The sequence below is a fragment of the Ammospiza nelsoni genome, chromosome 15 (assembly GCF_027579445.1).
Source record: "Ammospiza nelsoni isolate bAmmNel1 chromosome 15, bAmmNel1.pri, whole genome shotgun sequence".
In the NCBI taxonomy this organism is placed as follows: Eukaryota; Metazoa; Chordata; class Aves; order Passeriformes; family Passerellidae; genus Ammospiza; species Ammospiza nelsoni.
In genome coordinates this window covers 4484826-4556914 of record NC_080647.1, presented here as the reverse complement: position 1 = coordinate 4556914, position 72089 = coordinate 4484826, and the positions used below count along the sequence as shown (strand labels likewise).

The window sequence follows — 72089 nt, the reverse complement described above, 5'->3', positions numbered from 1 at the left end:
GTATTTTGTTTCGATAGTGAAGAGGAATGAGGTGTCGGGGGGAGGGAGGGAGGGAGGAGGACAGAAAACGCCCGCATTTGGTTCACGCTGAGCTTCTTTCCGCGTCGCAGGGAGATGCTGGATTTGTGGAAAAGCTTTTCTAGGGGGGAGGGCAGGGAGGGGGGGGGAGAAGAAAAAAAAAAATCGTAATAATCACCGACAAAACAAAACAGGGAGGGGAAAAAAAAAAACAAAAACAAAACAAAAACAAACCCTCTACCACCAAAACAAATCCCCTAAAATGCAAACGCCGTTTTTCGGGCGCAGGGAAGTGCTGAGCTGCACCCGCCCCCTCTCCCTCTGTCCCTCCCAGCCCGGGGCTGCGCTGTCCCCAAGGGCGGGGGGCGCGGTGGCCGCGCACCCACCCGCGAGGGGTCCGTGTGAGTGTGTGTGAGTGTCTGTCTGTCTGTCCGTGTGTGTGTGAGTGTCTGTCTGTCTGTGTGTGCTCCCCCCCGAGCCCCGCACCCCCGGGGCCGCCGGGCAGGGCCGGGCTCCCCCCCCGCTCCCGGGGCTGCACCCGCGGCCCCCTGAGGGCCGGGCCGGTCCCTGCTCCGCGGCTCCCGCACAGCATCCCCCCCTCCTCTCCTCTCCTCTCCCCCTCACCCTTCCCCGCCTCCAGATTTTTTCCTTTCGACATTTATATTTTTCAAGTATTTTTCAGTAAGCGCTAAAAAAAAAAAAAAAAGAAAATAGGAAAAAAAAAAAGAAATTAAGAGAAAAAGAAAAAAAAATAACTCGACACTGAGGACCTGCCTATTTCTGCCAACTTTATAACTGTACAGTTTTGTATATTAAACGTTTTTTGGAAGTTATTAATTTAAAGAAAGATCATTTAGTTTATTCATTTAGTAACTGATGTATAATAAACGCTATTTTCATTAAAGGTTGCTTTTTTCAACTATTTTATCCAAAATTGCCTATTGCAGTTGCCAACAATTATTTATTTTCAATAAATTCCGCATTATGTTTAAAAAAAAAAAGAAAGAAAAAAAAACGTTTCAGAAAGAAACAACAAAAAAAAAAGAAGCCTAAATGGGTGTCGGATAAAAATAATAACGAAACACACGAGTGGCTGTAACGTTTGGTTGTCGACCAGTTTTAGTCAAGGGGTTTATATTGACGCAATATTTTACTGTTGTAAAAGGAAAAAAAAAAATTAAAAAAAACCCAAAAGGTTTAAATAAACATTTTTACGAAAGAAAAACAAAATAGCTGGAAACCTGCGGGTGCGTGGTTTGTGCGCTGGCCGGGCCGGGCTGCGGGGGCTCCTCCGGCCCCTCAGCCCCGGGCACGGCCGGGGGGATCCAGGGGCCGGTCCGGGCAGTGCCGCTGGCACCTGCCGCGGCTGTGGGGTGGGAAAAAAGCGCTTTTGGGGCGGTGAAAGGATCCGTGCGGCTTTGGCGGGGCAGGGCAGCGTGTGTCCACCGGCGGAGCCGCTGCGGTGCGTGTGTACCGATATCGGTGCCGTCCCCGCGCTGCCCCCGCGGCGGGTCCCGGCCCCGGGCAGCGGCGGCGAGCGCGGCACCGGGTACCGGGCAAGTTTCTTTTGTTCCGCCCGTCCCCCCGCCCACCGTGGCCGGGCCGCGGCCGCCGGCAGCGGAGGGGCCGCGGCGCCGAGCCCCGTCCCCGCCCCGGGCCGCTCCCCCGGCGGGGAGGGCAGCGAGCGGAGGAACAATAACCCTTAATCACATCCACCGGGGAACGGCGAAACCCCGGCAGCCGGGGGTGCAGGGGGAGGCAGGGAAACAGCAAAAACTTCAAGGGATCGCCAGCGAAATGGGCTTTCATTTTATTTTTTTCATTTCTTCTCCCCCTTTCTGAAGCCGAACCTCGGAGAAAACAATACCCAACCCTTCTGCCAGCAGTGTAGGGGGGGAAAAAATTACCTTTAGGAATCCTGAGGAGCGGCCCGAGCAGGGAGCGAGCTCTGGTCTTCAATAAGCAACAGCAGCAGCACGCAAGTGGACAGGCGCCTTCCCACTGCACTGCCAGCACACCACCCCTCCTGCACCTGGGAGCGAGAGGGATTTGGGATGTGAACAGTGGGCCATGCATTGTTCCTGAACCGTAAAACTGATTTATTTCATTGCTAAATCTCTGTGAGCTGCAGCACCGCGGCCTTGGGGGCAACGGGCCTGCGGCCGCCCCTGCACTGGGCAGCGGGGCCCGGGTGGCTCCACTGAGGGACCGCGACCTCCGGCTCCCTCTCCTGAAGGATTACAGCAGCAGCAGAAGGAAATATAACCCCCAAAAGGCCGATTTTTCAGTCAGCTCCAGGAACAGGATGAATGTGGCATGGGCACCAAAGCAGGAGTAAAGAGCCGCGGTTTGTAAACAGCCCCAGCTGAGGAGATGGAGAAGGTCCGGGTTAAAGCCAGCCCAGGTTAAAGCCAGCCCTGGTTAAATCCAGCCCTGCGAGCTCACGGTGCCTCTGGGCCCAGGGAGGCAAAGCTCCTCAAGGCAGCCTTGGTTTGGAGGAGGGACAGAAGGCGTTTCACTGAAATTAGCCCGTTTTAGAGCCCTTTGGCTGCTCTGTAAATACAACCACAGCGAGGGCTGGGTTATGTCTTATTTTTAAACAAATTAGGTTGAGACAAAAGGGATGCAATGAAAGACGAAATCAAGTAAGTTTATAAACAGAAGCACTTCAAAGGCTGCTGGAAAGCTGAAGAAAATAGGAGAATTTCGTCTAAAGAAAAGAAAATCTCTGCTGGTTATTGCCCATCGATTTCAGTGTTCCTGTGAGCAAAAGGAAACTCTTTTGTGCCACCTAATGTTAAGTACAGATCACTGTTGTCTTCTTCGCTGCCCATCATCCATGGTGAGCGTGGGGAGCCCTCGGGATGCTGAGCCCATCAAGGTGGAGCTCAGCATCCCAAAGTCCCACCAAACCAAGGGCAGGGAGAGAGAAACTTCAGCTTCACAGTTACCTTCTGAATTTAGGGAGTTTTTTTTAAAAAAAGAACTCAGGAGGGGGTGGAGAGAAGCACGGGGTAGAATCATAAGAATTGAGAGACTCCAAATTTGGGCTTTGTTATAAAAAAGTAGCTGCAGAACGAGCACATCCAGGGTTTATGTAAGCTGCCCACCCCCAGGCTCCATCTCAGCAGCCTCGGGGCTTGGGGGAGCTTCTCCCTCTGCTCTCCTCAAGAACCCAAGTGGCCTGGCCTTTGCACACCTGTGTCTCCCAGCTGGAAGAATTTTGGTGTGTACTTAGCAGCCATTCACATTAATTTAGTATGTAAATATCTCACACTATCCTTTAAAGAATGGGCTGAAAGCAAGTGTTTCTCTGATGACAATAAATTGCACCGTTTTTGTGATTTTAATGGTGTTAAACGTCTTCAGCAATTTTTGAGGCTGAATCTTCCATGTTTTCCATATTATACTGGAAAAAAAACCAACCAGAGGCTTCCTTTGAGTTAAGTTTTCAATGTTTGTAAGCTGTGCTCTTTAAAGATGGCGAGGACATAGGAGAGGGTTCTCTTGAAAGCAAAAGATTACAAGAAGTAAGCAGAGATGCTATTTCACTTTAGGTTGGTCACTACAGATCATTCAAAATATGGACCAGTCAATCCATACCTAGGCTGCCTTTGACCAAGATGTTTTTAAAATCTCTCAAAATGAAATATTTCAAGGGTTTTTTTTTCTGTACTTTTAGGGGTTGATTCCATAGGTTCAGGCAGAACAGATGAAAGCAACCTTGGGCTGAGTCCATGTACCAAAGCCACCACTGATTTTAGGGCAGATCCACATGTGGATGGAGGCACATTTGAAACCTAAGTCCTTCCCCCAGGACCATGTGGGGCTGGGGGTGGATGCCCTGATCCCAAAACCCAGACAAAATTAATTGTTTACTCACCAGAGCAATCAGTGAGCTCACCATGCAAATGGAGTTATTAATTAATCTTTGCTCAACTGAATTCCAGGGTTCCATCCTAGGAAAAAAATGGGTAGACAATATTTCAGGCAGGTGACCAATCTGCTCAATATCCCCCCAAAATACCCACAGACATCAGGGCCTACATTTGTACTCAGTTTCCCCTTTTTCCAGCATCCTGTAACCAATAGACTGGAAAGGCTCCACAGCAATTACATATTTAGGATATGTGATAGCTGCAGTTAAGATCTTTATGACTGATTGCAGGATGAAATTTACTTCAAATGTGCAAGAGCCCATTTTTAAACCTCAGTCTTTCAGCTGCTTTGCATTAGAGATATTCCAAAGAATCAAAAGCAATTAGAGCATACGAAGTCTAAATGGTAAATAATTTCCAAATCAAAACCTTTATTAAAGCAATAAGCATCTATTTTTGTTAACACTGCAAGAGATGGAAAGGACCAAAGTAAAGAACTTTTGGTTTTATGTCATGGAAAGAAAGCCAGACTTCTATGCTGAAGAGCAGTATAGGAAATCTCACCCCAAGTGGGTTTTGGGTTAAGTTTGAAAGACTTGGGAAAGCAGAACAAGCAAAAGGATTTAAAACTCCCATTTTGGTGGTGGGATGGGAGTGGGGATGGTTTGCACATGCCTGAGATGGGATCTATGGGTGGATCCGTGGCTCCCGATTCCCAGCGAGCGCCTCAGCGGCTTGCAAATATTTGTAGAATCACGTCCTTAATTAGAGTGGTAAAACAGTATTAAATCTTGGGATGGGAGAGAAAGAGGAGAGCGAGGAAGAGCTGTCAGTGGCGAGAGCCTGTCAACAAGAAGTTAAAAAGGCAGTGGTAAATCTCATTTCTGGGAGCTCTGGGTTTGCAGAGCCATCGACCGGCGGCTCCGGGCTCGGCGGCTCCTGATCGATGCTCTGCTGGCACAGAGCACCACGCCGAGGGCTGGGGGCTGCTGAGGGACCTTTGGGAATGGGGATGTTTCAAACAGGGACTGGGGAAAGCTGGGCAGCAGCTCTCCCCACCCCTGGTGTTAGTTAGACACCCAAAATGCTGCTCTATTATTCCATCACTGGATTTTTATTTTTTTTTTTAAATTATGCCGGTCCTTGACTTCTGTGCCTCAAGTACAAATAATATTTACCCAGCATAGAAGCGCCATTTCTGAACCCAAGTTGTTTTCCTATTTGGCCAAAGCAAGAAGGTTTGTTTTGCATATTCATCTTCGACTTTGGGAAGGAAAAATCAAATCATATCAAATCAAATAAATGAAATCAAATCAAATCAGCCCACAGATCTTACTCACCAAAAAGTGGCTGGGGGAGATGAGAGTGTCTGAGCTCCCCTGCCATCACTGAAGGACAACTGGAGGTAACACGAGCTGCTCCCCATCCAGGGCTTGTACTTCTGTCCAGATTATGGGATTAGTCTCTGTTACATCTATCTACAGTTGGGAACTTGTGATCCAGTTAAAGCAGCTTGAAAGGCGCCCAGCAGGTGCTGGGGTCCGACTCCGTGGCACAAATTCTGTGAGTTACAGGGGCAAAGCAGGGCTGGCCTTGTGCCGGGCTTCCCAAGGCTCCACACAGCTCAGGGAGACAGAGAAAGAATCAAAATCCTGCCAGAAAACTCTCCCAGACAGGGAAAATCAGCCACAGCCTCCTTTTTTTCACTCTAAATCTTGAAATGGAGTTGCTAAAGCTTAAATACAAACACTGTCAGACGTGAGTTTATGATTCTCTGCTGCTCCACACACATCACACGGACACAGGGGATCTCCTACACCTCAGAAATGCTAATTCAGCTCTGGAATCCTGAGTTTGCAGAAACTGTCCTGTAAATGTCACGGGGGATTACCAAATCTACAAAGATTATAGCTCTGCATACGTTCAGACTATTGATTTAAAACTTTATTATCTTTGATATAAATTCTTCACAAAGGAAACAGTTCAGCAGTGGGAATTCTGTCCACGTCAAGCTTTTCCAGGGTTGAATCCTTCTTTACAATCCTGCTTTTCACTAGAGTGGGCAGATCTGTAGCTCATTCTACACAAACCCAGCACAGCACCTTATAAACACAAAATCCTGCCCTGCTCAGCCCAAACTTCTCCCAGCTGCAGCAGGGAGAGGATGCAACACACTCCCAGTTATTCAGCCACGAGGAGTTCCTAATGGAAAATGTAATGGTGTGGGGTTTACTCTCGTATGTTCCTCATAGTGTAGTAAAGCTGTAGTAGAGCCTCAGAAAATCTGCCTTTGTAACAAGATCTCTGCAGAAATGAATGCATGGTGATGTGGCTGGCAGTGGTTTGCTCAGAAAAAACATGCAGTTGCATAGTAAGATATTTATAACAGGATTAGATTTCAAGTACAAAGCCCAGTTCAAAGATTTTTCAGGATGGTGCAGGAGAAAATGACAAACCCTGAGTTTTTCTGAGTTCCCAGTTCCCTGTGGTGGAGAACCTTTGTGGTAAAGCATCGCTTGGAGCTGTCTCAGCTGGACCTGGGAAAATCACAGCTCCTTCCCAGCCATCCCAGGATGGGATGCAGATGAGCACAACTGGGAAAGGTCCTGGGCTCCCCTCCCTGGGATCTGCTCTCCTGCCCCTGACTCCATGGGGCTGGGTGTTCAGGGCACAGCAACCTGCCCATCCCACACCCACGTTGGCTCTCAGCCCTCTGGGCAGGAGTTTCCTTCCCTATGGAATTTCTCTGGGTGCCACTCTTGGACAGAAACAGTGCTGGAGAAATTCCAGCCCAGCCTGGTGAGAGAGAGCACCCCTTACAGGCCTCCATCCTGAATCCAGGTTAGAAACTGAACTCTGCCTTGTTACAGGAGCTCCATCCTGAATCCAGGTTAGAAACTGAACTCTGCCTTGTTACAGGACCTTCATCCTAAATCCAGGTTAAATTCTGCCTTGTTACAGGACCTCCATCCTAATTCCAGGTTACAAACTGAACTCTGCCCAGCTTTGTGCCCATTTCCTGTGCTGCACACCAGTTTAGATGAACTCCAAGTGTCAAACTCACTGTGAACATTTCCTGCTCTGTAACATTCTTCATCCTTGACTATAAAATACTTTTTTGCTGGTTTGTCCAAAATGAAGCACATCAAACAAAGAACACCAAACAATTCTTTTAGCAGAAAAGACTTGAGGGTTTTTTCCTTATTTCCTACAGAAAACACTTCCACCTCTCATCCTGAGTTGTTGATAATTCTTGTGGGCACAGGAGTGGTGAAAGGGATGAGTTCAGTGGTGCCTGATTCAATCCCCATCACACAACTCTCTTTCCAAGGGATTTATTCTGTGCCATTCCTCCCTCTTGCCCCAACCTAAGCCTGGAAAGCGCTGTGGGAATTGTAACACCTCATCTATTCCAAGGGAGAGGATAACAAACCAGGCTGCTCTGACCTTTTTGGGATTGGTGCTGTCTGATCCCTGTGTCCACAGTGGTGACCTGGGGGATGCCAGGCAGTGGGGCCAGTCCAGCTATGGCACAGTAAAAGGGTTAAAGTCAGGGTTTATGGGTCTGTTAAATGTTTATGGACTTTCACAGGCCATACCTGGAATTAAAATTATGATACCTTGTTCACATAACAAACACCACAAATTGCTGCATTCACACTGAATTTTCCTGGCAGGAAAAGAAAGTTTCTGTCAACTCTAAAGGATGAAGAAATTCAGTCTGGGGACAAAACCTGCCAAGCCAGCAGCAGCCCTGGGCTACTGAGAGCTGCTCAAAGTTACCTCAAGCTCCAGGTAACTCCTGTTTAAGAAGAGCTGTGAAAGTAAAATATGCAAAATCATTAAGTGTATTATTTCCTACTATTACCCCAAACAAATTACTCTGGAAAATTACGCTGTTTTGTCAAAATCTGATCTGATAGTTGGTAATGAAAATAAGTCATTAAAATGGCAGTTATTACAAGTGTATGAAAAGTAAAGCCAAAACATTAAATATAATGATGTCATTGATATTTATTTTATTTTCTGCTATATCACTAGCACCCTTTTTTATTTGTCTTGTAATAGAGTATTAAAAAATAAATATATGTACATAAAATGTTATCAGTTGCAAAGAATTAAGAATGTAGGGTAGGCACCAAGCCAGAATTAGTATCACATAAATGGAAATACATGATTTAATGTTAACTAATAGGTGGCACCCAGCAGGGACTGAGATCCTGGACACAGGAGAAGGGGACAGGAAGAACTGGGCTGATAGGTGAGAAAAGGTGCATGGTTAAATCAGTTATCCCAAACTTTACATCCCAAGTGCTTTATGGAAACCAAAAGCTTAAAGAAAGAAAGGAAAGAAAAAAGAAAGTTCCGCCAGGTTTCACAGCCTTTTAAACCTGGTCACAGGAATTCAGTGCTGTTTCTTGGGCTTTGTCCATCATTTACCTCCTGTGTTGAAATAAACTGAAACTCCCAAATAGGGCCAGGTGTCCTTGGGGCAGCTCCTTGGTGACATCCCAGCCCTGCAGTGATGGGTTCCCATTGTCCTGGGCAAGGGAAGTTCCTCCTGTTCTGCAAAACGAGGGAGGAGGGAAGGGAATGAGAGGGGTGGGAACAGGGGAGCCAAAAAGGGTCAGGCAGGAAATGGGGGCTTCAGCCTCACCTGTGCCCAGCTGGTGCCCAGCCTAGAGGAGGTAAAAATGAGAAACAACACTAAAAAAGAGGAATAAACATTAACTGGGGTGTGGGCTGAAGCATGGGGAGTGCTTTGGTGTGTAAGGGCAGTGCTGGGTTCAGCAAATGTTTGGGGCTGTTACTGAGTGCTGCAGTTCCTGAACATCCATGGATCCATGGTGCTAACACAGCCTTTGCACTCCAGAACCACCTGTGCAGCAAAATCATCACTGAAGATCCTTTTAGGAGTAACTATTCTTGCACTACAGAAAAGAGCCTTTACAAATTCAATAAAAAAAATAAACTAAATTCCTCAAGCAGGATTTTTTTTGCTCTGTTCCACGTGCTAAATATTTGGTCTGTGTTCTAGAACAAAAATTAATTTTTTTTTTTGGTAAATTTTTTGGGGGGAAGTCTCTGAGCTCATACACAGAAAAACTCAGGCTGCCCATGCAATTTTTGCTGTGTTTGAACATGAAAATATTAATGCAATGTGTCCCCACAGCAAACAGCGCTGTGGATGATGGTGATGAAGGGTGCACAGCAATGCTGTTGAGCTGAGCAGAAAAGCTCCTGATTAGACAAAAATTGTGGTTTTTTCACAGTGCTGAACACCATGGGATGTGCCCAAGCAATACATTGTGGAGGTCTGTGGTGTTGCAGCAGCAGCAGGAGGATCCCATGGCTGGGTAATCAGGCACGGGCTCCGTGCTCTCCCAGAGAAGCTGCGGCTGCCGAGCCCGGATTCCAGAGCTCTGTGATTCCCCCTGTGTCTGCCTGGAGTGCAGGAGATGGAGCAACTGGGAAATCAGCAGAGCAGCAAGCTGAGCACTACAAATTGGTAAAAATTATTTAATACTGGGAAGCCGATCTCGTCACCCCCTGGTAATTCTGTCAATTAAGCAGATGGAATTAATATTAATTATCAACGACGAATTGTTTGCAAGTGTCATAGTGAATGGGGGAAGTAGGAAGAAACACAGCACATTTGTGATGCAGAAGTGTTAGCTGTCTCTGAATATTTCCTCTGGAATCCCTTTTGGTTCCATTAAAAAGTACTTTTAGAAATAAATTTTTTTTACTGTTTGAGTTGCAAATCAGCCTGGACAGATTAGGAAGTGCCACAAAGCAAATGTGTACACTGAAATTCTCTCTGCTCCAAGAAGTTACATTCACTTAAAAAAAAAATAAATCAGAAAACAACCCACAGAGATGCTCAGCAAGAGTAGTCATCCTTGAAAAAGAGGGAAGAGCAGCACTTGGAAATATTTTAACTGGAGAAGCAATCATTGGAATATCCCTCCCACTCTGTGCTGATGCCATCAACAGATTGCAATAACTTTCTTTTCATATTAGGAAAAAAAAAAAAGAAGTCAGAAGGAAATGGTAAACCTATTCAATAAGCAAAAAACCCTGAATCCCTGAGACATCATTTATAATTGGTTTTCACTAATAATTTTGATTAATCTCTGCCACTTTGCTCTGCCTCTTCAAGGTGCCCCCTTGGCAGCTGTTGGGGAACCTTCTCCTTTGCCATTAGAGCAGGAGAGGCCTTGGGCATCAGCTTCTGGAGTGTTTGACAGCCAGATTTGCACAAAATTAATCCCCAGAGGAATATTTCCCTCCAGAACAACCTCCCTCCACCCCCAAAAGTTTTCCAAAAACTCCCACTGGCAGATGGTGCAAACACAGGCAGGTCCACAGGCACGGGAATTGTTCATCACCACTCGTGCTGGGGGTTTGAAACTTGCCACCAAGACTAGAAATGAAATTTCCCTTACTTGAGATCATTTCCCAGCTCTTTCTTACCTGAATTGGAAGGTGACAGCAGTTTCTAGGTTAGGAAAGGGAATTCTAGGTAACTGGTATGAGCTCTGGGAGATCCAGGACAAGGGAATAGGGGGCACAGGGGTAGGAGCAGCAATGGAAAAAGGGATACAAGCAGTGCTAATCCTTTTTTCAGAGCTGTGTATAAAATGATGGATCCATTCTGCTGCTTGAGGGACATAAATATCAGTTATTAAGACAATCAGGATTTGTTCCTTGCAATTACTTTTTAATAGAAACATGAATCTCAGTTAAAGCCAGATTTACGCTCACCCTTGCCTAACCCAGTGCCAGGATCTTTGATCCCAAATTATTTATGAAGTGGGGAAATTTCTCCTGCATGGAGTGTTTCTGTTTGAAATGGGCAATAGGTTCTTCCCAAAGGCCTTTGCACCTTTTTTGCATAAAATAATCTGCTGCTGAAATGCATTTATAGGTGCAGCATACAGTTATTACAAAAGCAGTCAACAATAAAACTTAAAGGTTTTGGGCAGAAATTGAATAAAAATGTCATTTCCAGTTTGAACAGTGAAGCTGAGACAGTGGGATCCCAGCACCTCCAGCTCCCCCTTTCCCCATGGATCTACAGGGCTCCTACAAGAGGCTGGTGGGATTTACTGAGGGGTTTTTCCCTTGTTTTTACTTTTAATTTTTCAATAATTTCTGCCCCTCCTCCCCATTGTGTCTTGAAGCATCACAAAAGATCCCTCTTGATTCTGTTCTAACTAGAAATGATCTCTAAGTTATTTCAGCCATGAATTTGAGGGGTGGGAAAGCCAGAGCTCACTGGGATTGGGGTTTGGGTTGGTCCAGAGTAAGGACCCCATGAGGGAAGTGACCCCAGTCCCCCCACCCTCCCCAGCCTCTTGTGCACTTCAACAGCTTCTGTTTTAGCCAAAAACCTGATTCACTCTTTAAATGAGTCTTTCAGAGTGTCAAAAGGCAAGTGAAGCAAACTGGAGTTCTTAGGGAAAGGTTTAATTTGGGCAAGGAATACAGGGATAATAAAGTAATGTTTCCCTCCAAATGGAGCATGTGCGGGTTTGGCTCCAGGAAACAGAAATCATTTTGCATACTAAAAGCAGCTGCAATCTTTTGAAATTCATATTCAGCAAATAATTCTGAATCATTCAGGTCCTTTGACATTAACTTAAAATTAATTTTTAAATAAATTGAGTGTAATTTTAGTTACAGGGCCAAGCCGGCTGCAGCTCCCAGCCCTGCTCAAGTGGGAGGAAAACCAACTTTCCACTGGTGTCAACTGGAATTTAAAGGAATTGGGACTCTGAATGCTCAGTGTGCTCCAGAGTGCTGCTCAGGATCGCATGAATCCCTTCTCTTTGAGGAGAAAAGCTGTCTGAATGTCACTCACACTGCCCTTTATTTTTATCCATTAGACAAACAAAATGAATGATCACATTTATGTGGAAAAAAAAGCAGACCCCACGGGCTATACGGCGTGAAAAGAACTCTTTCTGCCCAGCAAGATAATGCTTGAAAAGGTGAATGAAAAGATTTGAGCAAAGAGGAAAATGTCCCTGTAGGACCCTTCCTAATTCTGAGCTCTTCAGCAACGTCAGCCTCGCTAATCCATACCTAGCTGTGAGTTCAAATGAAAAATTCATTAACTTTGTGTCCTTTAATTTATTAGGTGTAGCAACACTCCTCATCAGGGGAAGGGCTGAAAGGAGGGGACAATCAGGGAGCTTTTATTCTCCTGGCAAACCCACGGGCTCACAAAGGGAGAGGACCCGTTTGGGAGGAATTACCCTCCCTAATTAGCGTTGGCTCTCGCCGGGGCCGAGCAAAGGGAGAATGGAAAATCTGCCATCAAAGCCCTGCAATGGCCAAGCCACAACCACGGCAGGGCCAGGCTGTGCTGGAGGCTCCTCCACAACCAGTGCATCCCACAGCAGTGCAGAAAGAGGGAACAGGAACAGGAAAGGCTTTTTTACAGAGAATTAAAACCAAAAGGTAGATCTGCTAGATTTTCTGCACCATGGCAGGGCTGGATGCTGCTTCACATCCCCTGCACTCAGTGCTGATCCATCCTGTCCCTGGGCTATGGACAACTGGAGAGGCTTGTTCCAGCAAACTGCCTGAGATTGGAGGCAGGAATTGAGAACAGGAAATACAGAGGGTATTGAGTGATCACATCTACAATGGAACCTGGGATGATAACCACTCCTGCCTTCCTCTCAGGCTGATAGGATTTGGTTTTATTCCCAGTAACACAATATTCTGTCCTTACATGACCCTCCCCGGTGTCCCTTCCCTCCCTCTTTGGAAAGGAATAAATAATTATCCTTATTTTCTGCCAGGAAGCACAGATAGTGAGCAGGGTGAGATGGACAGCAGCCAGGGCAGAGCCAGGGGCCCAGGCCCCATTAACATTAATGCTTAATTAGTGTTTACATCTTCCAAGCAAAATGTAAACATGTATCTGCACCAGCCAGTGCCAGCTGTGATGGAGGCAGTGATGTTATCCAACAGCAATTTCCTCTCCTTTCAGAGGGGCATCTCCAGTAGGTAGGACCACAAAGCAGCATCTCAGTGGTGTCACCTTGAATTGTGCCCTACAAAGGACACAGTGGTGTCACATCACCAGTTCTGAGGTAAAACCAGCAAATATTTGGGCTGATGAGAAAGGGGAAGTAGTAGGAAAACAAAAAAACATTCCAAAAACCCCAGCCCCACTGAGGATGCTGCAGCAGTCATCTATGATTTCAATTATGGAATTACAAACTGCCTTGATGGCCATATGGATATAGGCTTTGAAGCCAGGAATTATTGTTCCCCAAATTAATTGTTCTTTGCAACAGCAGAAAACACTGAACAGCTGTAAAAAATGTTCACAATGAAATCTGAGCGTAGTGGAGGTTAATCCAGGTTGAGATTTCTTTACAGATATTAAAACTAAGCTCAGCTGAGCCAGAAGTTTATAAAATCAGCATCTTTTATTCCTAAAGATGACAGAGATGGTCTGGCTCCTGGCCCTCCACCCCTCCAAGGTGATGCCCAGCTTACCCAGACATGGAGCACGTCCCTCTGGCAGCTCTTGCACCTTCCTGAGGCTGCTTCCAAACCTCTCCTTCCTCATGGCCCAAGGTCTCCCACTCCAGGGATCCCACAGACAAACAGCTGGAGGAGAAAATCACACAGCTGAGGATTTTCTGCTGCAATGACTGGAAAACAAATCCACACATACTCTCTGTCAGTGATATCCCTAAAATCTCTGGCACAGGGGTGTTGGGACAGCAGATGTTTGTGGTTCCGTGGGGGGATGGATATGACAGGGACAGGATATTTCATGTCTAGCTGTCATCAAGGGCTTTTTCCAATAGTTAGGGCAGTGCAACATCACCTCCCCTACACCCTGAGAGCCACATTTGGTCTCCCTCCTCCTTTGGAATAGTCCTGGAAGGAAGCCTTAGGGCTGGGGAAGGTGAGGAGGTTCTTGGGCAGTGGAGATGAATGAAATGAGATGGTTTTCCTGGAGGGAGGTGCACAGGCACCCATTTCCCTCTCAGTCACTCTCAGCAGCCACTTGCCGTGCTGAAAATCAAATGTAAATGTTGATTTTGTGCCAGAAACTGAGTCCCTCTGGAAAGGTGAAAACCATCAAGGAGAACAACCACAATCAATGCAAAAACCAATATAATTGTAAACTAGGCATAAATGGCCATCAATGTACATCAATTCTGTAAGGATAGGGGGGATATACGGAGTGTTAAGGCAGTTATTTAAAGAAGGAAGACTTTAAAAATGTGTGAAATTATCCCTGTGGTTGAAGACAACTCTCCCACAGTGTTTCCTAAAAGGTGCATAACCTAAAACTGTAAGAACTGCTCTGGTTACCCAGCAAGAACAAGAGCTCAGGTGAGCAGCACAGAGCTGGCAGGACATCACAATTTGTTCTAAGAGCAGTAAATAACACAGCTTTACAACAGCTTTATTCTCTCTTATTTTGTGGCAGAGTTCAAGTTTTGGTGCTGTGACAAGGAAAGGAGCACCTGAACATGAACAGCATTGCCCTGGCTTAGTCACTTTTAGTGACTTTTCTTCAAATGCAGTCACAGATACAATGATGTAGGGAATTCCTCTTGCCATTATGGACATATTGAAGACCCCATGGCCCCCAGACCAGCCCCTACTCCCTGAGTCAGGACACGAGAGGGGCTGAAGGTTCAGGACTGTCCCTGCAGTGAGATCAGCGTCACCAGACTCACCTGCAGGTCGGTGCCACAGTTCCCAGTGAAGCACAAATCACAGGAATTGCTGTACAAATACACCATTCTGATCTTTTAGGATCTACTTGCATTTTTTTTTTTCAAAGCTTAAGTAGGAATTAAGCTCTGTGATTTCCCTCCATGCAGGGATGACTTTAGCACAGGTGTCATTTGTCCCCGAGGCACCAGAACAACCAGACTGACCTCAAAGCGCACATGGAAAATTACAAAACACACACAAAAAAGGGAAATTTAACTTGGAAAAACAAAACTATGGGCAAACATTGCTGCCCAAATATAACTCATTTTGCACTCTTTCATAGCCCTGCAGGTGATCAGTGCATCCCCAAAGGAGGGCTCACCTGGGGAAGTTCAGGTGGCACCCACAGGCACAGCTCAGTAACCTGGATGCTCCCAGTAATTCCCAGCTTGGGAAGGAGCAGCCTGGAGTGACAGCAGGGAGGGACCACAAGGAGCTGCTCTTTGTGTGCCACACCAAGCTGGGCTGGAGCCTGTGAGGCACAAAGGGTGGAAGTTATTTCTTATGAACTAAACTTTGCAAAGGCTTAGCAAGACACCTTTGATGTTTCCAAAGAGCCCATCTGAGCTCAGTTTTGGAATAAAGTAGCCAGCTCAATGATATCTTAATTTCTTGAAGACAGTTGTTCAGTCTCTTTTCTATACTGTATGTTCCACATTAAGTCATTATCTATGCTGTTCACTCCATTAATTCTGCTAGTTTTATTAGCAAAGTTCTGGTGCCTGGTCCTGTAGCAGTGACAAGCATTTCTAAAAGCTAATCTGACAGATAATGACTCCATTAAGTGTTGAATACTAATTGGTTTACATCAGGGGCCTGAAATTAATTGATGTAAATAAATTAGCACCTGAGCATGCATCACCCCAGCTTTGGATTTTCCTAAATACCAATGATTTTTAAAGCTTGTATCTTCAGCAAAACGCAGCGGAATATAAACAGACAGGATGAGTAATTAAAATGTGGCAACAAAATAAGACTATTAAGATGAGCTTAACAAAGATTGTTTACCTATTGATGGAAAGGGTAGTGCCTGCCTGTACAGTCTGTTTACACTGCTCTGACTCCTGGAAAAGATACTTTTCTGACAGCTTCCCAAAGATATAATTATAATTTCTATAATAACAGTGACACTGACCCCCACACCATTACTAAGATTTAGTAAAGTTCTGTGATATGCAGGGAATGTGTTCCTATTAATCACAACAAACACCTGCCCCCCCCCTTAAAAGTCAAGGCTCCAATTATTAAATCAAGGAATTAATACAAGTTATTTTGTTTTAAAAGGATAAAACCTCATTCTAGTGGTGATTTGTCATTGGAGTGACACAAATAATGACTGAGTCCTAAAGCCTGGAGAGTGAGAGGGAGCCTGGGCATGTCCAGAGCAGTCCATAGGTTAGAAGATTTTAGCAAATGTGGCTTATTTTTATATACAGATTTACTGTGCTCACTTGCACATTTATAAGCAAAATAAAATCTAATATAAAGCAATAAAAATCTGAGAAGAATACACATGCCTTGGGAGAGTGGATGTCATTTGGAGCACTGAAGGAAGCTCAGCCCAGGACAATATGGAATCACAGAATTGTTTAGGTTGGAAAAGCCCTCTGAGATCATCCAGTCAAATCATTAATCCAGCACTGCCAGGGTCACCACTGAGCCATGTCCCCAAGTGCCACATCCACAGGGCTTGTGAGTCCCTCAGGGACGGGGACTGAACCCCTGCCCTGGGAATTCTGCCAGGGCTGGCCAGCCCTTCCCATGAGGAATATTTGGACAATTTGAGGAGCCTGTGGGCACCAGCTCCATCTCCACCAGGGAACTCACCTGGATCTCTGCAGGGCTGCTGGGAAGCTTTGGGGCAACCCCTGGGCTTGGTCAGAACACCCCCATTAACTCCAGTGTGCTTTGGATCAATTCCTCATTAATCCATTGACTCCAGGTCCAAGGCACTGATGATTTTTCATGCACTGAAGAACCAACCCTTGGTTCGACAGAACTGTGAAAACACTGAATGACTTAAAGATACCCTGCAAAGGACAAGACTAAAATTCCTTCCCAAATACCCCACCCATCCCTGCCCTCTGGCAGTGGGAGCCATTCCTCTGTCCTGCCCCTCATCCCTTGTCCCAAGTCCCTGCCCAGCTCTCCTGGAGCTGCTTTGGGCACTGGGAGGGCTCTGAGGTGCATTTTCAGGTAGAATTCCATGACTGAACACAGAAGGAGCTGTAGCAGTCTGGAGGGAGATGTGATGCTCTGGAGCAGTCTGGGGGAGCCGGGATGCTCTGGAGCAGTCTGGGGGATCCAGGATGCTCTGGAGCAGTCTGGGGGAGCCGGGATGCTCTGGAGCAGTCTGGGGGAGCAGGGATGCTCTGGAGCAGTCTGGGGGAGCAGGGATGCTCTGGAGCAGTCTGGGGGAGCAGGGATGCTCTGGAGCTGTCTGGGGGAGCAGGGATGCTCTGGAGCAGTCTGGGGGAGCAGGGATGCTCTGGAGCAGTCTGGGGGAGCAGGGATGCTCTGGAGCTGTCTAAGGGAGCCGGGATGCTCCATCCCCGGAGGGCCCCAGTGCCGGAGCCGGGTCCGTCCCCTGCGCAGCCGGGACTGTCACTCCCTCTGTGCTCGGGGATTGTTATTCCCGCTGTGCTCCGGGGTTGTCATCCCCTCCGTGCTCCCTTCGGGATCCTCTTTGATCCAGCGCCAAGCACCAGCCCGTGGTAAACGGGCAGCCCGGGCTCTGTGACAACATCTCGAGTGTTCCTCTCCTCTGGCTGCTCCAGGGGCAGGGAGCACCAGGAATGGCTCATCCCACCTTCCAGGGGACAGGGAGCTCCTGGATGAGCCATTTGTCACCACTCTGGCTCAGATTTCAAGTTTATCAGCTGCCTTTCATCCCTGAGCCACTGCAGAATTCCCACCTGGACAAAACTTCCCCAGCCCTGGGTCCGGGTCCTGTCCCACACCAGAGAACCAATGCTGGCATTTACAGCATGAGCTGGGGATTTTGGGGGGCTGGCACCCCCCAGAGCACCTGACAGACAAACATTCCCCCTGAACATTCCTCCCACACCCCCAAAGCTGAGCTGCAGGGAGCAGGGAGGTCCCCTGGAAAGCAGCTGGGATAAAAGCAGCCATTGCTCAGCTCCAGCACCCCAGAGATTCCTCCCAGAGCTGTCAGCCAGCTTTAGTAATAAAGGTGAAAGACAACAAGTGTTAACAACTGGGAAGAGAAACAGGAATGAACAAACCCTTTGCCACCTATGGAGGAAAACACAGCTCCAAGCAATTAAACATTTTAAAGTTTTTAAACATTGCCTTAAGCTACATAAGAAGTCAGAAGGATTTAGTAATTCCACATTCCCTGGTACAGCCTTCCTTTGAAAGCTTTCACCCAAGAGTGTGGAAAACTGTGCAAAGCATCAGCTCTGGGACAACTTCAGCCAAAATTCACCATCATTCAGGTACTGGGCCCAAAACAGCAAACAGCATTTAAAATCCCAGGTTGGTTTGGCTGGGAAGGACCTTAAAGTTCAACCAGCTCCAACCCCTGCCATGGCAGGGACACCCCCCACTGTCCCTGGGTGCTCCAAGCCCTGTCCAGCCTGGCCTTGGGCACCTCCAGGGATTCAGATGGATAAAAAGCTTTTGTCCCCGCTATAAAAAAGCAGCAGAGCCCCTCAAACCTGAAGCAGCATCCTTAAGGTGGGGAGAATGGGGCCCTGTGTCCATCCTCTTCTCCATCTTCAAATCACTTTTAGAGCAGCTTCTCTCTGACCTCACCTGTGCCAGGATTTTGTTTCAGTCACCACCACCAGCAGAAGCTCTGGAAAATCATCAGGAGTTAACCAGGGAAAATTAATTACAGGAATAAAACTTCCTCGAGTCTCCTCATCAGTATTTAAGTATAATGACTATTTATTAGTCAGGGTAATGGACAACAGAGCTGAAAGGGTGCAGGTTTCCAGTAGTCACCATGCATATGCTTAATGAGAATTCAAAAGACATAATGAATTAGGATTCCCCTGTTGGGCACTGAGTATTTCTTCATTAAATTCTAATGAACTGGGAAGAGTATCAGGTTTGCTCATGCAGTGTAATTTCCCCCCTTTTTATGGTTATGTTTACATGCATTTAGTTAATCCTCATCATCCTTATGACAAAGAAGTGCTGAAAAAACAAGTTTGTTGGGAATGGAAGGAAGATAAATATGCAGAGGGAGAAGAGTCAGCAGCACAAATTGTGTGAAATAATAGAATTTGTGCTGTACCCCACAGAGCACAGAGCCCCCAACCAGACATTGCTTTTTTTCTTCAGGAATTGCAGGAAGAGATGAAGTCTCATGTAGTAATAAGATGATGGCAAATGATGTGGTTTCATTGATTACCACCTTTAGGAAAAGAAAGGACTCATTCCTAAAAACACACCCAGCACATGAGAGGGGTCAGTGCAGATAAATCCAAATTTCAGAAAAATTCAAATTTCAGATAAATCCAAATTGCTCATCACAGAACTGTTGGCAAAAACAGCCCAGGAAAGAAAAAATCCATGTCATTGAATGACTGTTTCAAAGTGACCATGTGCCCTGGACAGGGGTGGCTGAGCTCTGCACACCTGCACCAGGCAGCCAGAGGAGCAAACCCCAGGAGCCTGAGGTGTTGTGGATTCTTCTCCACCAAGAGGAGCTCCTGTGCCTTTGCAAGCTGATATCTGCACATCCCCAGTTCCATCTGCACATCCCCAGTTCCTCTGAGTGAGTTCCTACAAGTAATTTCCTATAAGTACGTGGTTGTTACAGAGCAAGAAGCATAAAACCAATAATCTGTGCTGGCGTTGAGTCAAAAAAATATTTTCACAAGGGTAAGAGGGTTTGAAAGAGAGGATGAGAGCAGCTGCAGTAATCCCATGGTGTCTTCATGCTCTTCCAGAATCGTGGCAAGCTGGAAATCCATTTGCAAGCCCCTTGTGGTCCCTGTATCCCTGCTGGGGTCAGAGCCACCGCCCCAGCCCGGCTCCTCCTGGTGGCAGCTCCTGCTCAGGTGACAGTGGCACCTGGGCAGGGCCCCGTGTGGTGGCACGGCCCCTGCAGAGCCCAGTGTGTCCCCTCCATCAGCACCTCCCACGTGGAAATGCAGGGGATTAGAACTCGTCACCTCCTCCCTGCCTGGTGGCAAGAGCAGCAAAGCAATTAGGCTGCTATGGCAATTTTATGGTGCTTAGAAAATTAATTAGCCACTTATTAATTAAAATTTGTCATTAATATTATTATTATTATCATCTTTTCTTTTAATTCCTTCTCTTCTCAAGCTTAGGGGTTTTTTTCTGTTTTTTTTTTCTGTTTTGTTTTTTTTTTTTTACTCCTCTTCCTTTGTGTTTCTTGTTTTCTTCCCAGGATGGACACGTCCCACCCCAGCTCTCCAGCCACAGGGAGGCCCTGGATGGGGAGTTTGGATATTCAGGATGAATATCCTGGAGCTGACAGAGCCCCATGATGTCCAGAGAGGGGACACAGCCTGGCAGGGCACAGACAGGACTTACCAGTAAAAGCCTTGGCATAAATCAGTGTTTAGGTAAAGGACAAATTCTCTTTTTTTCCACAGACCTGGGATTTTTTTTTTTTTTAAAGCAGAGGATGCAGATAAAACTTGGTGATGTGGAATCTTCCCAAAGAGGCAGTTACTGGAGGATAATGTCGTTCAGAGGTTGGAAACCACAGCACTTGTTCTTTGTGGACACCAGCCAGGGAGTTTTTTGTTGTTGTTGCTTTTTGTTTGCTTGTTTGTTTTTTAACTCCGCATTGGGAATAATCTCCGAGAGACAGTTTCATAAAATTTTACATTAATTTAAGACCAAAGTGTATTTTATTTGTACCCTTGCCAGGATTTTGAAGTCTCCCTCCCAGGCTCCTGTCCTCTGTTAAAGCATCTCCAGAGACTCCTTTGATGCTCCTAGCATGAGAGATCCCACCACCCCACAACGCCAGAGATCGTCGGAGTTGGAAACTTTCCCAGAACAAGTTTGTTGGTTAAAGGGCTCTGTTTGTGATGAAATATGGCTCAGTCCACAGGGTCTTACCTTCAGTACTCTCACACTGTTGTCTCAGACACGTTAAGCAGCATTGCACTTGACACACTCCTCTCTCCTGTAAGAGACACCACAGAACTTTATTATTGCCCATAAAACTCCTCCTGGGGCTCAGTGTGGCTCTGCCTGTTCTGTCCTCGGCTCTCCTGGGGTTTTACAGCCCATGTTTGAGGCCAGGCAGTGCCCTGGGGATGTGGATGTGACCTGGTGATGCCCCATGGTAGCACCAGGGTGGCACTGGCAGTGACAATCCTGGGCACGGAGTGCCAGCCACGGCCTGGGCTCACCCCAGCAGGTCAGGGAGGGGGTTCTGCCCTGCTCAGGTGGGATCCTGACCAGGCATCCCCACAGAAAGGACCTGGAGCTGCTGGAGTGAGTTCAACAGAGCCCACGGAGCTGCTCCGAGGGTGGAGCCCAAATGGAGCCAGGCTGGGAGAGCTGGGGGTGCTCACCTGGAGAGGCGAAGATCCAGGGTGACCCCAGAGCCCCTTGCAGAGCCCAAAGGGGCTCCAGGAGAGCTGGAGAGGGACTGGGGACAAGGGATGGAGGGACAGGACACAGGGAATGGCTCTCACTGGGTAAGATTAGATCGGCCACAGCCACTCCTGTGCGCCTGGGTGAGCCAGGAGGGGCAGAGCTGTGAGGGCAGGGGGTGAGGGGCTGGGTGAGTTGGGGTGCAGGGGGTACAGAGGGTGAGGGGCTCTTCTGGGGCTGGGAGAGTTGGGGTGCAGGGGGTTCAGGGGGGAGAAGCTGTTCAGGACCAGTGCTAAGTGCGGGATCAGAGCTGAGCTGCTCAGCAGTGCTGGGTGCAGGATGGGCGCTGTGTTCAGGGCAGTTTTGGGGCACAGGGCAGTTTTGGGGTTCAGGGGCAGTTTTGGGGCTCACACCGATGCTGTTTCAGGGCAGTGTTGGGGTGCACAGTTTCGGGGCTCACTCCGGTGCCGTGTCGGGGCAGTTTTGGGGCACAGAGCCGTTTCGGGCCCGCTCCGGTGCCGGGCCCGCAGCGCCGCCCGCTCTCGGTGCAGCAGCGCCATCTGCAGCCGCTCCCATTGAGGAGGAGGCCTTTTAATAAATCCCTATTTTATTCTTTAGCTCCATCTAGTCTCTGTTCTAGGTCAGCCCGCACAAGGCATCGCTGTATCCTTTCTCTTGTGCTGCATCTTCCTTCCCTGTGCTGCTCAGGAGCCCTCTGGGATGTTCCCAGGCTGGGGGAGCCTCCAGACTGACTTTCCTGCCAGCTCTGACCACAAATAACCCGATCACAAACCCACTCTGGAAGTGTTTTCCCAGGATCTGGAGCTCTCTGTGTCACACAACTGAGGCTAATGAACACAGAGCACCCTCACACTGTGGCAGGGAAATGGCACAAATTCAAGCATTTCAATATTCTGCTTGGCAAAACCATGTTATACCTGGCTGCTGTGATAGCCCAATCCAATATTGCTGTGGGTGACATTTGGTGAACTCCTGTTAGATGTCATTCTAAGGGTGAGCTAAGGGCTGTTAAAGCATTGAAGAATTCAACTTGCTGCTTACCAAAGTCACCCTCCTGGCTGAAGTCACTCTAAAATATCTGTCACCTCAAAAATCATTTGTATCCGCAAGCAATGACCTTTCTTTTCTATTAAAATCTCTTTTAAAGTTTCTACCCCACTTTTCTGCATGTCCAAAGCCTTGTTGTTCTTAAATAACAGCCAAAACCTGCCCAAAAGTTCCTGCCTTCACCTTTGGCTCTGGGTGGTGACTGACCAGTTTTACCCATTGCTCACTTGTGTCAGGACTTTTAGTAAATGAAATGTTTGGGTCCAAGCTGAGCTCTGGGGGTTACAGCAGCTGTCCCTGGCCTGGTGACCACTGGAAATGTCCTGGGCACAGCTCCAGTGCCAGCTCACCCTGAAGGAATGTCCCAGCTGTGCCACCTTCCTCCTCTGTGCTGCAAATCTGAATTGCACCAAAGGTAGTAATAAAATAAGCCTTCCCTCCTGCAGCAGAAAAATTAAATTTGCCATTATTACACCTTGACACAAGCCCTGGTGGAAGAGTGGGTTCCACTTGTGTGAAGCAATATTTCATTTTGCACTGGTTAATACCAATGTCTTTGGAGGTCATCAAACTCAACAGTTAAAAAAAATTAATCTGAGAATTTACAGCAGTTAAATACAGCTAAATAATTAATGATGAGGAAATTGAACTTCCCATTGAGATTGGATTAGGAGCCAATGTGGGACACCAGTGCTGTAGAGCAACTTTCCCTGGGGAACCTCCCAGCAAAAATCAGCTCCTTTATTGCTTTCCATATCACTAATAAAATATGAAAGGAGAGAATACAATAATATTTTCATATCATATTAATGACCTTCAGAATGCAATCAGACTTGCAGCTCTGGCAGAGCAATTTGCTAACATAATATAAAAACTGTTAATATGATATGAAGGTCACTGGGATGGTACAAAAATTAGTGTAAAGACAGCAGCTAACCTGGGCCCTTCAGCAACAGGAACAATTAACTTCCAACTTCATTTCTGCAGCCTGCATCTCACGTGGCAGGGGCTGCTGGATCCCAGGCTGCTTCTTCACTGGCTTGGAGTTCACTTTTCTCCTTCTGCAGGGCTGGAAAAATAATTTTAAGAGGCCCTGCCATGCTGACCAAGTGCCTTGAGCTCCCTGTAAGGACATCACTGCAGCCCTGTAAAGCAGATTTCTGAATAAGGTGGAATAGAAAGTCTTTGAAAGACTCAGTGGAAAAAGCTCAGGTTCCAGGGGATTTATGAGCAATAAAAGAACAATGATATTTTTAATGGAACAGAGCATTTAAAATTAAAATATTTCAATATTTTATTATTTTGTTCCTGTCAAAAGCTCATCTGTTTAGTTTTGGTAGTTTAAACATGAGAATGCACAATAAAAAACTACTAAACAACTTGAAAATCAAGGATTTTTGAATTATTTTAAATAAAGCCCTATTCTGAAGCAGGAAAACTTTGCTTTTCACCATTCAATGTTCCTGAAGCACTCCAGAGCATGGAGGACAGGGATCATGTTTAAATCATTCTTTCAGGGTCTCCTAAAGAACTAGGCCTAGATAGAGAGAGACTAAACTCTGCTCTTGATGCAGTGTAAACTTTTAGGCCTCTTATTCCAAGTCTGTCCATGGCTTAAAAGCCACCAGTGCAGGAGCACAAACTCCAGATTTCTCTCTGAACATTCCCAAAACGTTCCCTCATGGGAACACAGAACAGGGGAAAAGAGTATTAAAATTACCTGAGGTTTCTCCTGTGTTGGACTCCTCTTCCAGATCCTCCAAAGCTTCTCCCTGCAGATCCCCTCAATTTCAGCATACACAACATCCTACAACAAGGCATTTACAGCTTAACATGTTCCATGAAATGTCATCTTTTTTTATTAACTTTGGATACTCTGGATTCCTTTGATGCTCCTATAAAGGACCTTCTCAAAAAGTTTTGGGGAGAACAAAAATATTCTTTCATCAATGAGAGTTTTTTTCTAATTACACCAACATCACCATAACAAAGTGGTGATGGAAAAGTCCCTGTGAAATCTCCTCTGAACAGCAGGAGTGGGTCACACCATGGCTTTGTTTCCATCAAAATAGCTTTTCTGTAGGGCTTCAGTATCCTGGATGGCAAATACAGCAAGGAAAAGAGGGTGGGGAGCCACTCTGCAGCTGCACAGTGAGCAGGAGGGGAATCTCCTCCTGGAGATGCTTTTACTGCCTGAGCCAAAGCCCCTTTAGATGTATTTTATACAGGGATTGATTGGTATTTAATTAACCTCCACTTTATGCCATAGTCAATCTTTAATTAAATGCATCCTTAAGCGTGGAATTTAGAGCATCACCAGAATGAGTTTAAGTGCAGAAAGGGATTTTATGTTTTCCTCATAAACAAGAGGGAAGGGAGAAAGAAAAGGGAAGGAAGGAAGGAAGGAAGGAAGGAAGGAAGGAAGGAAGGAAGGAAGGAAGGAAGGAAGGAAGGAAGGAAGGAAGGAAGGAAGGAAGGAAGGAAGGAAGGAAGGAAGGAAGGAAGGAAGGAAGGAAGGAAGGAAGGAAGGAAGGAAGGAAGGAAGGAAGGAAGGAAGGAAGGAAGGAAGGAAGGAAGGAAGGAAGGAAGGAAGGAAGGAAGGAAGGAAGGAAGGAAGGAAGGAAGGAAGGAAGGAAGGAAGGAAGGAAGGAAGGAAGGAAGGAAGGAAGGAAGGAAGGAAGGAAGGAAGGAAGGAAGGAAGGAAGGAAGGAAGGAAGGAAGGAAGGAAGGAAGGAAGGAAGGAAGGAAGGAAGGAAGGAAGGAAGGAAGGAAGGAAGGAAGGAAGGAAGGAAGGAAGGAAGGAAGGAAGGAAGGAAGGAAGGAAGGAAGGAAGGAAGGAAGGAAGGAAGGAAGGAAGGAAGGAAGGAAGGAAGGAAGGAAGGAAGGAAGGAAGGAAGGAAGGAAGGAAGGAAGGAAGGAAGGAAGGAAGGAAATTGCTGCTTGGAAGAAGGAGCCTTTCCCCACAAGGACACATCCCAATTTCCCGCTGGGTGGGGATTTATGGAAGGGGAACCCAAAGCAGCAGCAAGGCTTGGAAGGAAGGAGACCCCCCCAACTCCCCTGAGCTCTTTGGAGCCTCAATCCTTTGTGCAGCCTTTGAAAAACAAACTCCAGGAAAGAAACAAGTGGGGGAAAAAACCAAAGGTGTTATGGATGATTTTCTAATGTAAATGATTTTCTAAAATCTTAAGTAGGTAAATATTTTCTACTGATTTTCTAATATCTTAAGTAGGTAAGTATTGTTTAAATAGGACCCAGCAGTGAAAAGAACATCATTATTTTGTAGTTTGCAACAAAAGCCTGCGTCTGCTTTCTCCGCAAAATTCTGAGCCTTCTTACACAAAAATGCTGAACATGACAAAGTTTATGGATACATAAGCCAATAAATGAGTTTAACAACTTATTTTCCATTGTAACACTCATCCTGCTCTGACTGCCCTGAGTGGAGCCCCCCACTCTGGTCGCACCACAGCCTGATTTCAAACAAATGTGATGGCTCCAAATTTTGCCTTACACAGAGGTCAAGATTCAGCACTCAGGTTTTGAGTCATTATTAGCCAATTTATTGATATCAAAGTGATGATTTAGGAGGAATTCCCATCATGGATCATTCACATGAGTAAGAGATGTTCTTACCAAACAAAGCAATTTCCAACCATTTCCAAAGAGAAAAAAATCCCTTTATCCCCCACAGAAAAGGGCAGTGTATGCCCTCCATTTTCATAGATTTCTTAAAAAAGACCTTTCTCAGGCATCCCATGTGCAACTGTTGAGGGTTTTCCCTGGATGCAGCCTGGCATGGAAATCCAACGAGCCCCAGGGCCCTGCTGGGTTTCCCTGACAGCAGTGGGGGCTCAGAATGAGCCCAAGCAAAGCCCTCTGCTTCAATCCCACAATAAACAGCAAATTAATGGGCAGAAACACAAAGACTGGCATGAAATGATCTGTTCTCTCACCTTGTTTGTTATCTGTGTTCCTGCGATATGGAGAAATGAACTCTGCAGGTTAATCCTGTTGTTTTAACACCATTGGGAAGGGTTGGAAGGGACATAAAACATCTTCAGGTTCCAACTCCCTGCTCTGGGCAGGGTCACCACGGTGTGTGGGCTGGAGATGCTGTCCTGCTTTAGAAAAAGTTTTTAAAACCCAAAACAAAACAACTTTTCTGGTGTTATTGTTGACAAACCAGGAATTTTTGAGTGTTGCAAGTGAGAAGCAGGAATTTGGTTTACTGGAAATAGGAACTCCCCACAATGTCAGTCCACAGCTCAGTCTAGGGCAGCATCATTTATTTTCATGTGTCAAGAACAGGGAAGGAAAGAGAGAGAAGCAGAAAAAGATAATTCCCAGCTCAAGGAAGGAGAATTTGGTTTTGACCAGAGTGGGATCACAGACTACGGGAATTAAACTTAAGAGAAACTTACATTTGCATTAACCCCAGAGTTTCATCTCACCCAGAGCAAGTGATGGTGCAGATCAGCCCCGATTCCATCTCCATTAGTGCAGAAGTGCCTTTGGGGCTGGTGGCCACGTGTTTGGGTTGAGCTGGGACCTGGGCATTTCTCTTTGTACACAAGTATTGCTCCCCAGAGGAGAGGCCTCCATGCCAAATTCTCATATGGAGCATTTGTCACCCTGTTTTTCTCCCAGAATTAAAAGCATATTTGTTTTGCTTCCAAAAAGCCAATTACACACAAAGCTCACCTCGCCTGAATTAAAAATAAGATTGAATGTTTTCCTTGTCATATCCCAAAAGCTCAGACACCCCAGCTGAGTTCCATATTTTATTTGAAAGGAGAAAGGAACCCATGTGTCCTGGCAGATCTGTGCTAAAATCACGCCTCATTGTGGCTCCAGATTGAGGGATTTTTCCAAGGAAAGGATCTCAAGTGCAACCATTTCTTTTCAAAGCTGACAAACATTTCTATGGCTCCAGACTTGCAGTGGTGGAAGGTCACAGGCTCCCTTCAGCCCCTTTGGGTCTCTTTGCCATCGATGAAAGTCTCACTGAGCAACTCAGCTTGGAGACAATGATCCATGAAGAGACCCAAGGCTTTCCAAGAAAATAAAGTCTGTCTAAATCATTTAGGCAGGATAACGCCTTCTTCCTTCGTGGAAAAAAGTGTCTTTCACTGCCTGTCTTATCTTTGTTATGAAAAAAAAACCTCCTTTCATTCAACTTGCAGCACAATGATCTCGTCCTACCAGCGCTAGACATTCCCTCTGCCCGGGCCCATGTCTCCTAGCATTGGGTCTGCAGCATGAATAATTGCTGTGCACAGGCTGGCAGGGAGCAGGGACAGGTTTTCCTGACATCCCCAGCACAAGCAGCCTCCCTCCATCCCCTGGCTCTGCTCCCTTCATCCCTGGCCCTGCTCCCTCCATCCCCTGGTCCCATTCCCTCCATCCCTTAACCCTGCTCCCTCCATCCCCTGTCCCGCTCCCTCCATCCCTGGCCCTGCTCCCTCCATCCCCTGCCCCGCTCCCTCCATCCCTGTCCCACTCCCTCCATCCCTTAACCCTGCTCCCTCCATCCCCTGTCCCACTCCCTCCATCCCTGGCCCTGCTCCCTCCATCCCCTTGGCCCAAATCCAGGCACAGCCCTGCCCTTCCAACCCGTGCCTGCTTCCATAACTGATCAAACAGCATGAACTCCTTCCTCCCCTCTCTGCATCCTCCTCCTCCTCCACCCTGAAATGAACTCATGGATTCAGCTTCCCGTCCCTCCTCCATGATTAGCCAGAAAGAGAAGCCATTTTTGGCAGAGTTAATTAAAGGGGGGGGATGAAAACGCTGGTTGAAGGCAACAAATAATGAAAGCAACTCTTAGGTCAGCTGTGATGTGCTCACACAGTTCCTGACGTCCCTACAAATCAGCCCAGATGGAATGTGAACCTTTCTAAAGGATAAGGGATTGTGCTAACAAAGAGTGAGCTGGATCCTTGATATTCTGACATTTGAAATATTCAAAGTGAGGAGAATTTCTCTATTTAAGTGTCAGCCTTAGTCCAGCCAGAAACTCAGCACCTGCCACAGCAAACACAGCTCCACCTCACCTTTAAGATCAATCACCCCTTACAGCACATGATACGCCAGTCCCACACCATCCAAGCACTAAAAAAAGTTTTTTCCCAATAAACCAGCAACCTGACTGCCATCCTGGCCACCTTCAGCCCAACAAAAACTTTCTGCCTGCCTAAAACAGACATCCCAGGTGAGCACCTGCCTCTGCTCCACTCTCCATTTCTATGTTCTATTCAGTAATTTGCTTTGTTTTCCTGGTATTTAGGATTAAGTTATTACATTTCCAGATATTTCCCCATAGACATTTTCTTAAATAGCTTATGTTGCAATTGTAATAATCCTTTGGATGGTCCAGCTGATTGTTCACCTGATTTCACTGGGGTAGGGCTGGAAATTAGATCTCTCTTCTCCAAAGTTTTCTTGGATGAAAGGTTTCATTAATAAGAAAAGAAACAGAAATAGATTCCAGCATTCAAAAGGCTCAGAAAAAAAAAAAAAATCAAAGTAAAGAGAATTTAGGAAATTTCAAAGCTCAGAGGACAAAAAAAAAATAGGACTTAATAATTTTTCTATAAATCCTATCTTGAAAATAAGGGAGAAATACAGCAGGGTGAAGAAACTTGCCAAGAAATTTCACAGGTAGATATTTCCTAGTGTTGTTTTTTAGAATAACTTTATCCTCTAAGCCCTTAAGGATTTTTTTGTTGTTGTTGTTTTGTTGTAAATCTCCCTTTCTAGTCTCCTCTAGTTATGGAAATCCATGTGGCCTTTTATCCCTGCATCCCAAATAAAGTTTCTCTCCCACCTTTGTCAAGCAGCAGGACACCCAGGTCACATCTCACCTTGTTGGTTCTCCAAGGTTTTGTGTTTTCTGCTGAGGAGGAACAGGGGCTGTGAGGTGCAAACCCAGCCCTGCTCAGAGGTTACTCCTTGTTGAAGAGATCCTGGGATGTTCATGCATTTGTGCACTCCCAAAAAAAGGGAAATTTGGGAGGAATTCCTGTTTTGTTGATCCCACTGCTGAGCAGGAGTTTCCTACGACAGGAGCTGCTGGAAAACACTCCAAAGTGCCACTGGCAGCAAATCATCCCCTTCTTAGCCCTGGATAATTTGTGGGGACGTTTGGAGGCCTGTGCAGGGACGTAAATCACTGGCAGCACACCCTTGATTCATGGGGAATCTCAGTGAGTTCACTCTCAACTCCAAACAATTACCACTGGGCTGATTTCAGAAAATGTCTCTTCCCTTGGGAAGCATCTAAAGCATCTAAATCAAGCTCAGTTTCAAGCCACAAAAAATTAATGGCAGGTGTTGCCATCCCACTGTGCAGGGAGCTGTGCACATAAATCCCACCTCGTGGAATTTTACACATCACACAAGCCCCAGGTTCAAAATTTATATTAAAAGCTCACCTAAAGTATGAAAACCTCGTTCTATTTCATTTTCACTTAAAGAAACCCCAATACATTAAAATAATAATACATTAAAATAATCAGAAAGTCATGGGCTTATCAAAGCATGTATCTTTGATGTTGTATTATCCCAGGAAAAGCTTGGATCTATCACTTTTTAACAGGGCAGAGTGCTGCTCATCCAGGGAGCTGGGGTTCAGAGCAAGGTTTCTTCAGAGCATGTTTTTGCCACCACCTTGTCTAAAGGACACAAAAAATGGATTGGACACTCCTGGAAGGACTGGAGACTCATGGAAGAACACATGGCCACAGTAAAACTATTTGTGATTCAGTAAATTATTCCAGAATTCAATTGATCCACTTTGTATTATCTTTCTCTTTACTTTTCAACAATTTAGGGCACTTTTAAAAAATTAAATACAAAGGCCTTTGCACATTTCAAAAAATTAATCACTTTTGGCATTTATTAGCTATTCATTTCTGTTTAAAACATGTTTTATAATTCATTAAAGTACCTCAAAAATTAAATTCTTAACAGCCGTAGGCCCAAATTATATTTAAGTAAGAAAATTAAGCACAATAATAAATAGTGAAGAATTCTGAAATATTAATTTGGCCTGTAGCATTTCAAATGTTTATTTGCAATAATTAATTTGAAACCAAGTTTACATTGCCTTTGCCAGGAGTTTGCTGGGAACTTTGAGTTACGTTATTAATTTCCTCAAATCTGCCCTTATTCCCTCCCTGACAAGCACTGCCAGCTCATTTAAATTAATTCTTTCAGCTATTTTGGAGTTTGATCGTTTTCCATGGGGCACAGGCAATGAGCAAGCTCACTCTTCCTGGGCTGGTGCAGGGGGAATTAGCAGCTGGAGCTGTTAATTAACTTGAGGTTCATTTTCTGCTCCCCCCTCTGCAGCAGGAGCCTGAGCAGCACAAGGAAATTCCTTCTTTTGGGTTGGAAGGGACCTTTAAATCCCATTTAGTCCAATTCCCGTATCACAAACAGGAACACCTTCAGCTTGATCATAATGTGATTTTCTAACCTGGCAAAGCAAGATCTTAACTAATTTTTATTCCTAAATTGTTGTCTTACTTTCAGAATTTAATGAGTTTTTCTACCATACATTTTACTCCAGATGCTGAACCCTGGAGTACCAGGGATTTTAAATTGCAAGAAATTTCCTAATGAAAACAGTAAACATGCACAAAGTTCTGTTTAAAAGTACACAGGTGTTGAAATAAAAAAAAAAAAATCACTAAAAACATACACCTGATCTCTACTTGGACCTAAATTATTTCTATTTACCTCAAAAATCTGCATGTTGAGGTTTTTGTTCTAGATGAGAAACTTCCAGATTTGCCTGGTGCTGCTGTTTCCAAATCAGAAGTTTTTGTGCTCAGCTGCACCAATTCTGGCTGCTCAGGAGGAGCAGAGGAAGAGCTGCAGAGGGAGGTTCCACACCCCAGGATCCCTGTCCTCCTTCCTGGATGGAGCAGAGGAAGGGCTGCAGAGGGAGGTTCCACACCCCAGGATCCTCCAGCCAAAGAAGGGCTGCAGAGGGAAGTTCCACACCCCAGGATCCCTGTCCTCCTTCCTGGATGGAGCAGAGGAAGAGCTGCAGAGGGAGGTTCCACACCCCAGGATGCCTGTCCTCCCTCCTGCATGGAGCAGAGGAAGGGCTGCAGAGGGAAGTTCCACACCCCAGGATCCCTGTCCTCCCTCCTGCATGGAGCAACTCCCCGGGAATGCTCCCAGCCCAAACCCTGCCAGAGCCCCGGCAGAGGCTGGGAAACGCTCCCAGGCCCAGGGTGGGATTTGTGGGGTCTGTGCAGGGACAGGAGCTGCACTCAGAGATCCACGGGGATCCCTCCCAGTTCAGGACCATCTCGGATTTCATTATTCCTGCTCCTCCTCCTTTCCCAGTACCGGGAAATCCTCGCCAAGGTGGGACCTCTGGGTTCAGGGAGATGCTCCAAGGTTGGTCCTGCCGGTGCTGCTTCTCTGCCCCTCAGCCAGGAGCAGCAGATGTGGAGCTGTTCTATTTAATACTTCGGGATATGGGCATGAAGGGATCACTCATCCCACAGGCAGGAAAACAAGAGAACCAGGAGAGCAAGACATTCTCAAGGAGAAATAAATAAAATAACAAAACACAAATTAATCCCAACAGCACAACTGAACTGCAGTTCCCGGCCGTGCATCCTTCAGGCCCGGAGGGTTCCGGGGGGATCGGTCCCGGTGGGAAGGCTCGGGAATGCCCGGGAAGGCTCCGGGGCCGCTTGCGGGGCGCTGCCTCCATCTCCTGGGGGCTGCGGGGAGCGCAGCGGCGGCGCCGGGGCCACCGGGACCGGGTACAGCAAACACCGGGAATTACCCACCGGCACGGCCAACACCGGGACCGGGTACAGCAAACACCGGGAATTACCCACCGGCACGGCCAACACCGGGACCATGTACAGCAAACACCGGGAATACCGGCACGGCCAACACCGGGACCGGGTACAGCAAACACCGGGAATTACCCACCGGCACGGCCAACACCGGGACCATGTACAGCAAACACCGGGAATTACCCACCGGCACGGCCAACACCGGGACCGGGTACAGCAAACACCGGGAATTACCCACCGGCACGGCCAACACCGGGACCGGGTACAGCAAACACCGGGAATTACCCACCGGCACGGCCAACACCGGGACCGGCTACAGCAAACACCGGGAATTACCCACCGGCACGGCCAACACCGGGACCGGGTACAGCAAACACCGGGAATTACCCACCGGCACGGCCAACACCGGGACCATGTACAGCAAACACCGGGAATTACCCACCGGCACGGCCAACACCGGGACCATGTACAGCAAGCACCGGGAATACCGGCACGGCCAACACCGGGACCGGGTACAGCAAGCACCGGGAATTACCCACCGGCACGGCCAACACCGGGACCGGGTACAGCAAGCACCGGGAATACCGGCACGGCCAACACCGGGACCGGGTACAGCAAACACCGGGAATTACCCACCGGCACGGCCAACACCGGGACCGGCTACAGCAAACACCGGGAATACCGGCACGGGACCCGCAGATCCCCCGGGACAGCGAATCCCGGGAGCAGCACAGCAGCGCCGGCATCCCGAGCGGGTTCGGGGTCGCTGTGACGCCGTGAGCAGCCGGTGCCCGTTCCCCCGGAGGAGGCAATACAGAACTGTGATGGAGAACTGAACTGCAATAAAGAGCTGCATCCCCTTTCCCCACGCTGCTCCTCATCCCTGCAGCCGCTGCTTTCCCACCTCAGAATGGCTGAATTCAGTCCCAGTCAAGCAGATTTTGACACAATAGATGACAATACCTGTTTGTAACGCCTTGCTACCAGACCAACTTTCAGTTTAGCTGCCAAGACCTCCAGACAGGGCTTTTAGGGGCACACAGGGCCTGTGTCAGCACTCCACAACCGCAGTTACCATAGAAAAAAATTTGTGATTCAATTCAATGGGAAGGGACCTTAAAGCCCCTTTCTCTCCACCCCCTGCCATGGGCAGGGACAATTCCCTTATCCCAGGTTGCTCCCAGCCCCATCCAACATGGCCTTGGACACCACCATGGAAAGGACAGGCAGCAGCCTGTCAGAATTACACTGTGATTCCCCCACAAAAGCCTTAACAAGCAATAAACCCCCTTTAATTAAGAGATATCCCTCCCTCTGTAATTCCAGCCATCCCTGAAGAGATCAGGACACAAACCTGGATGCTGAGGGCCACAAGAGCCTGAAATAAGGAATTTGCACCATCAACCAGCACTAGGGCATTACACTTCTTGTTTACACCCAGCTTGGTACAGGATTGCTCTGGGGTAGAACTCTCTGCATGCCAAACCAGCTATGGAGAGTTAAAGCTTTGCTCCAAGGCTGGAAATGCAAACAACCCCAAGAGGAGGGAGCTGCAAGGGAGCCCCTGCCCAAGCAGTGCCTTAAGGGGCTGCAGATCTGACCTCACCTCTGCCCAAAGCTTTCTGTGGCTTTGAAGAGGCCCACAAGAAGCCCTAACCTCTGAGACAAGTCCCCCAGAGGTTCTGGAGGGAAATTGTTTAATAAAAGTTAAAATAAATACAGTTAAATCAGTATTTTGGCAAAACTGCCAGCAGACACTTGCTACCTCTTCCTCCTACAGCTGGGGCAAGCAAAGGTGGGACATCTTTACCTTAAAATATTTTGCACCCCATTAAAAAACCCAAAAGAGATGTGGGAAGGTGCCTCTTACAGTCATAAAGCTTCAGAGATGAATCATGGGGAAAACAGCTCCTGAGAACCAAAATTTGCAGGAAAACAAAGAGCAGGATGTAATTAAAGCACATTCTGGAGTCTTAATTTTAACACCTGGCTCATCCCCGTTCTTGGTTTCTCCAAATGCAGTCAGGTTGGCTTTTAATCCATGCCTTGTCTCCTCCCACCCAGCAACACCTTCACCAAGCCTGCAGATCTCAATACCTGAGACTCAGGGCTTCTAAAAATTATTTTAATGGCTTTGTCCAATTTGATTAATTTTTCCTGCCTGACTTGAATGATATCAAACAAATTATCACAATCTGGGAAACTTGTACCTGCTTGTACCTCCTCTGTGGCTCCAGTCCCCCCTTTCTTCTGCCACCAGTGTCTTGTGTGAGCGAACAGCACCTGAGGCAAAGGTAGGAAAACCTTCCTGTGCATTCAAAAAAATGAAGTATCTATAAACCACTGTGAATACCAACAGCACCAGCACTTATCAAATACCTCAGGAGGATTTTAAACCCAGTTTTTAATGTCGTTCCTGCCAATTGTAATGCAAGCCTCTATTTTCAAAGGATCAGATTTTTGCAGGAAAATTATTTCCTCTTAATATATGGAGTCAAATTCAATAGACTTTATTAGACAAGTTTTATAGATTTTATATGTAAAAAGCACAGAGGTAGATGATCCCACCCTGAGGTAATACATCAATCCTACCACTGAATGTCTGTTTTGCTGCAAGTATGGCATGAAACACTTGACTGAATATCAATTTATAAATAGCTCTTGATGTATGTGAGATTTTTGGCAAGGTTTATGAAATAATTCATATACATTTAATTTAGGAATGTTTGCTCATTGTTTTTTATATCCATTTGAAAAACAGAAGCAAGCAAACTTCCAAAGCAGAAGTGATGGATTTCTGTCAATTACCAAATGTTATGAATTTGCAACTCTTTTATTCTAGTACTCAAGGAACTGCCAGCTAATTAAAACTGTACCTTTATGATTATTCAGGGAGTTTGACAAAAATAAATACAATTTTAAGGTTGTCTTTGGTGTTCTGTAATTGAAGGCAGCAGTGCCAAGAGAAAAACACCACTGCACTGCCAGACCCAGCCTTGCAAGAAGAGGAGAACGTAGTACAATGCAAACTTTAATGTCAATATATACAGAGCTTTAAAGAAAACATTTCTTTTAAAATTAAATGAAATAAATACAGTATGATACAAAATCCACAATATGCTTAAGAGAAGGAAATGACAGTTACAATATCTGAGAACGGGGACCTTGTGTAGAGTCTCATCTTTGAAGTACCTCAGAGCATGGAATTCATTGCACACTGTTCTCAATTAATGCCCTTTATGGAGATTCAGCCACGTGCCAGCAGTTTCAGCTCTAACCAGAGCATCAGTGCAAGATGCCAAAGTGCTTGGGACATTAAGACAATGCAATTAATTAATGAATTAATTAGCAAACACTGCTCAAAAGCCTAATGAAAACACCCAAACCTGAACACTTGGTCCTGCAAAGCAGATCCACCTCCAGCATCCTCGTGTGAAAAACCCCACAAGAGAATTCAGGGTTATTCAAACTCACTACTGGTAATAAGCTATTGCCCAAAAATTAATAATTAAGAGATACTTAATTGATTATATCTTTTAAAGCTTTCAGAGAAAGTTTGCTTTCATTACACAGGAAAAATCTCAAGAAAATCAGCTGCTGATGATTTTGTGGGAGACTTTCTAATTAGGCAAATTATTGTAATACTCAATCAGCTTCAGCCATACATTAAGGGTGAGGGTTTTCAAATTTGTATCCATTCTTCTATTCCCAAGGAACAGTAGAATCTGGAGGAGCAAATATTTAAAAATAACTGGAGCAGGGACAGATGTTGATGCAGAAGGTTGGTGTGGTGTGAATGAAATGCAGGGGTGTTACCAACAGCTACCAGTGCACACCTCAAAGAGCTTTGGAACAAATTTTTAAGGAGAATTTTATGCTTTTAACCCTACAACCCTACAATAGGATTACATAAGGACTCTATTACTCCACAGTTTCAGAAGCTTTCTGGAAACTTTATGAAAAAACTGCTCCTCCCTCCTCTCCCACAAATATTTGCTAACTTTTAGTTCTGGTTAGGAATGAAAAGTTTAAGTGCTACAGAAATACATAAAACCCTGTGTTTGCATTGATGTTTTAGCCTAATTTCACTGATACAAACCAGGAGAATTATTATAACCTTGTGTAATTAACTTAACACAGCTCTACAGACCAGTCTCTAAGTACACTGTCAGGAACTCCCACCTGCTGAAGTTTGCCAGAGGTTATTTTAATTATTGGACAGCTGAAGATCAGCTTTGGAAAAGGAATTAAAACATGGAAGACAGAATTCAAGCTCAACATGACTGACTTGGGTGAGGTTTTGGATGTCCTCTCTGGCTGCAAGAACATTCCAACAACAGAGGCCCCAAAGGAAGAGCAGGCTCAGCCCCTGCACCTCCTGCCCTGGACAAGGGGAATTCACTGATTTTGAACAAAATGGGAAAAAGAAGAAAAGCACACAAGCCACAGATCAGGGCTGGACTGGACCCAACCAGGAGAGCTCCAAGGAAGGGCCCTGTGACCCCACCATGGGCTCACTGTGGTGCCACTGCAGTTTCTGGATGTGGAACAGGAATACAACAGAGCTCCTCCCTTTATATCCAAGGGATAACCAAGGGTACAAACTGAGATATCCTGGGGTGAAAGAACAGCAGGAGAGTCCTGAGCCCACTCCAGCTCCAGGGGGAATCTGTGTGCACCAGAGCTGGAACTGATAATGATCATCACCAAACACCAGAGCAGGAGCTTTTCTGGCAGGAAGCCATGGCCAAAATCTTCTATAATTCAAGATTTAGTTCTGTGGAAATTCCTTTAGTCTGAATGCCTACTTCTGTGTAATTATGAACTTTTCTGAAAATTTAACATTTTTTTCTGACTCAGTAAGGCAGTAAGAACATCACCAGTTTGTAAACTTGAACTGTGCCCAGATGACAGAAATAATTTCCACCAACCTTTTACTGCAGCCAGGGCACTTTCCCAGTACCTGCTCTTCCATCTCAAACCTTTGCCTGACAGCCCATGAGCAGACTGTGCTGCTTTTAGATATCAAAACCTAAGCTGGGAAAGAAAGGGATGAGAAACAGGCAAGGAATTCCCAAAGGAGCCTCACAAAGATGATCCTTAAATACAGTAAAAGTAAACTGCAAGTGAACTCTGTGTTCCTGCATATCCCAAATATTTCCAGGACTGATATGCTGAAATAGAGCAAGGGAATTTCCCCCCTAAATGAGGATTCTAAGTGGCATACCAGGGTACACTGGCCTGTCAAGATATAACACATCCATATGTTTTCCCCACAATAAAACAACTTTGTAATGTTGTTTTTACCCCTGAAGTACCACTTGCACTAAAGGCCAGCAGTGATATAAAACAGGGGTAACTTCCCAGGAAATGTTTTAAATACTCAGCAATGAATCAGAACATCCATCTTGTTTGTGTTCTTTTCCTCTCACCACCTTTGTGCTGCACATCAAGAACAACTTGAGTCCCTTCAGCTGCTTCCAACTGCTCTTGTGCAAAATGCTTTTAAGGTGCTTATTCTGGGGTGCTTCTAAGCAAGCTAAAAGAAAATACCAACAGAAACATTGTTAAATGATTCATGGTAAAGCCATTAAAGACCAGCTGCTGCCTTACAGGAAAGCTGAAGACAATTCAGGTTTGACATTTCCATTGTATTCCAGGCCTTGCATTACCTCTTATCCCCACCACAGCTTTCAGGACTACATTTCAACCCACAGTACACCTTGATCTGGGCTCAGGGGTTTAAATTCCATCACTTTTTCCTTTTTTTTTTGAGTGAATTCAAATTCTTCTGGCAGTCATCTTTAAATTTATATTAAAATGACCCTGACAGAGTGTTAGACAAGAGGTTTCCAGGCATTCTTGCTGGAAAAAGTCTTCATTAAGGAAAAGGAGGATGAAGCAGCTGCAAAAGGGGCAGATTTTGTATTAAACAAAGAGCTTTCCAGGAAGCAGTTGTGTTCTTTGATAAGTTTTCAAGCATTTCAAACAGGCACCTCAAAACTAGGCACAGATGGCCCCTAAAGCTTCCAACATCTATCAACCACTCAAGAAATTCCATCTGGGGATGTTTTGTGTGATACAAAGAGCACACCTATGTTTACTATATCATTAAGTCTCAAATCTACAAATATTCATACCTAACTATTTGGCCAGATAATGTCCATCTTTCCCCACCACAACAGAAGAAAGCAGCTTATCTAAAAGTATTTCCAACACCACCAAGTCCTTCACAGGTGTAAGCAAAGACCAGCTAACACCTCTTGTGAGATGTGAGCGATCACCACCACTCCTGGTGCTTGGGCCAGAATTCTCCTGGAAGTTTTTTTTTTGCTGTCTCAAAACATTGATTTCTGCCAGCCCTGGGGTCTTGCATTTGAAAATTCAATTATGACAAATGAGTCTGAACTATGTTTGAGTTCTGGTCACTTCACAGCCTAATGTCACTAATGTATTTAATATTTATAATCATCCTGCTATGTCACTACAACTGCTCAGTGTCTACAACTTTTGAAAACACTTCTAAGTGTATCTCTGAATGAACTACCAGCAGTTAGCATTGGTTTGGAGTCAGGAAACCCCAAGGTAATTCTGGCCCTGAAATGAATTTCCTCTCCATCCCAGCATTTGGGAACAGCTGCAGTCCAAACAACAAACAGAGAGGGTGAGTGAGTGCTGGCCACAGGATGCTGAAAGGAATTTGTCCATAACTGTGAAATTTCTTGGTCAGAATTCCCTTATCTGGGCACACAGCAAGGCTTATTTATTTTCCCAAGCTACCCCTACAGTTAGGCAAAGAGAATTTTGCATTTCTGTTCTGTAATATTTGTACATGCGGCGAGAGAGTCAGAGAGAAGCAACCTTCTATTAAAAAAAAACCAAATAAATAAAAAATAAACCCCAAGTGCCAAGTTGGTTATAATAAAGTGTCAGTTTGTCTCATATGCCAAACAAACCTAATATTGGGTGTATTTAGTGGAAAGACTGCTGAGGAAAATTACACAGTAGCTGTATTAATGGATGGGAAATATAAATAACAAAGGATTGAGCTGCATGATTTGCTCTGAAGTGGCACCAATGTTTCTGAGAGCCTGAATTTTACAGTTTATGCACATAATGACTTCCTCCAGCTCAGTGCAGGACACAATTTGTGATAACAACCAGAAATGCTTGTTTTTCTGTCAGAGGCCATAACCAGCATTTCTTTTGAGTCACAAGAGATCAAATTTAAGTGCAGGAGCTTGCACATCCCTTTGGTTCTCCTCAGTTCCTGGCACCATGCAAACACAGACCTACCAAATCAACAGGGATGAATTAACTCTGGCACATCACATTGCTCAACTCTGCATAAGAGTCATGGACAAGGGAAAGGAATTGAGTTGAATCAATGAAGTGCCCAATTACAAAATGAAGAATTTGCCCTTCACAGCAGGGTCTGAGGGTGTGAAGCAAGAAAACTCACACTGACACTTTATGTACAACTTGGTCATTGGCAACGGTCCCCTAAACCATATTTTTTTAAAACTGAACCCAGCAAAACTATACAGAATGTGAAAGAATATTTGCAACAGATCTCAAAGGACAGTGTAGAGAAATTCATTATGGTGTACCTGATGTTTAAATTAACTTAACAGATACGGCCTGTAAAACGAACACAGTATGAACCTGTGGATTTTTTTTTTCTTTTTAAAAAAAGGACTTTTACAGAATTCAAGTAGTGTAGCAGGAAACCATAGATGCCTTTTGATCACAGGTCAGGCAAAATAGAGCCACTTGTTGGGTTTCCCCCTTGCTTGTGTCTGCTCAGGTGTCCCAGTGGATCTATAAGTCTGTGGATGTGAGCTTTTTCATGCTCCGTCGCTGAGCTAAACTGGAGGCTGCCACAGGCTCCAGCACTGGCTGAAATGTCTTGTGGTTCAGTGCAGAATATGTAGCAGCCATGGCTCCCTAGGGAAGAAGGAAATATGTCATAATAATTCATGTATGTAGAAGTTTTCATCAGAAAATAAAGCAATTAAACATTAAATATTCAACTAACTCCATTAAAACCAAACAAGACTTGTGACAGGTCATGTGAATTCTCTGAAATTTGTTAGGGAAAATAAAAATCTGTTGTTGAACCCTTCCAATGTCTAAGCATGGGTATCTGACATTTCTTTTTGTTTTGTATTTCCTTTGTATCCCTCAGGTGCAAGATTCATCTGTTAATGTAGGTCAGAATTTGTATCTTTCAAGCCAGATTAGCACCAATTTCTCCAACACAGCCACTTCAGTGCCCACTCAGGTCCTGACTTCAGACACAGCTCAAGAACTGCCTTACAGACACCACACACAAAAATCTCTTACCCTGCACTGAGGGGGAATAATTATTAACAATAATTATTTACTAATTTATTTTGTGGAGGGACTTTATACAAGGGTATGTAGAGCCAGGACAAGGGGAATGGTTTCCCACTGCCAGAGGGCAGGATTAGGGGGATACTGGGAAGGAATTCTGCCCTGTGAGGGTGGGCAGGCCCTGGCACAGGTGCCCACAGAAGCTGTGGCTGTCCCTGGATCCCTGGCAGTGCCCAAGGCCAGGCTGGACAGGGCTTAGAGCAGCCTGGGACAGTGGAAGGTGTCCTTGCCCATGGCAGGGGGTGGATGGTTCAGCTTTAAGGTCCCTCCCAACCCAAACCATTCCACCATTCCATGAATATTTCTCACTATGTAACTTAAAAGAAAAATAGAAAAAACAAGACTTCTGTCTGTAGTTCTAAACCAGCTAACTCCTTGCACAGCCCCCAGCTGAAGCAGCAGCCCAGGTGCCTTTACCTTTACTAGATGTGGGGCATCTTGCCTGTTGAGCTGGTAATGAGGCAGCTGGTCCCTGCAGGCAATCCAGGAGTGCTTCAGCACCTGCTCTGCCGTGTAGCGCTGGTGGGGATCCACGTGCAGCATGTGTGACAACAAATCCTGCAGGGCAGGGAACACAAACACTGCTCAGTGCAAGGCATCTCAGGTGGCCTTGGAAGCAGCAGGGATGGCAGCAGTGAGAGAAGCACCCTGTGTGGAGGGGTTTACACAATGCCAGCACACAGAGAGCAGCACACAAACGGGATCATTCTGTGCCCTGACACTGCAGAAGCTCAGAACAATGTGTGGTACTATTGGGGCAGCTCAACAGAGCCAGCCTTGATTGCAAAGCAACTCACTGTTGTGCCTTTCATGTTTGTTATGAATATAATCTTTAAAAGACTAGAAATCCTATTCAAATGTAGCAGGCAGATTTTATGGAGGAATGCTATTATTTGTAAATCTCTCTCTCCTTTTTCATTCTGCACTTTGGGCTCTGCTGCCTCCTTACTACAAATGAATTCAGGGACAGTGAGACACCAGCAAGGAATTTTTCCTTCAAGAAACCACATAAAGCATAAAGCCAACAGCAATGGACACTTTTTTTGCCTGTTAGAAGCATTAGCAACAAGCTACTGATTAATTACAACGTTGGTCCAAAGGAGAGGTGGGTGGGAAGGGCACAGAACAGAGACAGAAACAGTTTGAAATAAAACCAAAATATGAGCAAGCTGACAGAATGTTCCCTTTGTTTTAGGTACAAAATGTGAAGCATTCTTAAATACACAGAAGTGAATTTCTCATGCTAAGACAGCAAGAGCCAACAAGCATTCTGAATCACTCCTACTGAAATGAACAATAGTGCAGTTCCAGAGGACTGGGAAAAAATATTTAAACATTAATATTTAATATTAAGGCTGATCTTTTTTAAAAGGTAACACTGGTGATTAAGATGCCCACAGAGTGGGTCAACACCATCCCAGGGAATCTATATTCATTACAGATGGAGCCTTTAAATAAAATGTTGGAGCAGATATCCTTCCCTGCAATGAAGTCTGCAGATCATAAACACAAACTCCACTTACAGAGCAGTCTAGCTGATAAAGCTCAGTAGATTTCATTGGAATTCTACAAAAATATAAAACCAAAACACATTTACACCTTTGCTGCATCTGAAACAGTGTCCCAGTTGCCTCCACTTAGAGAGAATTTTCCACTGCCTATCCGTACTAGGATCTCCTCAGGAGTATCATTGGGACCATTGGCAAATGGAGTATAGCTGGGGAGAGAAAAAAACAACAAAACACTTTGTTACAGATAAAAACTGCAAGAAATTAGTAAAATCTCGTGAATCAGTCAATATCCCACTGCCAACAGAAACAAATCTACATATATGAATATATATACAGAACACAGAATATATACACATGTTATTAAATATTAACATTTCTCACATTTAATGGGAAGTACAGATTTATCAAGAGAATAATTTCCAATAGACAGGATTTAGTCATAGGACTAAAAACCTGCTCTTTTTCTGCTAGAGAAGGATTCAGCAAACATCACTCATTTGGCCACTAGATGCTTCCTAGAGCTTCCTCAGGTTTGGATGCTGAGGAAACTCCAGAGATCCCAACCCAGAGTGCTCCACACAGGAATGCAGCAGGGGCAGGGACACAAAGCGAGCAAAGGGGATGGGGTGGAAGGACAAGAGGTTGGAGGGGAAAAACAAACCCACCACTTATTTTCACAGACTCAATTCCCTCCTGAAAAGTGGGAGAAGTCTTTGGCACCTCCAAGTCCTGCACTGGGAAGAGAAACCTTGATCCTACTCTGAGCTAAACGTGGATTGTTTGGCTTTGACTCAGAGCTGCCTGTCCCACCTGTGTCTGTGTCATTCCATCAGCCAATGTCTCACCATTTCTATGGAAGCAAGGATTCAGGCAACATTCTGGGATATAAGGTAAACAAAACAGCTCAGAAATATTCTCACCCTGCCAACATTGTGTAAAGGAGAACTCCCAAGCTCCATATGTCACAAGCAGCATCATATCCCTGTCTCATGAGAACCTATGAAACAAAGAGTGTTAAATTCTTGTCATATATTAAAAAAAACACCCCAAAACAACACCACAGCCTAGGGAAGGGTAAGATCATCCCTGATCATGTGAGAGATTATTGACTTTCTAATATACAAGTTGCAGTAAACACCACCAACATTTCTTGTTCCCAGATCTCTTAAGATCTTCAAAAGGCTCACATCTTATTTTTGAGGGTGGACTCTGCTGTTTTTAAAGCAGGTTTATTATAAACACATGTACTCATGTTTAAAAAGCATGTGTGATTATATTTAAAGAAAAGTAGCAGAATTGTTGAGGGTTTTTTCCAAGCATTGCTGAAAAGTTTTAGCATCTGACACACCAAAAACAGCACAAAGAAAACAGAGCAGCTTGAAATACCTCTGGTGCCACGAAGTTTGCAGTGTAGCAGGGAGTTAGAAGCAGTCCATTCTCTCCTCGAAGTTGTTTTGCAAATCCAAAATCACAAATCCTGATAGAATCAGCATTGTTTGAATCATCAGTGTACAAAATATTACTGGGTTTAAGGTCTCGGTGCACCACCTATAAGCAAAGACATTTGAAAAGCCATCATTTAGGAGGAGCAGGCACATTTGTTTATAATTTACAAAGGCTGTTCTGTAGATTAATATACTTATGAGAGTTTTAAAGAATTATAGTACCCAAAAATTCTAGTTCAAGCAATGTAATAAAAACCTCCTGGCTCATAATGCAACTGGAACCAACATCACCATTTGGCAACAAGAACAGGAAAAAAATCTGCAGTTTCATAAAATGCAGAGTCCAAAGGCTTTGCCAGCATAACAGCACAAGTTGTTTCTGTTATTCACCTTTGTGATAAAATACAAAACCTCTTAGCAGGAAAACAAGTCAAGCAAAGCACAGAGGGCAGGGGAGTAGTGATTGCAAGCTGTGCCAGGGCTGTGGCTGGCAGGGCTCACTCACTCTCTCTCACTCAGCCCCTGGCAGTGCAGGCAGTCCCTCACTCACTCTCACTCCCTCACTCACCCCCTGGCAGTGCAGGCAGTCCCTCACTCACCCCCTGGCAGTGCAGGCAGTCCCTCCCTCACTCACTCACCCCCTGGCAGTGCAGGCAGTCCCTCACTCACCCCCTGGCAGTGCAGGCAGTCCCTCACTCCCTCACTCACCCCCTGGCAGTGCAGGTAGTCCACGGTCTTGGCGATGGTGAAGAGCACCGCGCTCGCCTCCCGCTCTGAGAAGAATTTCTGCCGCAGGATCCGGTCCAGCAGCTCCCCTCCCTTCATCAGCTCTGTCACCAGGTAGATGAATCTGCCATCATCATACACCTGGGGACAGGTTTAACAGGGCACTCACACTCAGAGCATTCTGACAGAGCCAACATCTGCAGTTCCACATGCCCACAAATCCCCTCCTCCCACAGCAGGGGCAGCACAAACAGCAGGGGCTGCCAGAGCAGGGAGGGCAAGGCAGCTCCTGGGTCACCCTGGGAGCTCATGACTCAAGCTGTTAATTCATCACTCTCCATTCAAGCTGTTAATTCATCACTCTGAGTTATTTAGTGATTTTTTTTTGTGTAAGAGTTGCTGTTAGAAGAAGAGAGCAGCCCCACACTCCTGAACAGCTCTTCCCTTCCATTGCAAGCCACTGCTTTCTCAGGTTACCAACACATTGGCTGCTCCTTTGAAACAAGAAGAAATCTGGCATTTCTAACCTTTACATCATTCCTCACTTCAAGCTGCTTAAACAGCCTTTAGAAAAATTAATGTCAGGACAATGTTGTGTTTTGAGACACTCCCTCTACTGTTACATACTGCTCTCCCAGTAAATTTTTCTATGTAAAAGAAATTTAATGAATCCCAATAAACTGCCTACATCTGCATTTATTTTTTTCAGCACTGTCTAATAAGAGGCAGCAGAAAAGGAGGTACATACATCCTTTAAAGTAATAATGTTTGGATGTTGCCCATAACGCATGAGAATCTCGATTTCTTCTGAGGGATCCCTTTTGCTTTTATCAATTATCTGCAAAAAATAACAGGAAAAACAACTTGCATAAACAAGTTATTAAATATAGACATTTTTTGTATTTATATTCTCATTTCAACAACAGAATAAAAAATTCTAGAGTTCATTATTTCTTTCTAATCATGAGTAATTCATCCTCCAGCTTCTCATCCCATTTATTCATTTCTTGCTCTGTCCTTGTTAAAATTCCATCATTAATGCAGCCTGTCCTGCTCCACTGAACAAGGAAATGCATTGGGCTGAAGCATCACTAATTCCCTGCAGCCCAGTTCCACTTTGTGAATCTCACTTTATTTCAGGTGTTCCTGTACAGTATTTTTAGCTTCCAAGACTGTAACTTATAAACTCATAAAAACACAGCAGCTGGAAAACTCACAAATTTAAGTTTTCAAAACTACTATCCAATATTTTCAGAGTGGAATTGATGCCAGTACCTTCACAGCAAACTCCATGTTTGTAGCTATGTGGATACATCTCTTGCAAACAGAGTAGGAGCCCACACCAATATCTTCCTTCAGTTCGTAGACATCAGTGAACTGTGCACTGTTTCCATGAAGCTGCTTTAAAAAAACAGGGAAGTGGTTATCTAAAGCAACAGGATCCTCTTTGCCATTACACTGGTACCAACAGCAGAAGTTTCTCCTGCTTGCTCATGATTTTTCTTTGAAATTCTGCCTTCAAAAAAACAGTAACTCACTTTTTAAAATTAAAAATACCCTATGGAAGTATTTAATGAGACACATTTTATAACAGTCTCCTCAACAAAGCAAGAAGAACTGTAAATACTGAGCATTGGTCAGTCTTTGGCATGCCAAGGTTTCCCAAAAAGCAAAACATTACCTGGACTATGGGCAGGATGTTGGTGAGGGGTGATATTTTATGGTCTTCTACAGTAGTAGTTGCAACAAAACTGAATCCCTTGAAGAGCTGGTGGGCATTTGCACTGGGTGGGACCCCTGGAGAATCTGGGGCACACAGACACACAGGGTTAGTGTGGTACAGCCAGCAAGGCCATTTCAGAGCATTCAGGACAGGGATGTTACAAAAATCATCTTGAGGGAAGGGAAGCAAACAAGAGGAACATCAATGTTAAATAAATAAAACTTCTGGTTTGTTATCTGAGCTCCCTTCCTTCAGTAACAAACACAAACAAGTACTCCATAATTTTATCTAAAACTGCAAAGCACTGCAGGAATTTATATATGAACACATGTTTTAAGGAATAAGTTTATTGAAACAGAACTACTTATGGAAAAGAAATAAAGATCATTATCTTGTGCTCAACAGCTTTGTAACACAGAAGAGCAACAACAGAATGTGCTGCTTCAGTGGTGAATGAGCTGCTGGCAAGGCACAAGTGAGGCAACACAACAATATCCAATTAGTAAATCTTCACTGAAAAGATACCCCTGAATTATTAGAATTAAGTTTTCCTCAGGTTATATTCCGTGCACCTCTGAATTCACTGTCTGAAACCTCACAGTGAGCACAGCTCAATAACTTTGTGTAGCCTATTAAGAGCACAAACCTTCTCCAAACAATCCTGAGAAGAGAGTTTAAAAGCTGGATGCAGCAGGAAAGAAAAAAGGTCACAAAAGAAAACCTGAAGTGAAACTTGAAGCAGACCAAGAAATTATAACAGTTAATGCTTCTTAAAGCAAGGCATTGTCAATGCAATACTGACCCTAAAAAGAATCACTGCTGCAATCCAATTGAGTTTAATATTGAATACTTCCCCTCAAACACTGCAGCCTGACTTGAATCATAACTAGAAACCATAGTCCAGCTTTTAATATTCCATTTATTTTTTTCTTCCTGAGTTAATGATTAGCAAAATATTCAAAGAACAGACCTGCTGAGGGGAACATCCTCCTTCAAAGCACTGGAACCCTGCTGCATCCTTTGCTTTTAACTTTGTTCTCCCTGGCTTTCCTGCTTGTTGTTTTAGCATTAATTTGACCCTCCTGTCCCACAAACCTCACCAATTTACAGCCATGCACAACTACCTTTTGGTGTTTTTGCTGTGAATTCTGGATCAAAACAGAAAGTATCTTCTGGCTTTCCAGAGGCAGGTTTGAATGGAGGCTGAATTTCTCTTCTGAACAGTTTCTGAAAGAGGACAAACATTTAAGGGTCACTGAAGCTTCCATGGGTGCTGTTATTTTGCCAAGATAAAGGGTAAAGGACAAAGATTTCAACCTTTGTCAGGCACATTCCTGTGGGCAAGAACTGCCCATTCTCAAAGGTCTATTCCAGGTTTTTCCAAATCCACCCAAATAAATCAGGGAAAGATCTCAAATCTGCAATAAATCCCATTTGCAGCTAAGGAACAGAAAACCTCATGTCAAAAGATGCAAAATTTAGGAAGTTCTAAGAGCATTTCCTTGCTATTTCTCTCCTCCTTTCAGATCTAGTTTTTGCCGTTTTTTTTTTTTTAATTTAACCCTTCTGCACAAAAGCATACAGTATATTTTAGTTTAAAAATACAAACCAACTAACCAATCAAAATATAGGAAAGGGACAGACCCCTCCTGCAGGATTCCTGGGAACACCAGCAGTCTCTCCCAACTAGAAATGCTCCAATGGATCATTTCAGCTTGAGAATGCTGCAACTCTTAATTATTTAAAAAGTAAATGCACAATTTGTAATTAATACTCTCTATCTGCAGTCAATACTGCAGCTCCAGATGCCAAGGAATTGGAGGAGAAGGCAGGATGTGCCAGGCAGCAGTAATGCAGTGTTTGCTGTGCCCTATTCAGATGTAAATACTGCTACAAATGCTACAACACACAGAAAAATCAGCAACATCTTTATCATTCAGATCCTTTTTTACTCACATTCCAGTCAACAGTAGAAAAAAAAGGATGTCTCTTGATTTCTTCAACTCCATCTGAACCAGCTCCTGAACAAAAGAAAGGCTGTAGTTAACACACTTGGTAAAGACTTTGAAGATTGTACTAAAAATTAGTTCATTTCCAAAAAGTTTGCACAGAGGTGATTATTTGAGGGAACTGTGAATACTGAAATATTCCATGGATGTAAAATACCCAGGGAGGCAAAGAGAGCAGAAAAAGCCCATAAATAAATACAGTGTCAATATTCTTTGCTGGGATGCTGTCACAGCTTTGGCTCACTCCTAAGTCACTGATCCCACATTTTGACCATTCCTTGGCCAAACCCTGGAAGCCATGACCCAAACTGACAGGAAATGGTACCCAAATGTTACTGATCACCCAGAGCTTGAGAGTCTCTAGCAACTGTTTTCTTTGAAATAAAAAGTTAGGCTGAGTTGATTATTTAAATAAACCAACCTAATCTATTTGATGGATTTCTTTTAAACAACATCCTCAGGAGACTTTGTGCTTCAGGGCTGAGGAACTGAGGCATTCCCAGCTTCGCTCTAAAAGAAAACAGAGAACAAGTCAGAGGAAGAAACTTATCTTAGTAAAAACTGTCTACATAGATTTCACTGCACAGTTTGATGTATCAAGGATCTATTCCAAAGCCTTGTAGAGAGCACACACTTAACTCATCAACTTTTTAAGTTTCCTGTTATAGGAGTGGTTTAAAATAAAACCCAGAGAACAAACACATCACACCAAAACCACCAAACCCCACCCAAGCAAGCTTTCTGCTGCAACAGAGTAAAATAGTTATCTTAGGAACATGTAAGTATTTTCAAAGGTATCTTCATGTCACCAGGAGGTTTTTACCAAAATAATACCAGTAACAGAAGAGACTCACCAAATGCCCAATTACCTGTCCTTGAGGTGATTGCTACTATTCCTCCAGGGCTCATTAAGCCATCATATAAAAGCTCACTGACTTTAGCATTTATTGTATTTAATGAAAACTCTAAAGCCAAGCAGGAAATGCCTGTGCAGCACTGCAGCATCACTGGGAGCTGCAGGGAGGCAGCTCAAGGTCTGAGCCATCCTTTCACAGGCAGCAGCACCAGGAACTTCCACTCAGGGCAAGCTCCAAGTGCCCTGTGCTGGCAAGAACTGAGTTTCTCCCTCCTCCCCTTCCCCATCACCCCTCAGAGGGCCCAAGGCTCTGCCTGTGCCAGGAGGAAACTCTCCTAGCTGAGCACAGACAGATGAGAACATATTTGCCCAACAGCTCCCCTCAGTGAGCACCAGCTCACCCAGTCTGTCCAGTCCAGCAGCTTCTGCTGTAACTGGGGCAATTGAAATGAGAATTTGAGCACGTAAGGGCTCTCCACACATCTGTACACAAAGCAACACCTGATCAGCTGCTGCTTACAAAACAAGGTGTGCTGTAACAGTAGCAAGGGAGTGTAACAACAACAGAGTGTAAATCAAGCTGCTCTCAGTCACTGCACTGTTCTTATCTTCATTATACGCCCACAATCAAAGTACAAATTCATCCCTGAGATTTTAATTGCTGGGGATACTTAATGGTACTTCACAGCCTGGCATCTAAAGTTTATCAAGGGGCTTTGCTGTTTGCTCCTGTTGCAGCTCAGTGCTCTCAGAATCATAAAATGCTTTGAGCTGGAAGGGACCTTAAAGCTCATCTTGTTCCACCCCCTGCCACGGGGACACCTTCCACAAGACCAGCCTGCACAAGGAGTTACAACAAGCTACTAAAACATGTTTGAAATTACATTTTTGGACTTCTGAAAAAGAAAGGAGATGTACTTACTTCAGTATCATATTCATAGTCTCATTTCGATCTTTACCTTGGAATGGCAGGGTACCAGTGAGCATTTCAAACTGGAAAGAACAAATGTTAATCTAAATCAACACTTCTTCCCCCAACTGCTGAAACAAAGTGTTAAACACTGCACTCTTTCCTACCTCTACACCTCACTGGTTGAACTTTGCAAATATTATGGAAATGTTCCCAAATCTAAAATTCTGCTCTCACAGTTTATATGGTAAGAACAGTAGCATGTCTAGCATGATGATGATGGAGGAATATTATACATCAAGAAGGTACTTGAAAGTAATAAAATCTCCTCCAAAACCAGTTTTAGATGTTGTCATATCCCGAAAACTGCAAGAATGGTAAACTCTAGAACAGTGGTTTACTTTCCAAGTCCATCTCCATGGCAGGCTGATGCTCTAACACACCCCAGGAAGGGCAGAAGTGGCAGCAGTTACTGACTTATCTCACTACTCCACTCCAGCATTCCTTCCACAGGCTCACTCTCACAGAAATCCCATTAATATTTCTTCAAACCAAGCTTTCAAGCCTGTTTTTAAGTTTAACTATTAAGTAACATGCAAAGTAAAAATACAAAGTGAAGTCTCACTCTGGCTACAACTGATTTTAACTACTAAAACTACAACCCAGGATTTTTCAGGTGCCTGATAAACACTCTTAGAGGTGAAAAATCAATTTTATTCCACCCAGTAGCAATTCAGTGTCCCCTTTACCCAAGCATCCCTAAGCAGAACTGGACAAGCTTATTCTAAGTGCATTTGTGTGAGCTTAGCAAGGGAAGCAAGAGGCAAATACAGTACCATGAGGACCCCAAAGGACCACCAGTCAGCACTCTGGTTGTGCCCTCGCCTGTTTACCACCTCAGGAGCCATGTACTCTACAGTACCACAGAAAGAATAGGCCTTCTTCTCTTGGTCTACTGATTCCTTGCTGAGTCCAAAGTCTACAACAGCACCACAAGAACACAGCCAGTAAAGAATGGCAGGGGAACAGAAATAAATCAATAGATGGTAACTCAAAATGCAAGCGTTGAGAGGTTTGGGTTGGTTATTTTCAGAAATGTGATTAGCACAGCTCTCTGTGAAACAAGAGACTGCAGGTATCTGGAGAGAGCACATTTCATCTACTACACACCTCCAAACCATTCTAAAAGTCATTAAATTCATGATTAGCCATCAAAGTTATTACTGAATTAACGTGGCATTTGAAATCCTACACCTTTAGAGCTCTAAAACACTCAGAAGTTCTCATTTTCTCTGTTTACTGCCTGCTTTATTCACACAAAAAAATTGGATAAAAGTAAAAATCAGTTTCAAAGGGAATGCAGCCTGCATGGTCTGGTCTTACTGAATGATAAATCAATAAAATCACACTAAGAATATTGGTGTTACATAAGGCAACATGGTTCTGTAACCTGCCTCAAGTTCAGTACAGAACAGCCCTGCATTCCCAGAATATTTCATTCCCAGAACATTTTCCTTGTTGTGGATACACAAGTCCTTGACACTGGCTCAGATCTCAAACATCCTTTTTTTACAGGAGAAAATCATTGCTAATCAATGCTCCCATCCATTGTTTCCACTTTCAGAAGGAAGTGACAAATTTAGGATTGAATTGTGTTTAAATATAGCAGAATTTTAAAAGGAATGCATTTCATAAACCTGATCTCCATCACCATTATTCTATCAAGTCTTTGAGGCTTTAAAAAACATTTTCTCTTGGAATCTAAGAGCAATATCTTAGATTAAACTATATGATGAAATCTCTAGTACAAAATTATCACAGTCAATGTAATTTAAAGCTTCCAGAAATTTACAGTAACTTGTTTTCTAAACTGTCTTTTATATACATCATTTCTAGAATATATGTATTTGGATTGTTCCTTACAGAACTATTTTCTGCAATTTTACATGCATTTAAAATTGATAACACAGAAACTCAAAAAAACTCATTTACAAAGAAATGTATGAATGAGTGGTGCCTACCTGTTAACTTGATATGTCCTGCTTCATCAAGCAAAATGCTGAAAATTAAAATTCACATTCACCAAAACACATAAAGATCAATGCTTACAGAAAACATTTAAAATATAAGTTAAAAATTATGACATTGAATTCTGTTATTTTTTAAATGAGCTAATATTATTTCATTTAAACCACAGATACGTGGTTTACATTTTGTATTTGTTTACAAAGGCTTAACAAAAATAGTTGTAATTTTTTACAGTGGAAAATGCAAAGCAACAACAAAATACACGTAATAGTGGTAAAATACATTTTACTTTACTTTTCTGGCTTCAGGTCCCTGTACACAATTCCCAAGCTGTGAAGGTGATCCAAAGCAAGGGCCAGTTCTGCGAGGTAGAATTTCACATCTTCCTCTGTAAACATAACCTAATAAGAACTGTATAGATTTACCTTCTGATCTTGTCTTCAGTTTTTAAAACTGCAATCTAAAAAATATATACTCCTGTCTGCCTAGATTTCAAACTTAGCTTTCAAAGTCCCTTGTGAACTCATAATTCCTGAGTTCAGCCAAGAGAAATGATTTACTAATATCTGTTAATTATAAAGTATACAAAGAACTACCTGCAATACTTAAATAAAACCATCAGCATTACTGCAGAGCATTAATTAACTTTTAGATAATAAATTAATTGTTATATTTGGGGTAATTGACACCCAGCACTCCTCCTGCCACAAACCCAGTTTTCCACTGCATCATAAAATTTAATATATGGCTGCTGTATTGGGTGAGTGTGAATTCACATCAACAAGATTTAGAAAAAAAAAGCAAAAAAATCATTTAGGAAAAAAACATGGAGAATAAATCACTGATGACAATAACAGTGACAGCCTGGGAACCTGCTCTGCTCTTAGGAAAAAAACTATTACAGAACCCTGGTGAGACACTGAAATATTGATGTTACTTCTAGAGCAGAGATGCACTTCTGTCCTGAGCACTCCACAGGTTGCTTTAATTTAATGTACAAAACTCTGCCTGCTTTGGCTCTTGTCATGTTCTATAGATTTCTCTGGAGGAGCTTGGAATCTTTAAAGGACTGAATTTGGGCTTTAAGGGAACTATTCCTTTATTTGCTGAATCCAGCAGGATTCCAAGCTCCTCCAGTAATTTCTAGAACATGACAAGAGCCAAAGCAGGCAGAGTTTTTATATTAAATTAAAGCAACCAGTGGAGTGCTCAGGACAGAAGTGCAGTGCAGCCACTCAGTCACTCCTGGGCTCCCTGGTTCCTGAGCTCTGCATTGCTCAAGTGTGATCTGATCTCCAGGCTCAGAATATTCCTGATTTCCATAATGACAGGGGCTGACCTCGGGTGAACAATGAAGCTGGGACACTCCACACAGTGTCACCTTCACACCTCTAAAAATCTCTGGGTTTCACCTCTTGCAAAAGAGCAAAGGGAAACCTTGGATTTCGTTATTACTCCTTGGATTTCGTTATTACTCCTTGGATTTCGTTATTACTCCTTGGATTTCGTTATTACTCCTTGGAGCAGCCAAAATGCAAATCTCAGAATATAATGATGCTAAATGCTAATCTGCCATCTCCCCACAATGACATGCAAAGCTGTTCTCTGGGTCAAGTCAAACATGATGCAAGTCAGCTCCATTAAATATTACCAATCAGAACTTCATTACACACTCATCTCACTGCCACAGCTGAAACTCTCATGCCCACATAAGAATTTAAAGACCAACAAAATAACTTCAATAACTTTAATAACTTCATACTAAACCAAATGAATTTAAAATAATCCTGGTGTGCAAAGTATAGAGTGCCACAGGGAATTTATCCTCATGTGCATTGTCCATGGACTTTTGAAACTACTTCCCATTCCCACCAGAAAATAAAAACCTGATTTTTTCATATTTATGTACATAAAAGCCAGTATAAAAGGTAACTTAAGTGTTCCAAAAAACAGGGGGTCTTAACAGTAAGAAAACTTGAGAATTATGAATTCTTGATTCTCACAGGGAACACCTCTCTCTTTCAACCCCCAGCAAGAGTCCTCATGGACAGCATCCCTTATTTGAGATGTTCCATGGGGGATAATCCCAGCTGGGTTAGTGCAACAGAACAGCTCCTCCTGCTATTCCAGAACTCCCTCTGGAATTGGACATTCCATATCAAAGCCTGACCTCTTTCCTACCTCCTGCTCCAATAAGCCAGGACAAGTTGGTCACTTGAAGTTTCTAACAGCCATTTTAGCTTCCAGATTAATTAATTCTGAGCTCAATTCTTAGATATAATCACTGTGTTACCAATCTCAGCTTTTAACAAAAATGCCTTTAAATTCTCTCTCTTTTGCCTGTTCCTAAAGGAAAATCTTTATTTTTATGAGAAGTATAAGGGGAAAAACCTCTCCTGGCCTTACATACTGGGAATAAACAACCTCCCCCATGCCATGAAAAAAATCAGATAACACAGTTTTCTCATTTAAGAAAGTGGCTTTTCCAGTGCTTTAGCAATATAAATGGATTTACAGTGGTGAAAACACTGAAAACCTCACTTGCTGTGAAGCTGTTGAGAAACTGCCATTAAAAATTTAGATCTTTATAAAAGATTTGCCATAAGAAAATAAAAGTCTTCTAAACGTGTTCATAACACTCAAGGTAACATGTGATAAATATTTGATGGCAAATGTTTTAAAAAAACAACAACAGCCTGTAGCTGCATCCCATCCCCTCCTCTGGAGCTCTCCCTCCAGGAAACCAAAATAGAAATGAAAAATTCAAGGTCCAGTTGTGTGGCAGGGCTGGATGGAGGGGAGTGGGCTCAGAAGCACTTTGTGTTCCCACTCTGTGGGATTCAGGATGAGGACTGGCATGGCAGCACCAGGCAATTTTACAGTGCAGCAGAAAGCTCTCAGGGCTGCAGGATTCCAGGAGCACCTAAGCTGACTAAGAGCATGAGAACTACACATCCCCTTCCCTCAGTGCTAAATATTCATTTACTTCAGTTGTGTTTCCAAGCAACAAAACATTTTTAGACAAAAGAACTGTACTTTGCAGATGCCAAATTAAAACTTGGGCTACTCATCACTAAACACTCGGGTTTCTTAAGGATAGAACAGAATCTAGGATATGTAAGGAAAGCCCAAAAGTTATTAAAAACTTCACTACGACAAAAAAATGGGGGAAAACAGGTTTAGAAGGTACCAACAAAACCCAACCCCTGTCTAAGAGTGAGTGGAGATAAAATTTTAGGTACTTACCTCTTTGGATAATCGTGTGAATACATCTCCTCCCCTGAGAAAATCCAATATTAAATAGAGCTTCCCTTCAGTCTGAAAGGCTTAAAAAAATTTTAAAAAAGTAAATAAAAATCAATAGTTGTATGACAAAGCTACAAAACAAATCTGAATGCTTTTACAAGTAGGAAATTTCAATCACAGGCAATACTTTTGCTTGTGGAAGTGAAATAATTCAGCACATGAGGTAATTTATTGAATGATTCCTTGCTTCTTCACAGAAGAAAATCTTAGTCATGAGAGATGATTAAAATAATGTTCTTTTATTTCTCCTTTGTCAAACAGGGAAGGACATAAATTACTGTGGTTTGGTTTAAATCAATGCAAAGTACAAAACCTCTGCAGAACTTGAACATAAAGTTTCAGAAAGTTCTTACAAGAGCGCGTGTAGCCACATTTCTCTTCACAGAGAAAAGCAAGGCACAACTTCCCAAGAATATTCCTGAGATTCACATTCTCTGAACCTCAGAGAAAGGAAAAACAATCCTTATTTGCTGTGCCTGTGTTTGTGCAATAGGAGAATGCAATATGGACACTGTTTACCCAAAGTGAGGGTGTTCTGTTTCCTTGGCCTGTCAGGGCCAGGTGTGTGTGTGGGGACTGCTGGGTGACAGTCACGAGTTCTGTGCAGTTGGAAGCTTGGCAGATTCAGTTTAGATGTCATGTAATACAGTATAGAATAATATAGGATAATAAAGCAATTAATTAGCCTTCTGATAAGATGGAGTCCTCCTCATCATTCCTCCCGGACGTCGGGGGGGTGAAAATATCCACTACAAAACTTCTCTACAGCTACATATTTACACTCCTTTTTTATTTTCCCAAGTGCTAGAAGCTAATGTGGGCCCTCCACAAGTGAGGGAGAGCAGGAGCAGCTGTGGCCTGGGGCAGGGGAGGAAGGGGCAGAGCACAGGGACCCACCATAGTGCAGTTTGACGATGAACGGGTGGTTCACCTCCACCAGGATGTCGCGCTCCATCTTGGTGCGGACCCTGTCCCGAACTGAGGGAGAGAAACAACAACAGTGGGACACAAATGCATTTAGCAGCACACAGAAAGGCTTTGCTGGCTAAAGGAATCTCTGCCCTCATCACCTGATTTGTTTTTTAATGTTAAAGTCTCCCACAAAACTCCTCCTTTCAGACAGCAGGACTCTGGTTTGTTTCCTGCCTGCCCCAGCTTTCTTCTTTGCCTCACTGCATTTCCAGCACATCTCCATATTTTGAGATAATCCATACTGCTTTCAAGAAAAAAGCTCTTACCTACATTCCCAACTTCAGTTTTTGAATTAATTCTCTGTCCTGAATATAAAATATTTTTAAGATTACTTTTTCCCCTTTAACAGTAAAGCTCTATTTACACACAGCGGACTCACACACATTCAAGTGTCTCCTGAAAGCCAAAACACTGAATTAAATTGTTCTGAACACTGAATTAAATTGTTCTGGCTCCTGGAACAAGGGAATGACTTAATTTTAACCACAGCAGAGTTCTGACTTAACAAAAGACAAAAGGAAAACTGTTTATGAAATTAACTTGTTTTCATATAATGAAAAGTCTAAACAGAATTAAATAATCCAATTTTAAACTTTGAAAGAACATTTCTGACCACATAATTAAAGCTACCTGGCCAGATTTAAAATAGTACTTAAACATGAACTTACAAGTTACTCCAAAAAAAACCTCCTGTCAGAGAAGAATTTTGAACTCACTGACAAATATTTAGGATTAAAAAAAGTTTTTAAATACAGGTGCACTAAACCCCATTGTCCAAAGTCTCAGTTGAAAGACAGACCTACCTTTTAAAGAAGCTTTTTTCAACACTTTCATTGCATAAAGCTGCCCAGCATCAGGCCCAATTATCTTCCTCACGAGGAAGACCTGGCAATACAAAGCCCATTTTTAAATCACTGCAAGCTTGGTAATCAAACCCAAACTCTCACAAAGCATTTGCGAAGCTCCCGTTAATGTCAGGCAGCTTCCAGTGCTCTGCACCAAGCACACACCTTTAAAGGAAGAGCAAAATTCCTTGATCAGACCAGAGCTGCAAAGCACCAAGCTCTCTGAAGCATGACACTGCCCAGAAACTCTGGATTCTCTCCTGATTTATCAAAGAAGTTCTTACAGAAAGATGTTTCCTTCTATCACTTTCTTGGAGAATGACAATTCTGCCTGGTCTGCACCTCCCAAGAGGTTTTTGAGGCTTAAGACCCAAGTCTCAAATATCAAACATTCATTTTTATTAATGAATTCTGTACAAGTGGTGAGATGAAAGCAAGGAAACCTCACCATTTAAGATCAAAGCACCCTTTCCCTCTGGAATAGCAACTCCAACAGGTTTTTCTACTTTTTCTCTACAGAAGAGTTTTAAAGATAGATGGGATACAACTCGACACTGAGAAAAGCATATTAGATAAAACACTGCACTACAAAGACATGGAGCTACACTAATTCTTAACCACCAGATCTTCCAGTTTACAAAATGGTTTGATATGTGCTCCTACTTCTAAATTGCTGTTCTTGTAATAGCAATTTTTAGTTATGGATTAATAAGTTATGTTTACAAAAACAAAAAACCACAACATACAAATCACAAGAGAAAGCCAAGCGCTCCCTACAATTACCTCTCTGATCTCACCTTACCCAGTCTTTCATTTACAATTAATTTATTTATATCTAGAAATTATATAAATTTTTTCAACGATCTTGTCAAATTTTCCAGTCTAGAATCAGAAATTCAAGCACTGTTATGACTAAGTTGTACAAGGTTGGGAGAGGGGTTGTTTTTATTTTAAGCTCTGGTTAGAAGAAAAATATTGTGTTTCAAGGTTGTCTGGCTTTTTGTTTTAATAAGTTTTGCACAATAACTGACCTACAACAGTGCTCTCCTACAGGCCAAGGTGACAGAAAATAGGGAGAATTTAAACACCAGCAACTAAGAAAACAGCTAGAGATTAATACAATCACAATTATAAAATATTAATAATAAGTACATAGTAATATTTTAGTCTTAACAACAAATAATTTGTGAGAACATGAGAAATTTGTGTGCAAGTTACAAATTTTAGCTAGTATAAAAATAGTGCAAACTACTGAACCACCACCTATTTATTTAATTTGCAGACAAATTGTCCAGAACTCCAAAGGCACATCATTCCTGAGAGAATGAAGAGAATTCAGTAATTCAGGAGGTTTAACCCTTTATTTCTGTGGAATGATTAAATCCTGCACTGATGTCAAAAGCAGGCTCCAGGTTTAACTCTTTATTTCTGTGGGATTATTAAATCCTGCTCTGATGTCAAGAGCAGGCTCCAGGTTTAACTCTTTATTTCTGTGGGATTATTAAATCCTGCTCTGATGTCAATAGCAGGTTGCAGGAAACCCCTCCTGGTGTTTGCCAAACCCAAAGGACGCAGCCTGGGAGCAGAAACTGGGAAGAGAAAACACCATGAGGGCAACAGGCACTGACCCTCCTGTTTGTTTTCTCTTTTCACAGGAAAAAAGAGAGTTAAGAGCTCTGAGCTCAGGTGTGCAGCACCTGGAGAGGCACTGCCAGCACTCCAAAGCCTCAGAACACATCTGGCCCAGCTGTTGGCATTGCAAACAGGAGCCCTCCTGAGGCTGGCAGAACCCTGAGCTCTGGAAGCCAAATCTGAGGCAGGGCTGGCTGTGCTGAACCCTCAGGTGGCTCCAGGCACCTCAAATCAGGAGTAATAAATATATGGAGCCTTTTCAGGCTCCTACAGCGAGAAGTGTGTGAGGGAATTGGCAATGAATATTATCAGGTAAAGAAATGTTTCTGCAACCTCAAAATACTGAGAAATATTTCAAGTCTGTTCTCTACATCATCACTTGTGCACAGAATGCCTCCCTAATGTCAGCTTCTTCCTCTCTCACTGTATTTTATGCAGAGGTTTGTTCCTGCCTAGAGACACACGAAGAATCAGCAGAAGAACAGGAAAATGGGAACAAATGTAAAGCTGATTGACTACTTTAGATGTTGCAAAAGATGTAGTTTGAGACTGGTTTTAAAAAATTAATTACCTTCCTATACACTAGGATTAATATTTCAGCTACTGTGTTTCAACACAGTGACAGAGATCAGATTTTCACCTTCATTTCTGCAAAGTGACACCCAGTGGCACATTACAAAAGGAAAATATTGTAACAAAAACTCTGCCATATTTCTTCTCTGTGCCATTTGAATAATTTGGGTCTTTTAGGTGGAGATCACTTGATAAATACAGCAAACTAGAAAAAGTAAGTAAGCTGGGAAATTTATTTCAGGTTAAGTTCCCAACTGCCACAATCAACTCTTCTGTAGCTACATAAATACAGATTTTGTGTCTTGAAAAAAGCCAAATATTCCCAGTATGCCAAGTCCCATCACCAAAAGACAAACAAGCATTTCCTTCAGAAGGTTCTGCCCATGGCTCTGGAGCAGGGCTGGGAATGGATTCCATTACTCAACAAATTTTCAAACATTCCCAGCAGCTCTGCTGGCCCCTGTTTCCCTGGAATGTCTGGACAGGTCTATGGAACAAGTTTATCATCTTACCTTTCCAAATGATCCCTGTCCAAGAACCTTAAGTAGTTCAAACTGTGCTGGGTCTGCTTTCTCACATCCTTCTTTCACATGATGTGTAATAGGAATTTCTTTCACACTTCCTTCATCCTGTGATTTCAAAGCAAACAAAACACAACAGTGAGCAGGCCTGCAGTAACTAAGTCTTGTTAAAAGTGCATGTAAATACCTGGATTTTTCTTTCTTTAGTTTTATTTTAGTAAAATATTTAAAATTCTAATAAGGCTTAAAGAAAAACTGTTCAAATGAAGAATTTTCCCATCTTTCTTTTCTTAAACAGATGCATCTAAAATTTCTAAACTGAAGGAAAATTTTCAAAGAATGCTCATTTCCTTTTGCCATAAATATTTCAACTACAGAAAAGCTGGATTATTTTACATGAAAGGAAAAAATGCCCAGATTTTTAAACCAAGACTTCTGAGCTTCACCTCTGCTTAGCAGCTTTAGTTTTCCCAGTGATTACTCTTCTCATCTTTCCCCCTTCCTGAAATAAGTCTTAATGAAAGCCAAATTGAATTTCATCATTTGGGGTAATTATTGCTTTTCACAGCAGCAAATAATAACTCTGGTCATCCATTTGTAGCTGGAGGAACAGGCAGCATTTGAAGACCATAAATAAGAGATGAGTCATCTTAAGGACTCTGAGAATTCTTGCATCCAAGAGAAGAAACAGCTTTGGGGTGCAGAGCTCCTGGGAAGATTATCCTGTGTGGGGACCTCCTTCAGACAGCTGAGGGTAATTCTCAGCTAGGTGAGTGATTTAATGCTCTCCTGACTGTCTCGTGTGCCTCTCACCTTCAGCAAAGCAGGGCACAGCAGCCCCAGTTGTGAAAAGACAAATGTTCCTGCTGACACAAATCCCATGATGGATTGCAGCTTTTGTGGTGTAAGAGAAGTTTCTGAGAGCCAAAACAAGCAAGGTGTCAAAAGAAGCAGCCTTGGAATTAAAACCTGAGGCCCACAACAGCAACCTCAGCTTGCAGGTGGAAAAGGAGCAACACCCTCAGCCCCAGCAAGAAAATCAATAAAATTCTTGTACACAACAAAATCACAAGTGAAAATCCCATCTGATTGGCATGAATTCACTTTTGGGGCACCAAATGATGATCAGCTGTCTCCTGTCCTCTCTTCAAGCCTCATTTAAAAGCTTCTCTTAGCAGAGACCAGAAAACCTCCCCACCAACCTCCTGTGAGTTACAGCCCCTGATGAGAAGGGCAAACAGCACCAGGAAAGGACCTGAGCACTGATGAAACAGTTTTGGAAAGAACATCATTCTGCAGTCAGGTGAACTTACTGCCCAGAGCTGAGCATTAAAACTTCCAATCAGATTTATCACAGCTCATACAGAAGGGCCTGGATGAAATTCTGGTTTTACACAGAAATTCAGAGTAGAAATCTGCTCATCTGAATTTGTACATACTGCAGTAATTAAAGAAAAAAAAAAGAAGCAATCATCACACTGCATTAATTGCTTCTGCCTTAATTGCTTTGCTTGTCCAGAGGGGGAACAAGAGTCCAAACAAACATCTTGGTATATTCCCAAACTGCAGTCCAGCTGCTGCTGCACACCAGTCCCTTCCCCTCCCCTCTCTTATTTCATCCTCCTTCTGGGAAAGGCCTGTTGGTCCTGCCTGCTTCCCACACAAGGTGGGTATGAACACCAGGCACTGCTGGAAAACAAAGTGAATTCTGTAATTCACAACCAAGCCACTTTATTCCCCTCTTTGGTCACAAACCCTGATGACACACTGTAAAATCCCAACTTCCCCTCATCCATGCCCCTTGGTGACTGTCACTTATGCTCTCAGAGCACAGATACACCTATCTTTTCATTTTCCTTTACTTTTTAAACACATGCCTAATTTAAGGCAGGTAAGAACAGCAGCATTTTGAAGCCATCTGATGACAGATGAAAGCAGCAAGTTGTCTAATTACACACCAAGTTGTACAACAGACTTAATGGCTGCTTCTTGCTATGAAATATGTAAATATTCTATTTAGAAGCCTTTTTTCTTCACCATCCTAATTTGTATTCCCTAACACCGTGAAACTTTGCATGAGAAAAGCTCTTTAAGAGTTCAGCCTCTCCTGTGTTTATCACCCACCTCGAGCCATTAGCCTGTGACATCACACGTGGTTGCTGAGGAGACTGAGAGGATTTCTAAATGTGAACTCAGGAGAGAAATGTTTTCCATGCAAATAAAGACTAACTTGAGATGGATGAAATGAGGTTGTTTTTTTTTTATATAAAGTGTTTTATCTTCACAAAAGATGTCTATATAATTTCACTTACTTAACTACAATTAAGGTACTAAAAATTGGCTTGACTGAGGTAAGAGACCTTTTCATCACCACCAAGGAATGAGCACACAGAGCTGAGCAGCTCCAAGCCACTTTCATTTTCATTTCTACTTTGGCCTCCACGAACTACAAATTTGGTTCTCTCATTTTGTGCTCTGCTGCTTGAGCAGCAAATTTCTTCCCAAGCTGAGGCACCAGCTCCCACCCAGTGGCCTTGCACAAGAGGGAACTCAACTCTTCCCTGCTCCCAGCAGGTTCTCCAGGAGCCAGGGAGCCAAAGAACACTGGGATCAGTGCTGGCTTTGTCACAGCTCCCTGGAATGTGGCTCCAGAGCTCAGCAACCTCCTCATCCTGTTCTAGAGCAGTAGAAAACTCAGACAATCCTCTGCTCCTTTCCTTGCTACATGTGAGACCACTCTGACACTTGATTTACCCACTCCACACCAGAAAATGTCCAGGCAGCACGAGGGTCTGTGCCAAGACTTCATTTCCAAATCCCTTCCTTATAAATGTTGTTACTGTAGCACAAAGCAGTGGTTACAGCTGGTGATAAAATTGATTTATGCCACAATCCCAGACTGGTTTGGGTCCTTAAAGCCCGTGCCACCCTGTCATGGCAGGGACACCTCCCACTGTCCCAGGCTGCTCCAAGCCCTGTCCAGCCTGGCCTTGGGCACTGCCAGGGACTCTCTGAGCAACAGAAACCTCTGTGACCCTAAACACAAGGAGGAGTGTGCTGAGAAATGCTGGCCAATGTTTCCATGGGCACTCAGGCATTCCACCACACACAGGTGAGCCTCAAGTTTAGTGCAAGGTTTAACAGAACACTCAAGTTCAGCATCTCCTGAACAGGCACTGGGCAAAACCCACCTCAAGAGGGGCTTACCTGGGATATTTCTCCATAAAAGCACAATTAACACACTGGTGTGCACATTAATTCTGCTCTAAAAAAGCAGAAATAAATACCTTTGAGCTGAAGGTACAGCAGCTACACTAAAAACTACCAAGGCAGAACGAGTGATTGCAGCAAGAGCAGCATTCAGCACTCTGTGTGAAAGGTCCCAGGCTGGCCTGGGCATTTCTGAGGGTGAGGGATCCACAAATGCCCCCTCCAGCACAGGGAATGTTTCCATGAAGCTCTGCCTCCTGCAGCAGAGTTCCCAAACAAGGCATTTACCACAGTCCCTAGCCAGGTACTAATTTCCAAAGCCATCCTTGAGACTCAGAGTCTCCTCAGATATTGTTCAATGAAATGATGGGTTCAGAAGTTATTAAAGAGCAGGGAATGCAGCAATTCTGCTGCAACAGGAGGTCATGCTAATGAGTGGCTGAAGAGAGCAGGAATCAAACACTTACATGGTAGGAATATGGTTCACCTTCTTCCATAGGCTCATCTGCCATTTTAAGGCCATTTAACTGCAGGGAAAAAAAAAACAAAAAATAAAAAGAAAAACATCATTAAGACCCAGCAATTTCAAATTAATGAGTTCAAAACTTGACCAATTTACATTTCAGAGCACACAAGTGAGAGCTGGTGGTGGGGTTGCTCTAATTTAAAGCTGTAGTTTCAAACAAACACTACTACTCAGTAGTTATATTTAGCATCTCCCTTATGTATCATTTAGCATCTCCCTTTGTAAATGCCATCATTATTATTATTATGCCAGTGTTATTTAATTGGGATTAATTTAAAACTCCTTTAAAAGCTAGATACCACTCCTACAAGATGACACTAATGCAGAACTCCTCAGTTATGCATGTAACTTATGCTGCAGATGCTTTTCAGAAACCTAGAGTTTTCTAAGGAAAATTAATTTGCAGTTTAAAGGGAAAAGATGCAAAAGCGATTCCAAGCCTTTTTGAAATTACCAAACCCACAGCTGCAGAGAAAAAAAACCCAAACTCAGTTTAAGCACTCTCTAAGTCACAAATAATTCAGTGCTGGAACTGAAAAACCAACCAAAACCCAGAAATATGAAGGACATGTTCTGTTCAGACATGCAAAGCAGTCATTAAAAACTGGAAATACTTGACAAAAATGGATGAATGTCATTATGGATTTTGCTCGTAATCATTGCTAATTTATTTATATATTAATTGTTCAGCATCTCTACCTTTATATGGCACAGGTCTCACATTAATAGTAACTAGAAATGACATAAGAAAACTCCAACTTTTTTTTCTGAAAACCAAGTTGAACCAATTAAACTGTTAGGCTGGGTAATGACTTTTTTTGGAATATGGTGTTGCTGTCAGCATGGGAGTTGGTAAAACATAGGACTGCAGAGAAATCCCCCCAAATTCCTGTGCTCACAACCAAAGGCAGAGTCTGGAGGGACAGGTGGGGCTGCAGGGACAGGTTTGTACCACATCTCTGTCACCCAGGCAAACCCTCAACCACTTCCACTGCTGCCACAGATTCCAGTTTGGAGTAGAGCTGTGAAGAGTTAATTCACAAATTAATGCTTTTGATAAAATTAAATCTCCAGTTTTTGTAGCAAGATACTGGCACTTATTTTTGGACTATATCCTCACTGGGAAAAAAAAAAAAAAAAGACAAAACAGAAAAACAGAACAAGGAAATAGCACAAAGCTTCATTTATTTTCACTCCACAAGTTTCTATTTACCATAACTCAGTTTAACCAATGTAGCTCCAACCCAAGCCCATCATTCATCTCTCATGTGTTGCCACCCGAGCTCTAACAGCCAAAAATCACTCCTGCATTACCTGGATCCAGCTACTCATTTGCTACATAACTTATTTCTTTTTTTGCATTTTTTTTCACAGATTAGACAGTGGGAAGGACAAGACACTCACTATGGTTGTTATTGTACAAATTAACTGAATAAATCCAACAGCAACACCAAAGTTCAGCCCAGCTCTGACCTCCATCCTCAATTCTATGCAATTTCTTTTCACAACACCATAAATTACATTCAAGTGTGAAACAATGTGATGTCCACCAAAATTATCCAAAAAGCTTTTTTGGAACTAAACTGGGTTTCTACTGCTGATGCTCAGAAATGTAACAACATTGTTCCTTCATGGACTTCAATTCAAAGTGATTTTATTGTGCATTTCACCTTTTCTTTCTATGAAGATGGGCAACATTTCCCAAGTTTTGTTACTTAAATGTAAGCTCTGGAACCAACACCACCAATCAGAAGAACTATAGATACACTGAAAACAATAGAGATACAAAAATGGGGCTGGAACGGGGTTGTGAACCCAAAATCAGTGTGTTATTTCATCTAGGTTCTTCCTGAGAACACCATTTAATGCACTTTCAACTTGCTGGCAAATCAAGTGCACTAAAGCTATTGGATTTTTATGGCAGGTAATCATCTTAATTAACAATTTCCTATCATACACTTTTCCCCTTCACTGTTGCTCCTTGGTTTGTGTTTGTTTTTTCCTGTCCAGTCTCTCTGTACTGATACAGACTGGGACACCTGCCAATTTCTATGCTGTTCAAGGACACGAAGCTGCTTTTATTGCCTGATACACACAACTACACTTTTGCCATATTTGTTTATGAATCCTGGTCACTGTCCATTAAAGAAAGCCAAGGAACAAAAATCTGCAAACTTGTTGGAATAGAACCCAAAGTCTGGTGGCTTGTTAAGTAATTCAGCTAAAAAAAGTCAATGACAAAAATCAAATCATTACTGTCTTGTACAGTCACTTAATTGGCTGAGTTTCAATAACCAGAAGCTGGCAAAAAAGAAAAGTGACAGTTAATACTTATTTCCCACCTCTGTGGAAACCAGATACAAAATGCACAGCTCCCACAGCCAAGTGAGGCTCCTTTCAGAGATTTATTCATGAATATTTATGCACAAACATATAGAACAGAATGATTTTAACCTCTAAGTCATTACTTACTAAATAGCTACAAATGCACAAATTTATTATTGAGAATTAAAAAGCACAGCTCTCTACAAAAAGAACAGGTGAAAGAAGCCAATACTAGGATGGTGAAGGAGATTCCTTCATCTTTCAATCATTCTGCTGCTCAGTGCTGCTCAAGTCCTACAAGTGAGCATTTTAAATATTAACTCTCAGGAAAACACAAACTGAACTCAGACTTTTAGGCAAACACTGACGACACTTTCCAAACACACAATGTGGAAATGACACAAAGTACCCCAAATTGTTGATTAGTAAAAAATAACAAAAAGAACTATGTAAACAGATGAGCTCAAAGTTTAGGTCAGAGCACCTGGCAGGTCAGACTCTTCTGCAGAGGTGCAGGCTGAGGGAGCTGCCTCCCAGGGAGAAGGGGAAAATGTGCCTCTGGATTAAATACATTCCATAGCTGGGACCATCCCTGTTATCCTAAAAGCAATGTGCCTCTGGATTAAATACATTCCATAGCTGGGACCATCCCTGTTATCCTAAAAGCAGTGTGCCTCTGGATTAAATAATCCCATGGCTGGGATCATTCCTGTTATCCTGGCAGCAATGTGTCTCTGGATTAAATACATTCCATAGCTGGGACCATTCCTGTTATCCTGGCAGCAATGTGCCTCTGGATTAAATAATCCCATGGCTGGGACCATTCCTGTTATCCTGGCAGCAATGTGCCTCTGGATTAAATAATCCCATGCCTGGGATCATTCCCTCTCCCTTGACAGCAATGTGCCTCTGGATTAAATAATCCCATGCCTGGGATCATTCCCTCTCCCTTGACAGCAGTGTGCCTCTGGATTAAACACATCCCAAGGCTGGGACCATCCCTGCTCCCTTGGAGAATATCCAAAGGGCTGGGAAGAGGCTTAATGACAATTGCACATGTTCTTCCTCTGATTAGAACAGCAGAACAGAGTATTCCCAGTATCACCAGAGATTGGAACCATCTTCCCCCCTCCCATATTAAGGATGTTTTCAGTGTTCACATGGTAAATTCCTCAGGACTTGGTGGGTCTACAGGTTTTGGTTGAAAGAGGCCAGGCAAAAGGTCAGCAAAAATGCCTAATCCCAGGAAAAGCAGTGGAAGATGTAAAGCAGGTGCATCCTGCCCTGGTTTTAAATGTCTTTGCTGAGGGATTCAAACAGAATTTAAAAAATTCTAGAAAAAGCAGAACTGGGAATTTTATCATCATACTATAATTAGAAGTAAAAAGCAATATTCAGCAGCACTCACCTAAAATCTTGTCTGGCTTCAAAGAGGTAAAATTCTACCCAAGGGTGACCAAGAGCTCCTGTCTCCTCCACAGCTCCTCCTTCCCTGGGCTCCTTTGGGAAGTTATGGGGTGTTCCCAGAGCTGCACCCCAGTTCTCCCACATGAACACAGGAATAAGCAGTTTCCTTCCCCACAAACAGAAGGAAACCTTCAAGTAGTTATTTCAAAATATTTGAGTGGAAGCTTACATCAGAAATCCCAATTATGTCAAAAAGACTTGGAAAAAAAAATCCTGACAGGACGACCACATTTGTTCCTCATTTATTCTTAATTACATCTATAGAGTTTGCACCATTAATTTAATTAGCAACACACTGGCCTACTGAGGATTTCCTGAGATAGGTCTGAGGAGTCTGAGGGTTCTGGGCACATTCCCTCCCCACCTACACAAACTCTGGGCCAGCCCCACTCCCTCAATTCCCCCCACAAAGGGAAGAGGCCTCTGAACTCCCTCACACTCCTGAACACACCAAGTGAAAAAGGAGATCAAGCAATCTAAAACACCTGAAACCCATAATCAGTTACTAGGGAGAGCTACAAAGTTCTTTTCCTGTGGCAAATAAATCATACATTCAGACAGGACACCAAACCTTCAGCAACATATAATTAGTGATTTTAAAAGAACATTTTGATCCTTTCCATTATCAGATCAAGGGAAAATTACGTGTGCCTCCAACAATTCCCAGCTCTGACAAGACACAAAGCTGACCCCAAGCACAGGGATCACTGAATTAGCACAGGACTTGAGATCTTTTCATTCCTGCCTGTGTACATAACCTTAAATCAAAGGGCACAAAGCAGCCAGTCTCCAAATTATATTTAATGGCAGGTAATTCTGGAAAAGGATGAGATTTATACTTGAGGAAAGCAATTATTTCATATTTTATTCTTAATGTAGTGAAGTACAACATAAATAGCAGAATTCTAACTGTGATGAGTAAACAAATCACATCATTCTTTGGATTTAGGGTTATTGTGGAGTGTTTCCAAAGTTATCCTGCAGGAAGCAAGGTGAGCTACCTGCAACACACTCCTGGATCTGGTCAGAGACTCAGAATACTACAGCAGATTTCCAAAACCAATTTCAGAGGTGGTACACAAACCCACCATCGTTATTACTGTATTGCAGCACTTCTCAGGGCATAAAGACACTCATTGTTTTCTCTTTAAGAGCATTACCGTGCACCCATTTTTTTTTTTAAAGGCAATTTGTTCTCCAAGACCTTTACAAAATCCGTACATTGTAGCAATGGCTGAGGCACTCAAATGAGGGGCAATGTTTTACTTTCTCTCCTGACAGAACACCAGGCGATTGTGGAGATTCTGAGATGCACCGAACTAGGTAGAGCTGAGTCATCCACGTCACTGCCAGTAATTACTCACAAAGGAGTTATGCAACTCCTAACACTGACAAAATTCAGTGGCCTTTGACAGACCGGGCTCAGATCGTGCTCCAGAGATGGGACTGAAAACACTGGCCAAAATCAAAGATGTATTTATCTCAACTGGCAAAGGGAGCAGCTCATGCACAACAGCAGCAGAGCTCAGCTCATGAAAAATCCTTTTGGAGGGCAGCAACTTTCAATGCACCCCGTTTTCCAGCAGAATACTTTAGTTTGCAGTCACTTTTTTGTTTCAGCCTCGTCTTGCTTGTCACAATCAGGCAATTAAGCAACTGGTTCTTGAAGTATTTATTGCAAAAGTAAGTATTTGAGAAGGAGGTTGCATTTATGCAATTCACAATATTCATGTCTTGCAAACAGCCATGTGCTTACAGCAATTACAGAGCTCGTGGTAAGTGCAATCCTCCCAGTTCAAGGGGCAGAAAGTGCCCAAAATTCTGTATTCAACCCAATTCCAACTATTTCTGTATTTCATTCAGCTTGGTCAGTAAATTGTTAATGTTTACTTTCCTGTTTCTTTGTAGACTGTAATTACATTTTCATAATCTACAACAGTTCAACACCCTCATATCTATTTTTATTACCATGGAAATACTTATTAATCCAATATCAAGGGGAAAAGAAATTCACTGAATATTTGAAGCTTTAACAGCACAACATTGATACTTCCTACCTAGGCTTAAGGAATTCCCAGAGCCACAAAACAGCTTCACAAGTGACACTGTCACAGGAATATAAACACATGAACAGCACAGCCCCAAATCCTCAGCACTTCAAAGAACCACCCCCGCCATAAAGGGCAAAATAATTCAATCCTGACCTTCAATAATTTCTTCCAAAAGTTCATGCTGCTCTTGTCACTTGAAGCATGAAAATTTGTTTCCTACTTTCAAGCTCACCTCCTTTCCTGGCCAGGTGTTTTTACTCCAAGTCAACACAAGTGCTACTGGAAATGCACTCACTGCTAATAACATAATCCTAAATTTAGTCAACATGCAGAGTCTCTGAGAAAACCATTTCTCGGATTTCTCCTCCTGTGCCACAGCTGATGGACAAGAGCACCAGAAGGCGCAAATTAATCTTCAAAATAAAAACCTATTTCACAGTAGCTCTGTTGACTGCAGGTCCAGCAAGGCCAAGGTCAGAGATCTCTCAGACTGCCAATACAAGGCTGTAACAAATACTATGAGCTATACTTAATTCTGTAAAATTTAAGAGAAAGGCCACACCACACCAAAATTCATTTTGACATAAAATGTGCCTTTGTTGAATCCCCAAGGCACGTGGATGTAGAAATCCAACAAGTGAGAAGCGCAGCACACCCCTGAGATCACTAATGGAAAGGGTTATGACAACACAAGTGTTTGTTCCTGTCACTTGGGAACTTCACACTCAACTTGAAGAAACTGGTTTGGCACAAATGGGCTCTAAGTGCTGCTGGCCAACCCCAACACAACAAACACCTTTAAATCTCCTTTTAATCAGAGCACAACTGGAGGGGCTTTACACAGACCTTGTGAAATACAATTTCAAGAGTGACTGCTGCAAACTGTTGCCCTCAGATGTCACACACACAGAGCCCTTTCAGCTGGACACCCCTGCCCGGAGCTCTGCTGGCTCCCGTTGCTGGGGGGGCTCATCCAGCCACAAAACACCCAGGGATGCACAGCCCACCTCAGCTCCAACACTCTGCTCCTGATTATTTTACCACTGATACGCCATAATCTCCTAATATTTCCTCAAGAACTGTTTAACAGGACCAAGAAAGTTCTCAGACCTTCGCTAAGTTTCATACCTCAATTACAACAAACTGCTTTTAAAACGATATGAACAAATAAACCTTCATACTTCAGCTGACTTTCTGATATCTGATGCACATCCAGTAATTATAGTACTTGGCAGTGGCATTAAAATCCCCAAATATTAAAAGCACAAAGAAATTTGGGGTTTGTTTTTCCCCTTTGAATTTTTATCAGGGAAAATAAATTTCACAACACCCTTTAAGGGACATCCTTTCACTCTTGCACATTTTGTCCTTTGAGATGGTTTTGCTACAGACCCTTTTCACTTGCAATAAGAAGAGTCTGGTGCACAGAAAGCAAGTCTGACCAGTTTTAAGCAACTTTGTTTAGATAACATCTTTTGTGTGTCTAACAGACCTAGGTGTAATCTTTTATTTGTCATAGCTGACAATACCTGATACACAACCCTTCACTGCTGATTTCAAAGTGCCAGAGTTTTAATACTCGAGCACCACGTTCTGCTGAGGCACAGGAATCATTGCAACAGAACCAGTTTTACCTTTTATTTTCTTTTAAATTGCATTTGCTCCTTGCTGATGAAGCACCTCGAGCACTAGGCAATACCTCGAAGTCGTTCCTCGTTCTTTAACGCATTTAAGCACCCAAACCTCAGCCGGGCACTCCTGGTTCTCTCTGCTCGTTGTGTTTATGATAACCAACGCAGAGTTAAGTTATTCCACGTTTAAGCACCCCAACCTCAGCCAGGCACTCCTGGTTCTCTCTGCTCGTTGCGTTTATAGTAATTAATGTATAGTTATTCCAGGAGAAGGCAAAGGCACCTCCGTAGTGACAACCTACCTGGATGCGCAGCCACGTTAGCGCGAGCAAATTTCCCGCAGAACTTAAAGTAACTTTTCACAGCAGCTACGGCCATAAAAGTGAGTTCCCAACCCCTCGGATGCTGCGTGGGGAGGGACACCTGTGACACGAAGCGGCCGGGAGGCGACACAAAGCCCCGGCCTTCCCGGTGCCGCTACCTCCACACGTGTCACGGCCCGCGCCCGGGGGGCACGGCCGGGCCCGGGGCGCCCGCGGGGCTGCGCGGCGGTAGCGGCGGCCGGGCCCGCGGGACGGCGGGGGCGGGCGGGGGCCGCGGGCTGCGGGCCGGGACCGAGGCCGGGCGGCGGGGCCGGGTAGGGCAGGGCAGGGCGGGCGCGGGTCGCGGCCGTGCGCAGGCCGGGGGGCCGGGGAGGCGGGGGCGCGGCAGGCGGGCCGAGGGGGCAGCGGGGCGAGGCCGGCGCAGCCCCGCGCGGAGGGGCCGCGGGAGGCCGGGCCGGGCGCAGGTGGCGGCGGGGCGCGGAGCCGGCCCGGCCCGTTCCCCCCCTTCCGCCCCGCACTGACCTCGGCGCCGCTCACGTACAGCTCCATTTTGTGGCAGGGCTGCGGCTCGTCGTCCAGCGGCGCGCACGGCACCATGTCCCGGCTGTGGGGCCGCGGCGGCTCGGCCGCTGCCGGGGGCCGTGCGGGGCGGCGCGGGGCCGGGCGCGGGGCGCGGAGCGGAGCGCGGGGTGCGGGCGCTGCCGGCCGGCGGGGGCGGCGCCGCGCTGCGCTGCCCCGCGCACGCCCCCAACATGGCGGCCCGCGGGGGCGGGGCCTGCGCCGCACCGCGGTGACGTCAGGGCGGGACGGAGAATCCCCTGCATGGGGAGGGGGGGAATGACGCGTGGTGACGTCACCGGGGCTGCGGGCGGGCGGCGGCGCCGCCGCGTTGAGGGGGATTGGGAATGGAGGGGTTGGGGATGGAGGGGTTGGGGATGAGGGGATTAGGAATGGAGGGAAGGGTTGGAGATCAGGGGATTGGGAATGGAGGG

At 44.0% G+C, this 72089-nt stretch overlaps 1 protein-coding gene across 1 annotated transcript; it reads right to left on the bottom strand.

Annotated features, from left to right (window-relative positions):
* Nucleotides 1-35106: 35106 nt before the first annotated feature.
* Nucleotides 35107-71772, bottom strand: RPS6KA6 (ribosomal protein S6 kinase A6). Its single transcript, XM_059482721.1, has 22 exons — nt 71620-71772; nt 63242-63301; nt 59556-59672; nt 56797-56878; nt 55919-55999; nt 54962-55041; nt 52010-52116; nt 51709-51746; nt 50524-50666; nt 49700-49770; nt 48343-48431; nt 47869-47933; nt 47037-47139; nt 45871-45995; nt 45465-45590; nt 44938-45027; nt 44172-44330; nt 43405-43566; nt 42939-43015; nt 42107-42224; nt 40925-41065; nt 35107-40057 (listed from the first exon to the last, which is right to left on the bottom strand). The coding sequence occupies exons 1-22, from the start codon at nt 71692-71694 to the stop codon at nt 39932-39934; spliced, it is 2235 nt and encodes a 744-aa protein (XP_059338704.1). The 5' UTR covers nt 71695-71772; the 3' UTR covers nt 35107-39931.
* Between the last annotated feature and the right edge of the window lie 317 nt (nt 71773-72089).

Excerpts from the sequence above, each read along its gene's own strand:
- RPS6KA6 (XM_059482721.1), bottom strand. The coding sequence starts at position 71,694 with ATGGTGCCGTGCGCGCCGCTGGACGACGAGCCGCAGCCCTGCCACAAA. Across the intron at positions 49,771-50,523 it reads GGTCCTTTGGGGTCCTCATG|TTTGAAATGCTCACTGGTAC; the intron begins GTACTGTATTTG and ends TGTTCTTTCCAG. Across the intron at positions 42,225-42,938 it reads CTTTACACAATGTTGGCAGG|CTATACTCCATTTGCCAATG; the intron begins GTGAGAATATTT and ends TTCTCTCCCCAG.